The sequence below is a fragment of the Lolium perenne genome, chromosome 2, assembly GCF_019359855.2.
Source record: "Lolium perenne isolate Kyuss_39 chromosome 2, Kyuss_2.0, whole genome shotgun sequence".
Lineage (NCBI taxonomy): Eukaryota > Viridiplantae > Streptophyta > Magnoliopsida > Poales > Poaceae > Lolium > Lolium perenne.
In genome coordinates, this window is record NC_067245.2 from 83,417,100 (window position 1) to 83,489,188 (window position 72,089).

General features: G+C 45.5%; 3 protein-coding genes and 1 pseudogene across 3 annotated transcripts in view; 1 reads left to right on the forward strand and 3 right to left on the reverse strand.

Annotated features, from left to right (window-relative positions):
- Positions 1 to 28,579: 28,579 nt before the first annotated feature.
- Positions 28,580 to 30,986, forward strand: LOC127333112 (uncharacterized GPI-anchored protein At4g28100). Its single transcript, XM_051359420.2, has 2 exons — positions 28,580 to 29,285; positions 30,385 to 30,986. The coding sequence occupies exons 1-2, from the start codon at positions 28,659 to 28,661 to the stop codon at positions 30,775 to 30,777; spliced, it is 1,020 nt and encodes a 339-aa protein (XP_051215380.1). The 5' UTR covers positions 28,580 to 28,658; the 3' UTR covers positions 30,778 to 30,986.
- A 7,898-nt stretch (positions 30,987 to 38,884) lies between these two features.
- Positions 38,885 to 40,547, reverse strand: LOC127330098 (cytochrome P450 81Q32-like; annotated as a pseudogene).
- A 2,306-nt stretch (positions 40,548 to 42,853) lies between these two features.
- Positions 42,854 to 52,395, reverse strand: LOC127333114 (tryptophan decarboxylase 2-like). The gene is made up of 12 exons (XM_051359421.1): positions 52,248 to 52,395; positions 48,333 to 48,405; positions 47,975 to 48,229; positions 46,875 to 47,038; positions 46,534 to 46,674; positions 45,806 to 45,865; positions 45,110 to 45,274; positions 44,910 to 44,966; positions 44,207 to 44,271; positions 43,424 to 43,547; positions 43,138 to 43,275; positions 42,854 to 43,047 (listed from the first exon to the last, which is right to left on the reverse strand). Exons 1-12 carry the CDS (start codon positions 52,356 to 52,358, stop codon positions 42,901 to 42,903), a joined length of 1,500 nt encoding a protein of 499 aa, XP_051215381.1. The 5' UTR covers positions 52,359 to 52,395; the 3' UTR covers positions 42,854 to 42,900.
- Positions 52,396 to 70,475: 18,080 nt separating this feature from the next.
- LOC127333115 (E3 ubiquitin-protein ligase JMJ24) overlaps positions 70,476 to 72,089 on the reverse strand; it is a 4,946-nt gene continuing 3,332 nt past the window's right edge. The window contains exons 5-6 of the mRNA XM_051359422.2: positions 72,038 to 72,089; positions 70,476 to 71,311 (exon numbers count right to left, since the gene is read on the reverse strand). The exon at positions 72,038 to 72,089 is cut by the window's right edge and continues 12 nt beyond it. Coding sequence (XP_051215382.1) covers positions 70,912 to 71,311; positions 72,038 to 72,089 — 452 coding nt within the window. The 3' untranslated portion in view covers positions 70,476 to 70,911. The remainder of the gene's footprint in view (positions 71,312 to 72,037) is intronic.

The window sequence follows — 72,089 nt, forward strand, 5'->3', positions numbered from 1 at the left end:
AGTTTTGATGTTGTTACCCCTGCGGAGTTAAAACTTTGAGAGCTGCGTGTGCATTGCCTGTTGATTGGACTAGACATGCTTTCTAATTTTCTGTTCTACGGCCTTCCTGGAAAGCTAGCATGACACGATGAATAGTCTGCGAGGTACACATTCTATGTGGCCACGTTTGAAACCGCTTTTGCCGGTGTTTGTACTGATTGGATTAGGCGTCTGGCTGAAGTGCAGTGGGCTCGCCGTGCAGACTTTGCGTCGTGTCCAGTTACGGTGGTCGGCGTTGGCAGCTTTGGAGAGGTTCCGTCGGGCCGACGTGTAGCGCACTACTCGACGCAGCTACAGCATGCATGAGCTATAGCAGAGAGAACTGAGAAAAGAGAGAAAGATGGCATGAAAGGGCTGTTGCCAGTAGGCAGTAGGATCCACGGCATCTCAGGAAACAGCACGTTCGCGATCTTCCTCCGGTCTTGGTCTTGTCGGTTTGGAAAGCTGGCTTTGCCGGCTCCATTCGGCCATTAATTTGGCTCAGCCTGACAAGTTGGGTCCTGCCATACAAAAAATGTTCGGCGCAAATAGCAACATGTGGGTGGTGGTCATGTGCCTGATGAAACCTACAAAGACAGATCTGAGATTGTGTAGAAAAGCCACCGTACACACCTAATAAGGTATTTTGCATCCGTTCCGCATTGCTATTAAGGCTTGTTTGATTCACAAAATTTCACAAACTTAGAAATAGGAAAAATACAGAAATGGGATAGGAATGCATGTGCATACATAATTGGATGCTTGATTTGTAGGAATAGGAAAAACACCCGAATCCTTGAAACCATAATTAAATCATGACTAAAATAAATTTAAATATAAGATTAGGTCATTATCATACAACTTATGACTTTGTCTCGTTCTTTGTGCATCGAAATGTAAAAAAAAAGAATTAAGTGGATTATAGAATTTTCCTATATGAAACCTAAACCAAATAAAAAAGACCTACACTTTTCGTATGCTCCATTCCATTTAATCAAATGGATGAATTGTGCAACCAGAGGAAAATTTCCTATTTCTATGGGTTTTCTCCAATATTCCTATGAATCAAACATGCCCTAAATGAAAATCATACTACGTACTTTCAACAATTTTCAAAAATAATAGATACTTTTATTTTCTGTATGAATATGCAAAACACCATTAATAGAAACTTTTATTTTGCCACAACATTAAGAAAATATGCGTAGATCAATTGTGTTTTTTTCTTGCACACCTGGTATTAAAAAATCTTTACAGTTACATAGTGAACATCTAGTATGCCTTTTTTGATAGATGAAATATATTAATATTACGAAGATACCCATTACAACTAGCCTCTGCACTAACATGATGTTCAAAACATTAGTGATGCACACAACTAAGAAAAGAATAAAAAAGCGAAAAGAAAACAAAGACCCAAAGTAATTTTTTTTGTCTTTTTAACTCATATAAAGTGATTTTTTGAAAAGAAAACCAACAACCAGTGGTTACTACGATTCTTTTTTTACATGAGTAGTCTCATGCTACTTATTTAGGTCATCTTTCTTTGCATGCTTTTTAAACGTAGAAAGAGAAAAAAAAATAAGTTAGGCAAGAGATTGAGTCTCTCAAGAGAAAAATATGTGACATGCCTCTTGTGAGGCTACAATGTTAAAAGGAGTGTCTAGGGCTCAGTAAACTAAGCACGAAGCTCGTGCTCAGTCAAGTGATGTTATCGCGTCATTTGAATTTTTCGTTTTTATCCTTTTGCAAATGAACGATAGCAATTAGCCCCGTACATGCATACTGCACTCATCTGGCCACTACAGGAATGGCGACGTACGCCGAATGTCGGGGTCGTCGGTGTATGGCCTGGCACGGCCAGCCAGCGAGTCTCACCCTCGGCGTATCGTTGCCGTCGGCGTAGCAAAGTCTACGCCGAGGACAGCCCTCGGCATATGTTTGACCCTAGGCGTAGACAGGGCTACGCCGACGGCCAACCTCGGCGTAGACTATTTGTCAAATTTGTCTAATTTTGTAAAAATCATAACTAATTCATATGATGTCAGAAAAATGCGTATAAGGTATCAAAATGTTCAGAAAAACATCCTCTATCCGTTTATGTCAAAATCATGCATATTTGAATCATGTATGTCATGTTAATATAGTAACAATTCAAACACTTTCTTATATGTCATCGGGTTCCCGTTTTGGCCAGATGCCGATTTAAACGAAGTCAGAAAACCCCGCGGAGCCGCATGGCGTAATTTTATGTGTCCTAGTAACCACTCCAAAAGACGGAATTGAGATATGGTAGTTATTTTGGAACACCCTTCACAAACAGGCCTATCAAGTTCGGAGTTCTATGACTTTTAGGGGAAATGAGAAGGAAACGGTCCGTGACACCGCATAGTTTGTCGGAACGAGGCCATATTTGGCACGTGCGTGGTCCCTGGGATGGGAAGCAATGCCCCGGAAGCGGATTTCCAATCCGACCCATGGCCGATGGTTTTTTCATTTTCGGGGTGCCAAAACGGGTTTTTTTGTGAACCAGCTACATGAGGCGTATTTTTGTATTGCGCGAGACCTCCGCGTAGTAGTAGGACACCGCCTCCGCACCACATATCACATGTCATATGTGCGTGCTAGCTATCTAGGAATCCCTGCGGCTTCTTGCTGTGTCCCGCTGAATCCGCTGGAAAGTGACCGGATTTGAACTAGGGGTACACTTTTCGTCGCTCAATAAATTCTGGGAAAAATGTTTTTAGGTCTACAACTCATCACTTTATGTGCTAAATTTTTTCCGTTTAGCACGATGGTGAATGGGTGCAACAGCGCGCCCGGTACGGCCATACCGCATCTCCGTGGGGGCCCGTTTTGGCCGGATGGCCATTTAAACTAAGTTAGAAAATCCCTTGGAGCCGCATGGAGTCATTTTATGTGTCCTAGTAACCACTCAAAAAGATGGAATTAGGATAGAACAATTATTTTGGAAAACCCTTCACAAACAGAGCTATCACGTCCGGAGTTCTATGACTTTTAGGGGAAATGAGTAGGAAACGGTCCGTGACACCCATAGTTTGTCGGAACGAGGCCATATTTGGCACGTGCGTGGTCCCTGGGATGGGAAGCAATGCCCCGGAAGCGGATTTCCAATCCGACCCATGGCTGATGGTTTTTTCATTTTCGGGGTGCCAAAACGGTTTTTTTTTGTGAACCAGCTACATGGGGCATATTTTTGTATTGCGCGAGACCTCCGCGTAGTAGTAGGATGCCGCCTCCGCACCACATATCACATGTCATATGTGCGTGCTAGCTATCTGGGAATCCCTGCGGCTTCCTGCTGTGTCCCGCCGAATCCGCTGGAAAGTGACCGGATTTGAACTAGGGGTACACTGTACACTATCTGTCACTCAATAAATTCCGGGAAAAATTTTTTTAGGTCTAAAACTCATCACTTTATGTGCTAAATTTTTTCCGTTTAGCGCGATGGTGAATGAGTGCACCAGCACGCCCGGTACGGCCATAGCGCATCTCCATGGGGGCCCATTTTGGCCGGATGGAAATTTAAACTAAGTTAGAAAATCCCTTGGAGCCGCATGCCGTCATTTTATGTGTCCTAGTAACCACTCCAAAAGACGGAATTAGGATACAACAATTATTTTGGAAAACCCTTCACAAACAGAGCTATCACGTCCGGAGTTCTATGGCTTTTAGGGCAAATGAGTAGGAAACAGCCTGTGACACCGCATAGTTTGTCGGAACGAGGCCATATTTGGCACATATGTGGTCCCTGGGAAGGAAGACATGGCCCCGGGAGGGGATTTCCAATCCGACCCATGGGCGATGGTTTTTTCATTTTCGGGGTGCCAAAACAAGTTTTTTTTGTGAAGCAGCTACATGAGGCATATTTTAGTATTGCGCGAGACCTCCGCGTAGTGGTATGACACCGCCTCCGCACCACATATCACATGCCATATGTGCGTGCTAGCTATCTGGAAATCCCTGCGGCTTCCTGCGGTGTCCCACCGAATCCGCTGGAAACTGACCGGATTTGAACTAGGGGTACATTTTTCGTCGCTCAATAAATTTCGCGAAAAATGTTTTTAGGTCTATAACACATCACTTTATGTGCTAATTTTTTTCGGTTTAGCATGTTGGCGAACGGTGCACCAGCGCGTCCGGTACGGCCATTTCGCATCTCCCGAGGGGGCCGTTTTGGCTAGATGGCAAGCTGGACGTCATATTTGGATTACTCTAATTTTTAGGTTGAAATGATGATATGGATGTTATATTTAGATTCCTCTCATTTTTCTGATCGATTTAGACATATTAGTTGTGGAATATCAGTTTTTCGATTTAAAGATATTAATTATTCCATATTAAATAGAAAAAAACCAAAAAATTAAATTATTTTATTGTTATTTGAATTCAATATTATTATTCATTGTTACTTATATATTCATTGTTGTTTACTTAAGTAATTTTTTGGAATTCAAAAATAAAGAGTTGTGACATCACGGTGCAAGGGTTAATAGGGTTGATAGACTATTATTATCAGTAAGGTGTCAATTCTTTAAGGGAAGCTCATCCGAATGGAACCAAGAAGTTAAGCGTGCTGAGGTTGGAGTAGTGTGAGGATGGGTGACCGGTTGGGAAGTTTAACCATGATTGTAATTTGACCTAGGATTAAGTGTACTTAGAGTTAAAAGTGTATGGGTGAAAGATAAACAAGTAAAAAAAAGAAAAAAAATGGTGTAAAAAAATTAAAATTTTAATAATTTTAAAACTCTATGCCGACGGCAAAGCCCTCGGCATATAAAAAAATATTTTTTTTTTGATTTTTTTTTTGATTTTTTTTTGGAAAAATGAAAATTCAAATTTTTAAAATTTGTATGCCGACGGTTTTGCCGTTGGCGTAGCGTGCTACGCCGAGGGCCGGGCTACGCCGACGGCAATATTGTCTGTGCCGAGGGACCTAAACGCCGACGCCATACGCCGAGGGCTGCCGTCGGCGTAGCCTATGCCGAGGGCCAGGCGTGGCTACGCCGAGGGCAGCTGGCCGTCGGCGTATGCGTCCATTCCTGTAGTGATATGAATGACAGTTAGCTTGCTGCTTGCGGGTTTCTTTCAATGTTTAGTTGAAAAACAAAGTACGAGTAGTAAAGAAGTTGCTGTTGAGCGAACTATCATCCTTGCGTTCAGCTAAGAGCAAATTAGCGCGTTTCGCTGGGAAAGTAGTTAGTGATCAGGCGCGCTCTCGACATCCTGTGTATGAATAGACCCAAAGTGTACGCTCTTAGCATGCAATTAATCAATTTAGTTTGTTGATCACGAATGTGTGCTATTCTCATAGAAAAACATGATATACAAAAATTAAAACGAATTCATGTAACTAGATCATAGTTGCAACTCCCTTCTAAGACAAATGGCGACTTTTTTTTTGCGAATTAAGGAGTTTCATTTCTTAAACAGTGGGATTACAATCTCTAGACAAATGGCGACTCAAATACAACATGTAAACTTTTTTTTTGTTTTAACTTGAACTTGCAACTGGAAAAAAAAATCAGTTACAACCCTGCGTGTAACAGGAAAAAAAAATATCAGTACCAACCTGACTTGCAATTAGAAAATTCTCAGTTGCAACCCCACTTGCAACCGGAAAAAGGATGCCAATAGCAACCCCATTTGCAAGTGAAAAAAATTCAGTCCCAACCCTATTTCAACTAGGAAAAACTTAGTTACAATCCAATTTGCAACTAGAAAAAATCTCAGTTGCAATCCCACTTACAACCCGAAGAAAATTTTTAGTTGCAACCCGACTTGCAAGTGGAAAAAAGCTCAGTCAGAATCCCATTTGCAAGTAGATAAAATCAGTTGCTACCCAACTTGAAACTAGTAAAAATCTCAGTTACAACCTCATTTGTAACCGGAAAAATACCAGTTGCAATCCGACTTACAACTGGAAAAGAAATCTTTTCACAACTCCACTTTCAAATAGAAAAATATCAGTTGCAGCTCGACTTGCAACTGTAAAGGATCTCAGTTAACATCCCAGTTACAACCAAAACATGCCATTTGCAACCCGATTTGCAAATGGAATATTTTACCCCTTTTGCCCATGGAAAAAAGAATCTCAATTGATGTCCGACTTGCTACTAAAAATATGGGCACATGACAAATCTTGTAACTACATCATAAAAAATTATCAACAAAAAATTAATAGCAACAAGTTAAGCTACACAAGTAAAAAAATATAAGAAAAAAATCTGCAAAATAGAAGAAAATAAAAAGCAAAATTTAAGCAATTAATAGAAAGAGAAAAATGATGAAGGAGGAGCTGTTCGGTAGTTCCGCTCGTATTAGCAGAACACACTACTGCACAATTCACCTTTCTTGTACAGTACCACAAAGCCCACCTAAGACCCATGCTGGCAAAAAAAAGTGGCTCATTAAGGAAAACCTACGTCAACTAGCAACGGGACTTAAGGAGGAGGTGCTATACACTACCCTGGTCAGTGCGGACCAGGTGCCCCCCCAGAGCGCCTGTTGGGCCGGCCCAGTCACGTTTGTTTTTTCTTCAGTTTTTCTGTTTTTCTACTGTTTTATTTGGGACGTCTTGTACACCGACCTGGTCGGTCGGTGCAACGCACCGCACACCCCGCAACTTGGGGCGGTTCAGTGGGTCGCGGCACATCCCAACAGGTAAGCTTTTTTTCCTTTTTCTTTCCTTTTTGCTGTTTTATCTTTTCTGTTTATATTTCCGTTTTTAAAATCTAACAACTTTTTTGGAAACACAAAAACATTTTTTGAGATAGAATATTCTGTAAAATTTGAACATTTTCAAAACTGAACAAATTTTAGAATTTGAACAGTTTTAAATTTGAACAAATTTAAATTTAAACATTTTTTTAAGTTGATTTTTTTTAAAATTGAACATTTTTAACTAAATAAATTTAAAATTTGAACAATTCCAAAGTTTGAACATTTTTCAAAAATTTAAATTTGAACAGTTTTCAAATTTGAACGGTTTTTAGATTTGAACGATTTTCAAATTTGAACAGTTTTTAAAAATTAAAATTTTCGAATCGGAAAAATATAACAAAAACCGAAAACAGAAAAAAGAAAAGAAAACAGAAAAAGAAAAAAGAAAAGGCAAATACAAACTGCACAGGCTAAACAGACCCAAATGGGCCCGGCCCATACCCGACCAGGGGGTGTGCGGTGGCCGGTAGCCACCGACCTGGTCGGTGTATAGGTTTTACCGTTTTATTTCTTTTTCTTTTTAAAAATAAAAATGCTAATGTGAATTTTTTCGGAAAAATATTTTTTTTATAATATAAACTTTCCAAAATCTGAATATTTTTAAATTTGTATATTTTGGAAAAAACGAAAAACATTATTTCCGAGTTTTTTTATTTTTTTTATATGAATAATTTCCGAATTTGAACAATTTTTGGATTTCAACAATTTTTGGATTTGAACATTTTCTAAATTTGAACATTTTTTGGAAGTTGAACAATTTTTGGATTTGAATATTTTTTTTATGTTTGAATATTGTTTTTCAAAATTTGAATATTTTTTTAGATTGAACATTTTTCAAAATTTGAACATTTTTTAGATTGATTTTTTTTCAAAAATTCAATTTTTCTCAAAATTTGAACATTTTTTGAAAATAAACATATTTTAAATTTAAACATTTCTCGATTATGATCATTTTTCGGATACGAACAGTTTTTAGCTTTGAACATTATTCGTTTTGAACACTTTTCAAATTTGAACATTTTTCGAAGTTAAACTATTTTTAATTTTGAACTTTTCAAATTTGAAAATTTTCAATTTTGAACAAAAATAAAAATAAATAGAAAAGAAAAGGAAACAAAAAAGAAAACTGAAAAAGAAAATAAAAGAAAAAACAGAAACAGATAACGAAAACGAAAACGAAAACGAAAAAAAGAAAAAGGTAAAAATGGGCCAGGCCCAACACCCGATCAGGGTGTGCGATGCCTGGTAGTCACCGACCTGACCGGTGTATAGGATTTGCCACTTAAGAAAACCCAACGTTGTCATCCTGATAAATCTTAACGCCAGACTGAGAACAAGCTAGTTGAGAACTACAGCAAAAGTCCCTAATTAAAAACCTGTTTAAATCCTCTTCGCTCCGCAACCGCGCTCCAACCTCCAAATCAAAAGGAGTTGCAGCTTATTTACCCGGAGTGGCTAAATCCATGCTCCACAGGCTCCACGGATTCGACGGAGTGGAGGAATTCCAGACAAGCTCTAATACCCTGTAGTTGACGGTTCATTTATAGGTTTCCACGGCTAAAACCATAATCGATCTTCACGACCATGGACCCAAAATTGCTAAGCAGGAAACAGTGTTAATTTGCAGGGGCGGGGCTCTGCATGCTAATCCTGATGCAAATTCAACGATCATGGTAGTTCGTGCTCCCTCAGTTCAGAACTTATGCCATTTTAAATTTGCATTCCCGACTGAACAGTTTTTGATCACTAATCTTTGTTAAAACTTGAAAGCAAAAGTATATATGATGTCTAAGGGTAAGGGCATCGCTAGTGTCCCCCTAAAACTCGTTAGAGGACTAAAAAAATTGTTTTAAGCGGCTAAACCGGACCTACCAATCCCTCAAAGGCCTTAGAGAAGTACAGTATAATTTTTACTCGTCGCGCAGTACAACCCTCAAATATACTCGGCCGCAGCTTCAGAAAAGAATAATTTGACCCTCCACCCTATAACACGGTTTGTCCAATTCGAATAAAAACGCCGTAGTTTCTTGCAAGAAGATTCACTCTTGGACTTATCTCTCCAAATGACATCTCCATGGCTGGACCAATCTTGGACGTCTAAACAGATGCCTTTCTCACTAAACATGTGAATATGCTAGTTCATGCTTGATGCCTGCTCCTCAAATTTCTCAAAGCCCGGCCATCTAGGGCTCCGGTCATCCTCCTCCTTGTCAGCATCCTCATGTGTTGAGCCGCAGCACGCACACACGCATAAAACAAGTCCACGCATCACATTCCCACGCCGCTAGGGACAAGTATTTGGGGACCCCTGACAAAGACTAAACAGAGCAAACCGTAGCTAGGTGACAAGCAGACACACATGCCTGTGATGCCTTCTTCTTTCTCCGATGCAGCTAAAAGCTACGCCTGGATTGCGAGAGTAGAATATCAGTGTCCTGCTAATCTTTTTTTTGTTAATCATAGGGCTTTGCATCTACTAGTGAACTGTCGTAGAGTGCCCAAAGATCAAAGAGATTGGGGGGCAATGACAGTTGGTTATAGCTTGAAATATTCCGTGCTCACAAGCATACCCATCAAAAAGGGCCAAACGAACGTCTCAAAAAGGGGAATCCCCACAAGGATTTGTGCTGTTTACCATGATGCTGCTCTTACTGGTACTGAAACTCTCCTCTCTGTGGATGGAAGCACCTCGTTGGATCCAAATGTACCGATGCAAATGGCTTCTTCTTTTTCGTTTCCAAGAAAGGATGTGAAAAGTGTCTGGGCTTTGGATGGTAAGGGCATCTCCAACCGGGCGACCCATCCCGCGCCCGCGCGTCCGGATGGGTCGAGCCGGACAAAAACCCGGCCCAACGCGGGGACGCACCGCAAAAGCGGACGGCCGCGGGCGTCGGAACGAGCGCAACCCGGCCCAAATCTGGGCCGGGTTTGCGTGGCCGCGGATGGCACGCGGCGTCCTCGCGTGTCCGCTCGTCCGCGTGGCCGGCCCACTGTCGGTGCCCCGCCCTATTAAATGTGAATCGGGAAGGGGACCGTCCCTATCCAGCCCCCACTTTCCACTTCGCCGCACGCGCGAGCTCGAAGCTTCCGCGCCGCCATGGCCCCGAAGCGCGAGTTCTCGCCATCCGCCGACGACCACGAGGCCGGCAGCGGCCGCCAGCTTGCGCGCGTCGTTCGCCATGGGCCGCGGCGACGCCCGAACGCGATCGGATCTACGTCACCGTAGCGGTGGCGCGGATGTTCCGGGGACGCCGGCGTCCCAATGCCGTGGGGGGACGTGCACCTCCCACGGCCGGCACCGAGCCCGAGATCGGGTTCCGGTGCCGCCCATCCCGATCTCCGGCCGCGCCGCGTCGTGGAGATCCGAGAGGCGCCGCGCGCAGCTGCCGGCGGACCTCCAGGCGGACCCCGCTTACGGCGACGCAAGTCCCAACTGGGACTTGTGGTTCGAGGTGGAGCACAATGCGCGCCGGCACACGTGTTTCACCTCCGCGAAGGCACGGCCGCGCGCGCAGCCGCGCACACCTGCAACGCGGGCGGCCGCCGCCCGGCGGCCTCTACATCGGCGAGCAGCCCCAGCCCCCCGGAGGACGACCCGGAGTTGCGAGGCGGCGCTCGCGGCGTCCCGCGAGCAGCGGGACCTCGACGAGGCGGCCAAATGGCCGCCTCGCCGAGACGCTACGCGCCTCCGCGCGGCGAGGAGGCGGCCGGGAAGGCCCGGCGGGACGCCCGAGGCGGAGGCGTGGGCCTTCCTCGAGCCGGCGTGCCGTCGGGAGGAGGCAACGCGTCGCGGCGCTGGGAGGAGGAGGAGCGCCGGCCGCGCGCCTGGCGGAGGAGGAGCGCGGGCCACGCTCCGGCTACGAGGCGGAGCTGCGGGCCGCGGCGGAGGAGCGGCTCCGGCAGGAGTCCGCGCGGAGGGCACGGCTGCGCGAGCCGGCGAGCCCGCCGAACCCGCACTCCGCCCGGGAAAGGGCGCGATGGGAGCCCCGGCCGGAGTCCCCGGTGCCCTCCGGCGTTTCGAGCCGAACAGCGCGTCGCCGCCGGGGCGTCGTCGTCATCGACGCCGACGATGACGAGTACTGCGGGGTAATCGCCGGCAGCCACCGTGCTCGCAAACCCCTGTCTAGGGTTTCTTTTTTAGTTTAAAGCCCATATAGGGCTTTCTTTTGTGTAAAAATTGCCCAAAATAGGGCTAAGTTTAATTAACCACTACTTTAATGTTATTTTTGGCTGTTTTCCTTTTTTATTTTTAATTTTATTTTTTTAATTACATATGCGGTGCGTCCGCGCGTTGGGCGCAGCGTGCGACCCAAACGGACACGCGGACGCGGGCCGCTGTCCGGGTGTCCGTTCGGCCACCCAAACGGCCCAAAACGGACGGCCCAGCGCGTCCGTTTGGATCAGCCGGTTGGAGATGCCCTAACTGGCGAATATGTGGCCCTTGGCAGTGTGTGGCGAACAGACGAAGGGAACAATAATAGGAAGGCATAGAAATGATCGATGGGACGCAAAAGCTTGACTGCCTCTACATATACAGAGCTGATTTCCACATCGATCTCACTGCGGGCTTGGGCTCTCTCATATGCACGATGCCAAAGAGCCTCTATCAATCTGTCTTCTCAACTTCCCAAGACTACATCATGACAATGGCTTACAAATCACATGAAACATAGCACTGCGAGTACTATACTGTCAAGATAAAATTAGAAGATGCCGCAGTTCACTTGCTGTAGAAGCAACAAATACGCACGGCCTGCAACCAAGACGAGACAGTAAGTTCACCACAGGTTTTATCCAATGCCAGTGTTGTTTCTTGGGTTCATTTTCTTAGTCAACCAAACTCGCACGCACCGATTCAGCCGGGCACAGGTTAAATATTCAGTTTACAGTACAATTGTCTGGAATCCAAGAGATTAGTGTATGATTGATCAGCCGACAGTGGTGTTGTCACTGTTAACAGGGAGGCTGGCTGCTGGAGCTAGACAGACGGTGGGCTATGGTACAGCCCCTTCACGTGAAAAGGTTTGGCGAGCTGCGACCGGAGACCCCGGCCGGGGAAAAGGTTCCAACGCCTGAACTGTGAGCCTGTGACCTACTCGGCTCAGCTCAGCCGTTGCCATAGGTGGTACTAGCGACAGCTTTTCTTGGAGATTGTTTCATTTACACTGTTTGAGACTGTGCAGACCGGCAGGGCTGAGAGCTGCCATGCTTTACAAGATTATCTTGGTAGGATAAAAAAAGTTGAAGGATAATTGTCAAATGAAAAGATAGTGATGAACAAAAATGTTCGAGCGAGGCTCCCTCCTACCTGATGAACTGCATAATGCATCTGTCATTTTCCCTCCCAATTATATCAGGCACAGTAGCTAGTGTCACTGAGAAACTGGTGATAGCTTCCTCCCAACTTACCAAAATACTCAATCATGCGAGTTTGACACCATGATTCCCGGCTCATATGCCTCCATAGATATAGCTAAACGTGACTTGAAGCTCATGTCACCACTCACCACCTCTGTATTCTATTCTTAGATGAATAGATCTCTCCCTGGCGCTTCATTTCATTCAGAAAGAAGCCAACGAGTTTTTGTCCTAGCAAACTGCAGGCGAAAAAAGAGCAAGCGAAGATCTTAGAAACACCTCACCCTTCGGAGATTTCCAGGAAAACATGCAAAAAAATATCTACGGGCAGGTTGTTATGGGATTCTACTTACGGGAATACATGGAGGAACCTGGAAGGATTTCAGTTGCTAAAATCACGGAGGGAATAAAAGTAGCACCAACCAGATTACTCCAACTAATCCCGTAAGATTTTTACATAAGAAAGTTCCCGTAAGTCTAGCATTATTGTACGTTAGGTGCGTATGCATACGGCATAATTATAGGCTATAACAACAAGATACTAAGAATTCGAGTATTGTCTACTCTTATTAAGCTTGTCTGAGATATGTATAAAGTCGGATGTATCTAGACAACATCTAGATGCATCCGAATTTAGATAAATCTCAGGTTCTACATTTTTCCTATTTAGAGCACCAATTGCATTCTTGTTCAAGCTACGACGAGTCATGACCACTTGGTGGGGTCTCTTTTATATCTTTTAGCTATGTGCGTCTTTAATGTCTTAACTAGTTCTTGATACTTATGTTAGTGCAAATGCTAGATATAATTAGTTTATTATGGATCTTAACATGTTTCCTTTATCAAAAACATATGTTCTTGTCATTGAGGGCATGATACATGTCCTTCATTCATGACTCAGAACTCGAGTATTCTTCGCTCTTCTAAAAAACATCATTAATATGACTATACTACCACAAGTTCTTATGCAAAGCACTTCTACGTTCTCTCCAATCCTTAATTAGGTCTTTTCTAACATGGTGTGTAATTTGTAGGATTGTATACAAGATTAGCGTTGATCTCCTCGAGATGTTACCAGAGCATCTCCACCAACGCCACCTAAAATTCGTTACAAACCCTTCTGAGGGCCTGATACGTCTCCGACGTATCGATAATTTCTTATGTTCCATGCCACATTATTGATGATATCTACATGTTTTATGCATACTTTATGTCATATTTATGCATTTTCCGGCACTAATCTATTAACGAGATGCCGAAGAGCCAGTTGCTGTTTTCTGCTGTTTTCTGCTGTTTTTGGTTTCAGAAATCCTAGTAAGGAAATATTCTCGGAATTGGACGAAATCAACGCCCAGGGGCCTATTTTCACAAGAAGCTTCCAGAAGACCGAAGATGATACGAAGTGGGGCCACGAGGTGGTCAGACACCAGGGCGGCGCGGCCTGGGCCTTGGCCGCGCCGGCCTGTCGTGTGGGGCCCTCGTGTGGCCCCCTGACCTATCTCCTCCGCCTACTTAAAGCCTTCGTCGCGAAACCCCGATGCATTCTTCCAGAGCCACGATACGGAAAACCTTCCAGAGACGCCGCCGCCGCCAATCCCATCTCGGGGGATTCAGGAGATCGCCTCCGGCACCCTGCCGAAGAGGGGAATCATCTCCCGGAGGACTCTACACCGCCATGGTCGCCTCCGGAGTGATGAGTGAGTAGTTCACCCCTGGACTATGGGTCCATAGCAGTAGCTAGATGGTTGTCTTCTCCTCATTATGCTTCATTGTCGGATCTTGTGAGCTGCCTAACATGATCAAGATCATCTATCTGTAATGCTATATGTTGTGTTTGTTGGGATCCGATGGATAGAGAATACTATGTTATGTTGATTATCAATCTATTATCTATGCGTTGTTTATGATCTTGCATGCTCTCCGTTACTAGTAGATGCTTTGGCCAAGTTGATGCTTGTAACTCCAAGAGGGAGTATTTATGCTCGATAGTGGGTTCATGCCTCTATTGAATCTGGGGGAGTGACAGAAACCGCTAAGGTTGTGGATGTGCTGTTGCCACTAGGGATAAAACATTGATGCTATGTCCGAGGATGTAGTTATTGATTACATTACGCACCATACTTAATGCAATTGTCTGTTGTTTGCAACTTAATACTGGAAGGGGTTCGGATGATAACCTGAAGGTGGACTTTTTAGGCATAGATGCATACTGGATAGCGGTCTATGTACTTTGTCGTAATGCCCAATTAAATCTCACAATACTCATCATATCATGTATGTGCATGGTCATGCCCTCTCTATTTGTCAATTGCCCAACTGTAATTTGTTCACCCAACATGCTATTTATCTTATGGGAGAGACACCTCTAGTGAACGGTGGACCCCGGTCCATTCTTAACATCGAATACAATCTACTGCAATACTTGTTCTACTGTTCTCTGCAAACAATCATCATCCACACTATACATCTAATCATTTGTTACAGCAAGCCGGTGAGATTGACAACCTCACTATTTCGTTGGGGCAAAGTACTTTGGTTGTGTTGTGTAGGTTCCACGTTGGCGCCGGAATCCCTGGTGTTGCGCCGCACTACATCTCGCCGCCATCAACCTTGAACGTGCTTCTTGGCTCCTACTGGTTCGATAAACCTTGGTTTCTTACTGAGGGAAAACTTGCCGCTGTACGCATCATACCTTCCTCTTGGGGTTCCCAACGGACGCGTGCTGTACGCGTATCAAGCTCTTTTTCTGGCGCCGTTGCCGGGGAGATCAAGACACGCTGCAAGGGGAGTCTCCACATTCCAATCTCTTTACTTTGTTTTTGTCTTGCTTTATTTTATTTAGTACTTTGTTTGCTGCATTATATCAAAATACAAAAAAATTAGTTGCTTGTTTTACTTTACTTAATTCCATGCATGTTTTTATTTCACTAGTTAGGCTTAATGGAAAACAACAAAAATATTAGAGATCTTTATAGTATTTATCTTGAGTTAGGACATGAGGAGTTTGAAGAGAAAATTAAAAAAACCTATGGAACTTTATATGCATGCTAATAGCAATGTTTTTAGTATGAATGATTTGAACACAATTGTTGCTAATGCTATGGAAAATTCTAAGCTTGGGGAAGCTGGTTTTGATGAGCATGATATTTTTAGTCCCCCGAGCATGGAGGAGAAAATTTACTTTGATGATACTTTACCTCCTATGTATGATGATTACAATGATGACTATCACCCACCTACTATTGAGGAGAAAATTAATTATGATTATACAATGCCTCCTATATTTGATGATTATGGTGGTAATGATAGCTACCCTGTTGAATTTGCTCCCACTACAATTAATAAGAATGACTATGCTTATGTTGGGAGTAGTAATTATTTTATGCATGAAACTCATGATAAGAATGCTTTATGTGATAGTTATATTGTTGAGTTTGTTCATGATGTTACTGAAAGTTATTATGAGAGAGGGAAACATGGTTATATGCATCTTAATAATATTAAGTTTCCCTTCTTTATGTTGAGAATCTTGAAGTTGAGCTTGTGTTGCCTTCCTATGCTTGTCACTTTGTTCTTCATGAATTTGTTTATTTACAAGATTCCTTTTCATAGGAAGTGGGTTAGGCTTAAATTTATTTTGAATTTGCTTTTTGATGCTCTCTTTTGCTTCAACTCTTATTTCTTGTGAGTGCATCATTGAAATTACTGAGCCCATCTTAATGGCTATAAAGAAAGCACTTCTTGGGAGATAACCCATGTTTTTATTTTACTACAGTACCTTTGTTTTATATTTGAGTCTTGGAAGTTGTTACTACTGTAGCAACCTCTCCTTATCTTAATTTTGTTGCATTGTTGTGCCAAGTAAAGTCTTTGATAGTAAGGTTCATACTAGATTTGGATTACTGCGCAGAAACAGATTTCTTGCTGTCACGAATCTGGGCTGAATTCTCTGTAGGTAACTCAGAAAATTATGCTAATTTACGTGAGTGATCCTCAGATATGTACGCAACTTTAATTTAATTTGAGCATTTTCATTTGAGCAAGTCTGGTGCCTCAATAAAATTCGTCTTTACGAACTGTTCTATTTTGACAGATTCTGCCTTTTATTTCGCATTGCCTGTTTTGCTATGCTTGATGGATTTTTCGATTCCATTAACTTTCAGTAGCTTTGTGCAATGTCCAGAAGTGTTAAGAATGATTATGTCACATCTGAACATGTAAGTTTTGATTGTGCACTAACCCTCTAATGAGTTGTTTTGAGTTTGGTGTGGAGGAAGTTTTCAAGGATCAAGAGAGGGAGATGATACAATATGATCAAGGAGAGTGAAAGCTCTAAGCTTGGGGATGCCCCGGTGGTTCACCCCTGCATATTTCAAGAAGACTCAAGCGTCTAAGCTTGGGGATGCCCAAGGCATCCCCTTCTTCATCGACAACATTATTAGGTTCCTCTAGTGAAACTATATTTTTATTCCGTCACATCTTATGTACTTTGCTTGGAGCGTCGGTTTGTTTTTGTTTTTGTTTTGTTTGAATAAAATGGATCCTAGCATTCATTGTGTGGGAGAGAGACACGCTCCGCTGTTGCATATGGACAAATATGTCCTTAGGCTTTACTCATAATATTCATGGCGAAGGTTGAATCTTCTTCGTTAAATTGTTATATGGTTAGAAACGGAAAATGATACATGTAGTAATTGCTATAATGTCTTGGATAATGTGATACTTGGCAATTGTTGTGCTCATGTTTAAGCTCTTGCATCATATACTTTGCACCTACTAATGAAGAAATACATAGAGCTTGCTAAAATTTGGTTTGCATAATTGGTCTCTCTAAGGTCTAGATAATTTCTAGTAAAGAGTTTGAACAACAAGGAAGACGGTGTAGAGTCTTATAATGTTTACAATATGTCTTTTATGTGAGTTTTGCTGCACCGGTTCATCCTTGTGTTTGTTTCAAATAGCCTTGCTAGCCTAAACCTTGTATCGAGAGGGAATACTTCTCATGCATCCAAAATCCTTGAGCCAACCACTATGCCATTTGTGTCCACCATACCTACCTACTACATGGTATTTCTCCGCCATTCCAAAGTAAATTGCTTGAGTGCTACCTTTAAATTTCCATCATTCGCCTTTGCAATATATAGCTCATGGGACAAATAGCCTAAAAACTATTGTGGTATTGAATATATACTTATGCACTTTATCTCTTATTAAGTTGCTTATTGAGCGATAACCATGTTCCTGGGGACGCCATCAACTACTCTTTGTTGAATATCATGTGAGTTGCTATGCATGTTCGTCTTGTCTGAAGTAAGGGCGATTTACCATGAGTTGAATGGTTTGAGCATGCATACTGTTAGAGAAGAACATTGGGCCGCTAACTAAAGCCATGATTCATGGTGGAAGTTTCAGATTTGGGCAAACAATCCTCAAATCTCTAATGAGAAAATTAATTGTTGTTGAATGCTTAAGCATTAAAGAGGAGTCCATTATCTGTTGTCTATGTTGTCCCGGTATGGATGTCTAAGTTGAGAATAATCAAAAGCGAGAAATCCAATGCGAGCTTTCTCCTTAGACCTTTGTACAGGCGGCATAGAGGTACCCCTTTGTGACACTTGGTTAAAACATATGTACTGCGGTGATAATCCAGGTAATCCGAGCTAATTAGGACAAGGTGCGGGCACTATTAGTATACTATGCATGAGGCTTGCAACTTGTAAGATATAATTTATATAACACATATGCTTTATTACTACCGTTGACAAAATTGTTTCATGTTTTCAAAATAAAAGATCTAGCACAAATATAGCAATCGATGCTTTCCTCTTTGAAGGACCTTTCTTTTACTTTTATGTTGAGTCAGTTCACCTATTTTTCTCCACCTCAAGAAGCAAACACTTGTGTGAACTGTGTATTGATTCCTACATACTTGCATATTGCACTTGTTATACTACTCTATGTTGACAATTATCCATGAGATATACATGTTACAAGTTGAAAGCAACCGCTGAAACTTAATCTTCCTTTATGTTGCTTCAATACCTTTACTTTGAATTATTGCTTTATGAGTTAACTCTTATGCAAGACTTATTGATGCTTGTCTTGAAGTACTATTCATGAAAAGTCTTTGCTATATGATTCATTTGTTTATTCATGTCATTTACATTGTTTGGATCGCTGCATTCATTTACATATGCTTACAATAGTATGATCAAGGTTATGATGACATGTCACTCCAGAAATTATCTTTGTTATCGTTTACCTGCTCGGGACGAGCAGAAACTAAGCTTGGGGATGCTGATACGTCTCCGACGTATCGATAATTTCTTATGTTCCATGCCACATTATTGATGATATCTACATGTTTTATGCATACTTTATGTCATATTTATGCATTTTCCGGCACTAACCTATTAACGAGATGCCGAAGAGCCAGTTGCTGTTTTCTGTTGTTTTTGTTTTCAGAAATCCTAGTAAGGAAATATTCTCGGAATTGGACGAAATCAACGCCCAGGGGCCTATTTTCACACGAAGCTTCCAGAAGACCGAAGATGATACGAAGTGGGGCCACGAGGTGGCCAGACACCAGGGCGGCGCGGCCTGGGCCTTGGCCGCGCCGGCCTGTCGTGTGGGGCCCTCGTGTGGCCCCCTGACCTATCTCCTCCGCCTACTTAAAGCCTTCGTCGCGAAACCCCCAGTACCGAGAGCCATGATACGGAAAACCTTCCAGAGACGCCGCCGCCGCCAATCCCATCTCGGGGGATTCAGGAGATCGCCTCCGGCACCCTGCCGGAGAGGGGAATCATCTCCCGGAGGACTCTATACCGCCATGGTCGCCTCCGGAGTGATGAGTGAGTAGTTCACCCCTGGACTATGGGTCCATAGCAGTAGCTAGATGGTTGTCTTCTCCTCATTATGCTTCATTGTCGGATCTTGTGAGCTGCCTAACATGATCAAGATCATCTATCTGTAATGCTATATGTTGTGTTTGTTGGGATCCGATGGATAGAGAATACTATGTTATGTTGATTATCAATCTATTATCTATGTGTTGTTTATGATCTTGCATGCTCTCCGTTACTAGTAGATGCTTTGGCCAAGTTGATGCTTGTAAGTCCAAGAGGGAGTATTTATGCTCGATAGTGGGTTCATGCCTCTATTGAATCTGGGGGAGTGACAGAAACCCCTAAGGTTGTGGATGTGCTGTTGCCACTAGGGATAAAACATTGATGCTATGTCCGAGGATGTAGATATTGATTACATTACGCACCATACTTAATGCAATTGTCTGTTGTTTGCAACTTAATACTGGAAGTGGTTCGGATGATAACCTGAAGGTGGACTTTTTAGGCATAGATGCATGCTGGATAGCGGTCTATGTACTTTGTCGTAATGCCCAATTAAATCTCACAATACTCATCATATCATGTATGTGCATGGTCATGCCCTCTCTATTTGTCAATTGCCCAACTGTAATTTGTTCACCCAACATGCTATTTATCTTATGGGAGAGACACCTCTAGTGAACTGTGGACCCCGGTCCATTCTTAACATCGAATACAATCTACTGCAATACTTGTTCTACTGTTCTCTGCAAACAATCATCATCCACACTATACATCTAATCCTTTGTTACAGCAAGCCGGTGAGATTGACAACCTCACTGTTTCGTTGGGGCAAAGTACTTTGGTTGTGTTGTGCAGGTTCCACGTTGGCGCCGGAATCCCTGGTGTTGCGCCGCACTACATCTCGCCGCCATCAACCTTCAACGTGCTTCTTGGCTCCTACTGGTTCGATAAACCTTGGTTTCTTACTGAGGGAAAACTTGCCGTTGTACGCATCACACCTTCCTCTTGGGGTTCCCAACGGACGCGTGATGTACGCGTATCAGGGCCCGACACACGATGCGTCCCGTTAGGCACTCCTAAATAGATTTTAATTTACTGCAATGCAACATAGTCTTAAACCCACAATAATTCCATGATCAAATTTTGCGAGGATGGATGGATCAATGTCGTGTGGAGTGTTGTGAAGTGTATATGTGGATTGTCTAGCCCTTTTCATCAGTTCGGACTTTTGGTTCAAGTGGCTAGTGCATGAAGCTTAACATGGTATCAGAGCCCCAGGTCTCAAGTTCAAATTCTGGCTTTCACATGGTTTTCTCAATTATGCCTAAAAATTATTGTTGCCACCCTCTTTAGCCACCGCTGTTTCGGTGTGCTCTTCTTCTTTCACGTGTTGACTTTCTTTTCTCCCGTCACACGCGAGTGAGGGTGTTGTGAAGTGTATATGTGGATTGCCTAGCTCTTTTCATCAGTTCGGACTTTTGGTTCAAGTGGCTACTGCATGAAGCTTAACATGGTATCAGAGCCCCAGGTCTCAAGTTCAAATCCTGGCTTTCACATGGTTTTCGCAATTAAGCCTAAAAATTGTTGTTGCCCCTCTCTTTAGCCACCGCTGTTTCGGTGTGCTCTTCTTCTTTCACGTGTTGACTTTCTCTTCTCCCGTCACACGCGAGTGGGGGTGTTGTGAAGTGTGTAAGTAGATTGCCTAGCCCTTTCCATCAGTTCGGATTTTTGGTTCAAGTGGCTAGTGCATGAAGCTTAACATGGTATCAGAGCCCCATGTCTCAAGTTCAAATCCTGGCTTTCACATGGTTTTCGCAGTTAAGCCTAAAAATTGTTGTTGCCCCCTCTTTGGCCACCGCTGTTTCGGTGTGCTCTTCTTCTTTCACGTGTTGACTTTCTCTTCTTCCGTCACACGCGAGTGGGGGTATTGTCAAGTGTATATGTGGATTGCCTAGCCCTATCAGTTCGGACTTTTGGTTCAAGTGGCTAGTGCATGAAGCTTAACATGGAGAATGTATGGGTCGCTGCCAGTCCATGTGGGTTTGGTCCAGCGCAAGAATGCGAGTAAAGATTTGGGCCACACCAAACGTCGGCCGCAATTTAGGGCGTCGGTGGAAGCCTATTTTCGCGTAGACGCTCTAATAGACGTATCGGGAATCACTTGAGGTGGTGCTCAAGATGTTCTAAGGCTGCTCTCACTAGTAACATGCCTTCACACAAGGCTGAAATGGCCTATCGAACACGGCAAACCTTTCGGTCACTATGCAAGGTGCGAGATGCACCACTACAACACAAGTTTAAAGAAACCGTGTGCGACCGTGCTCCTTTTGCACACGGTCTATGTCGAGGAATCATTTGTGATTGGAAGGGTTATCAGAGACGTTTTATTCTATCCGACCACAAGCAACTTGTAAGACCGCATACTATGTTCTTTTAAGCAATCGTATGTGTTTACGTCAGATGGAGCACATTCATATTGACGAGTCGTATGCTTTCTGCAAGCATCGAAAACATTTTATCTATGCAACACGCATTACTCTGTATCCAGTTGCCTATCACTCAAAATTGCATGCAGATACATTAGCGAAACTCATTTCCATTTGATTGTATATTTCATAGACCACATGTACACATGTATTTTTATATAGATTCACTACCTAGCAATACATGTCCTTGGTTACGTCATTCTCTTCATGACGATGGTTTTGTTGAGGATGAGGACCTTCAGTGTAGCATGTGGATTGAATTGCTTCTCGATTGGTTGCATAGAAGCAAAAAAGATCAATTACATTGCATCGACACATATACTTACTAGTATCCTTAGGGTTGTTAAATCATTAAAAAAATCGTTAATAAAAGGATCTCGTCCAACTCATTAACATACTGCACAAACATATCTTTGGAGTTAGAAAATATGTACAAAGCACATATTCGTTAGAGTTAAAATGGTCAAGTACAAATGAAACGTGTTCCTACTTAGAAGGGAAGGAGCATGATTTACTCTATTGGCCGTAATTTTCCAATCAAATTCTTATGCAGTGTCACCAAAATACCATTCATGTGATTTAGTTAACACCAATATCCAGTCATACACATTAACATATAGATCAAACTATACATGATACCATATACACAACATGTAGCATACGGCTCTAGCAATCAAAACCTAGCATATAAATTCTCACATAACATATATATAAATATAAAGTAGCTTACAGATCAGATCACAAAACACCTAAAATAGGCATGGATCCGGTCTTGCTAACTATGTTATGCATCATATGGATAGTCTACTTAATTAAAGAAAAATGCATGAGAAAGAACATATACCTCCAGGTAGGAGTTGCATGCAGCCGATCGAGCTCGCGAGGACGAACTGGCTTGACCGGCACTATCGGTGTTCGAACGCGCGGTTAGGCCGGCACAAATGATCAAGAAGCCATCAGCCAGGTCATTGGCATTCTGCGTCTTCCTAAATATAGAGTGGCGGTGTCGTGGGGAGAGTCTAGACTGGGACCGTGATGGTCCTTATATATCCAAAAAAAAAATGGTTGGATTTGCTAGGCCTAAATGGACCAATTTTCACACACGATTCACTCCAAATAAATCGTATGCGTTTTAGATCCATCGCACATGATTAATGGCTGGGAAGGCGTATGTGTATTGTCACACACGAGTGATTTATATCGGCATCACAAACAACTTTTCTGTGGAAAGCCGTTTGCGATTCCTCTGCACTTCCGGTCTATGTCTCTCTCCGCAACTATTTGAGCATAAATAAAAGGGAGCAAATTGGTTGCACAGCGCACACAATTCATTTTTAAAAAGAGTTTATAATATATTTGGACTTAGACCGGAAGGAACACCATAAGGAAACCAATCTAAAATGGTTGCTCTTTCTGTTACAAAAAGTCCGGTGTTAACTTCACATTATATACATTACATACTTATATAGGACCTAATAAAACAGTAAATCACTCTACTAAATGTCCTCCTCATCACCATAGGAGAAATTGATGATGTCGATGCAATTGCCAGTGTCTGATGCCTCTGCATCGTCGACTGCTACACCCTCTCCGGAGCCTGATGCTTCTGCTTCCCTGACTGCCATGTGCCTTGCCAGCGTAATCATCCACAGCCCCGCAAGTTCGTAGATGGGAAACTACGGAACACGCACTCTGCGGACGGTCTTCTTACCATTCTTATTGGCTCACAGCCATGCACGCAGCCGGTCCTCGCAGAGAGTCTATAAGGAGTCCTACACCATGCGGTTCTTAACTTCACGCGGAGTCGACGCGATGGACTCCTCTACTACCACCTGCATCTTCAAGTCCTCCTCTTGCTTCCCAGCCAGCTCCTCTTCCTCTAGAGCGTGCTCCTCCTCTGAGTCATACCCCGTCAGGTTGGTGACGCTTCCCCAGCAGTGTTTTGCTGTGAGGAATGCCCCTTCTTCGCCTATAACGACGCTAGGTCGATGCAACATAGAGTTGATTCACAGAGAAGCATGGCACAAATGCGGGGAGGCTGTCGACGGGAAGTGTGAACAACGCATTTTATAGGTGAGGATGTAAACAACGCAAAGATTCTGAGTTCGTATTTCGAATGAAAAAGGTAAACTTGCAGTAATATTTTACGACCAAAATATTCACAAATGATTTTTCATACACTGATGTTTGTGAAACTAAGATCAAACTGTGTGTGATACGTACATACGCTTTTGTACTGATGAATTGTGGGTGATGTTAATTAGTTGAGATATTTGCTTTACAATATTGCAATATGTTTTTTCTATTGAAAAGTGTGAAAGATATAAAAACTATCCATTTCATTTAATACCGATCTTCTCAATATAATTTTTTCGAATTAAAAGACAACAAAAGGACATCTCAAATATTTAACTACTCATATATATAGTTCCTAAATCTTCTCCCCATCGTCGGAGATGTCGATGGTATCGTCGATGTCGGCGGACAAGCTAGTTTCTAGACTGGAGGCAAAGGCCTCTTCATCGTTGTTTGCGAGGACATTGCTGGCCATCTCCGCGCGCTCTCTGTCTTCCTCGCGTTTGTACGTGAAGGACGCCAACAACAACTCCTGCACCTTGAGCAGCTCCTCCTCCTCCTCTTCCTCCTCGTACCACCGCTCAGCCAACTCCCACCATTCGAGCTGCAGCGACTCGTCTTCCTCCGTCGTAATCATCACATCTTTTTCGTCCTCCAAATTCCTTTCGCCTTCATCGTCGTTGGAGGACCAGCCCGAGTACGAGGAGCCGGTTTCGAGGTCAGTCCGCAGGAGGGACTTCTCCTCCTCTGTGACCGGAGATGCTTTCCGTCTCTCATCCACCCCCGGATGTGCTTGCTCAACATGGCCGCATTGCGCCGGCGGGCACTGCCAGACGCAAGAGAGGCAAGCGGTCTTCTTGCTTTAAACCATGTAGTAGTATTGTGTGTCTACCGTAGTGGGGCTTTATGTAGCGCGGCCTAGGAAACGGAGTCGTCGACGACATGTACATAGCATGAGGGAGGAAGGCAAAGATACTGCTCAGGAAAGTTATACACACAACTATTGATTTATTACTGTTTGAGATTAGGAGGAAAAAGCGAGACGAGTGAATTAAAGGAAATGTCGCGGAAGTACACACGGTGAATCTTTCCTGGAATGTTAGACATGGACGCTGACAATTGTTTCGAAACGATCCGTGTGAAGTAGTACGGTTCAGAAAGCACTACTGTGTGAATTGTTCAGCAGGGAACAACTTAGACCGTGCGCACAAAGTTTAAATTGTTGAGCATCATAGTTGTTTCACGACACACGAAGAAAAAACCTCCCATGTACCATAAAAGATTTAAAAAGCTAGATCGGGGAAAAGGAAAATATATAGATCGAAAGGAAACTAGTACTTCTTCCGGTTCATATTAATTGACTTCACTTTATCTAGATTCTTATGTATCTAGTTAATTTTTTTGTTTACATATGTATATATATTTATCTAGATAAAATGGAGTACTCTTATCTCTTTCAGTTCCGTGCTGTATTAGTGTTTCATTTGTCTGGCTCCGACAATGCCCAAACCATTTGGCACTTGTTTAGTCGAGGATAGAATCATAGAAATGATTCCATCTGGCCCGCACCTGCCCGCTGCTCCCCCATCGCGTGCTGTTTTTCTCTCTTATTTTTCCCGAAGATCTCGCCTGCTGTTTTAGCGTGGCCGTACGGCAGAACTACCCCTCGCTCGATCTTGACCATTCTGTATCATCACATCATGACACAAAGGAACTTGCTCGAGCAGAGAATGGTTGATGACCAAATCCTACCCCAATCAAAGAGTTCACCGAAGATAGTATTCGGCATAGTCATTATTATGTTGTGTGGCTAGAATAAGAGCATTTTCCTCCGTAGCCCCAATAATGATATTTAGGGTGTGTTTGGTAGGTTACATGCTCCTTGACACACATCCGAACACTAAAAAATGGGCAGTTTGGTTACCGGAAGGCTTTTGTGTGGTGGCCAGTGTGGTTCTTATAGCACCTCCGGGTCAGGTTCGGTAGGAACGACCAAATTGGCAGTTTCCAGCGAGCACTCCTTGTCTCGCCCAAAAGTGACAACGCAGTGTTCCCGCACAACCATCGAGGGGAGATGGCACGAGCTTGCGCGGCACGGCGAGAAAGTGGCGGGACGAATTCGGGCACCGCTCGTGAAATTTCGCCACCCTATTTAGGGCAGCTCTATCATCGCGAAATCAAAATCCCCAATTTCCTGCCATTTCGAGCTTGTCCAACCTTCAATATTTAGCGACATGGCCAACTCTTCATCACCGGCTAGATCCACGAGGTTGGCGGCACCAACGTGGCATGTCGTGTCGACTTCTTCCTCTGCATCGATTCCTTCGGTGGTTGTGAGCATCTCAAACCCTACCTCTAGGTCAGATCGAACTGAGTGGTACATAGAGGCAGATTTGATAGCTTCGATTGTAGGTGACCCTGTCTAAGACACGGGCCCCTTCCCGGCTGCCGAGCAGTTGATGTTGGTTCTCCTTTGATCCCCGTCGTCCATGGAGACAGATTGTGTTGCCTACCTCTATGTCGGGATCTCTTTCTTCCTCGACCTATGTGCTACGTGTTGTCCCTCTCATAGTAAGAAGCATATGTTCATTCTTGTTCTTGCTTAGATATGTATGGTTGTGGCTGTTTCAGACTCATACAATGCTTAGCAATGTTCTTCATAACATAATGTATGCGATTGTAGCTGTTAGCTCTCCCGATCTTTCAACTTTGTCAATCAAAAACAATGACATGTCCCCAAATGAGCCTGACCCTTATGTGCATGACGAATCTTCACGCCCAGTTTGTCACCAAGGAGCAGCTTTACCAACCACAGTTTCTTATCAATGCACTCAACTTCAAGGCTACAACCATGAGACTTATGACTGGCTCCGCAAGTAATTTTCTTAGGGCTGCTGCTGCTTTATTCTTCATTATGATGTCGAGAGCGATCGTGATCTCCTGAAGAGATCATGTATATTTTGGGAGGTAGTCTCCTATCCCTGCATTAGAAAGGGATTGATTGAACGTGATCCCCGATTTGTAATGATGAAATTTTTCGAGATGTATATATATGAACCCCTTGTGCGATGAATTAGCGATGTATCACGAGTTATAGTTGCTTTACTCCAGGGTAACTTTGTGTTGTGTATTACCAACACCTTTTGATGAACTGAATGTTGCCGAATGTGGTCTTATGAAGTTAGTACTGCAATGGGTCATGTGTGTATTGCACAAAGCAGGGTCATGTGTGCAACCAAATAAAAGGTGTGTTGCACCAGTAGGGCAGAAAGGCCCACACGCGGCCAACCAAACAGTGTGGTCAGTGTTGCCTTTCCATTGCATAAATCACGAGCAACCAAACGAAGCGCCAAAAGTGGCTCGTGGCTCGTCTGCACAACGAGCTAACACCCAAAATTTGCTCGTAACTAGCATGCTAAAAGCGGCGGTGAGGTTTCGAGCCCAATAAAAGCGTCGGCAACTCCGTGCCGGCCCGTTCGTGAAGGGCACGAATTTGGCGCGCCGGCGCCAAGCGCCACGGCGGTTTTCGCTGGTAAGGCTGCCTTGGCAGCGACTCAATGGCCGGTGGCATCATAAATGTGACGCCTCATATGCTTTGCGGCCGGTCGCCAATGTATCCACTGCTTCTCCATGCGCAGACACTTATTTACTGCATCCTCCTCCGCGCTATCCTCTCCTCTCTCCACCACCGTCGCGCTATCCTCTACTCTCCACCACTGCCGCTTTCTTCTGCACAACAATGCCGCGACAACTGCATATGACGTACTCGATGCTTGACCGTAACGGCCGCACGTCACCATCGGCGCCGCAGCCACCACCGCGGCCACAACCACCGCAACCCGATGACAAGTTCGACGTCAACTCCGAAAACTCCGGTGACTCCCAGTTCGCCGAGTGGGACGAGACGTCGATAGCAGATGTTGAAGCTAAGGCGGCAGAGGAGGCGGCGCAGTGGGGCGAGCAGCAGCAGGTCCCGGTGATCCGGAGCAGGCGGCGATCCTAGCCTCCTTCAACGCGTATCACTTCCAGAGGCTGAAAGAGGAACAACACGAGTTCATCAACGATGCCAACTTTGAGCATGCCGTCGAGATCTCGCGCCAGCGGACAACCACGGAGGAGGCGGGATGTCCCCTCATGGCGGCCGAGCGACATAATCTCCTTAAGCTCAACGCTCAGCGCCAGGCCGAGGCGGACGCCCGCGAACAAGCGAGGCTTGTCTAGAACGACGTGTCTCGCCTGTGGCTTGCGTCTCTGAGGGGGCAGCACCCCCGGCGGCCATGCTCGACCGCCCGATGCGCCAAGCAAGGGCGGAGAGGCGGGCACGGATGCAGGTGGCAAATGGGAAGAACGACGACGAGGCATGCCCATCGCGTGCCCCAACCGACAGCCAGTAGATTAGGGTTCGATCTATTTGAATTTCAAGTTTTATGTAAAGTGAAATGAAATTTTGTCAGTTGCTTGTTTTCAAACTTATCTTGGGGGCTTCTTTGATGTTTACATGTGTGTGCAACCACCCCCTAAATTGGGTTGCAGGTGTCGGCGACTCCCATAGCGCGGTGCCGGCACACCTGCCGATGCTTATTTGGAAGCCGGCGGTGGAGATGCTCTTATGCTTGCTGCGACACCTATTTGGGCTGCGCCGGTGAAGATACTTTCATGAGATCAAATATAATTGTTGGCACGGTGTGTCTAACAATCTTTGATGCTAGTTTTTTTTTTTCACTCTATAAAACTGAAGCGTAAATACTCCGTAATATTCTTGTACAGAGCTAGTATGTCCTAGGAATTGTGATTTTTTTTTGCAATGTTGAACTTTTGTTGACTTTGCAATAAAGATGCTGAAGTGTACCAATCGATTCAAAATATCCTAATGTTGAAATCAAAAGGCACACTTACGAATTTTTTCACTGAACTTTGAGAATCTGTGGATGAGACACGCCCTAAACACCACAGGTCCGACTAAATTAATCAGGTAGCATCATTTTGTCATCTCCAGCCCCCAAACATCCTCAATCATGAAGGCAAACATCCCCTCCCCGTCGCTGATATAAAACCCAGACCCCTGGCCGCACAGCCCCACATTCCTCGCCCCTTGCCCCCCACCACCGCCACCCTCTCGCCGGCGGCAATGTCGGTCCACCTCGCAGCCGCGCTGCTCATCGCGCTCCTCGCCCCCGCCAGCGCCTCCGACGTCTCCTCGTTCCCGCTCACGCAGGCGCAGTCCCCGTCCAACGCCTCCGCGGGGCCCTCCTCCCCGCCCTGCCGCCTCGACCTCTCCGCGGAGCTCTTCGGCGGCGTGGCCGCGGCCTGCGGGGCCGGCGGCGGGCCGGGCTCCCTCGACCGCGGCCGCTGCTGCCCCGTCCTCGCCGCCTGGCTCTTCGCGGCGCACGCGCGCACCGCGCTCTCCCTTCCGGCGCCGGCCCCGTCGGGCCTCGACGGCGGGGACGGCGACGAGGAGCCCATGGTGCCGTACGACAACCAGCGGTGCGTGGACGCGCTGGGCACCGCGCTGGAGAAGCGCGGGGTGAAGATGTCGGGGCCCAACAAGACGTGCGACATGGTGCTCTGCTTCTGCGGCATCCGGCTCCACCAGATCGGCTCGCTCCGCTGCCCCGCCGCCTTCGCCGTCGGGACGACCGCCGTCGGGACCGCCGCCAAGAACGCCACGCCCACCGCCGCCGTCAAGGACCTCGAGAAGAGCTGCCGCAACGCATCCTACGCCGGCTGCTCCCGCTGCGTCCAGTCCCTGCAAAAGGTGAGTACCTTTTTTCCTGCTTGCTTTGCTCCGCCTTTTGCCTTTCCATCTTTCGTGTTCTCTTACTCTCTTTTCTTTACTATTTTATTCTGTAAAATCTTTGCGGTCAAATAGTGTTCTTGGATTTGAAGATGCATTTAGTACTTCTCACGCATTGTACACTCTTCTTGGTTCAAACTTGCTGATGTTCTTTTTCACTTCCCTGATGATTCGGGCTCTCTCCATTGTTCAATTCGTTCAAAATGCCGCACTAGGAGCAAGAGTTTTTTCTCCGTGTGCTTTATCTTCTCTTATTATCTACTCTAGCAGAAAGCGCCCATTTGACATCCAGGAGATCCCCCTTTCCACACAGAAAGCCCCTTTTCTAGCCACATTATTGGTTCACATGCTCAGATGGGCTTGCTTCTTGTTCTTGAGCTGATCGCTAATCATCAGCTAGTTATTGACACTTCATTGCTTTTCTCAAAGCATGGTGGGGAACGGCAACTCCCACTAGGTAGAGTGTAACAACTTAGCATTGCCAGTTAATTACAGGGCCATATCTTGTACAACATCAATAGTTTGGGGAAGTAAGCCAGATATGCTAGTATCAAGACAGCAAGGCCAGAAACATTGGTCCAATGCCTTGTCAAATCACAATGATGAATTGAACCCTTTAGCTAGTTAACCACCCCCACAACGTGCTCCCGCGCCATCGAAAGCTGTTAATTATTGAGGAGAGTTTGTCCTTAACCCGTTTGTCATTGGCATATCCTGAACTAAGCTGTCAAGAACAGGTTGTAAGTTCACTTGTACCGACAGACAGCCATGAATTGGGAAGCGGTGTTGTCCCTGTTGACATTCTTCACCTGTACTGAGATCTTGGTGTAAGAAGAAGAACAAGCTGTTGTGCATGGGTGGCATTTATTGAGAATGTTCTTGGTGGTAACATTCAGTTCCGAGACAGTGAAACATACTACCGATGAGATCTTACCAACTTGGCGACAAGCTGCATTGCATCGACGTGCCCTGCATGGCACACATTAAATGCGTTTCGTGATCGCGAGGCAAGCGTTTAACCTATCCGGTGCTCTACTTAACTTGTGCGTTGAATGATCAGGTGAAGGGGAACGTGAGCCGGGAGGCGACCGGCGGCGACCGCGCGCGGCGGATGCTGGGGCTGGACTGCCAGCTGATGGGCCTGACGTGGCTGCTGGCCAAGAACAAGACGGCGTACATCCCCACCGTCTCCGCCGTGCTCCGCGGCATGCTCTACAGCGCGCACCCGACCGAGTCCGGCGGCGGCGGCCACTCCAGGGTTGCCGGCGGAGGCAGCGCCGCGCCTCCGAAGTGCAGCCCGGACCAGGAGAACATGCCGCTGGCCGTCGACTCGCTGCAGTTCGAGCACGCCGGCAGCACCAGCTCGGCCGCCGCCGTCATGCTCCGCGGCGGCATCGGCTGCTCGCTACTACTCTGCCTGGTACTCTGCCTCGTCTGGGAAGCGTTCTTGTGAACAGGGGGAGCAGTGCAGTGCTGATGAATTAAGCTTGTTGATAAGAGTATTTTGTAGGAGCTGTTAGTAGGGAGGAGGGGGTAGTTTTCTTCTTTTTTTGCATAGAGTTGCGGATTAATCAGCAGATATGGCATGGCGGCGAGATTATGTTGTTTGTTCGTGATGGCAGATGGCCTTATGTCAAATCTCCGTGCTTTTATCTTGGGTTACCACTGCGATTTTTGTGAAGTGTCAAACCTAAAGATCGACAGTTGCCCCTGAAGTGTTTTTTTTCTAAATGCTAACCCCTCGAGCTTAAGTATTAGGGCATCTCCAGCGGCGCGACGCGACCGTTTGTGTCCGCCGTGACCGGACAAAACGTCCAGCGGGTTGACGCAAAGTGACCGGTCCGTCCGCGGAGACGCAAACCTGGCCCAAATATGCGTCTCGGTGGACGCTCGACGGACGCGGAAAGTGTCCGCTCGCGTCTGGCGGACGTTTCGTCGGGCCTGCCTGACAGCGACCCTGCATTGACGCGCCAGCGACTGGCGCCGCTGCGGCGCTTTGGCAGTCTGCGCCACATTAATGGCGATGCCTCGGCTGCCGAGCGGCCGCCCACCTCCGCCAACCACGTTAATGGCGACGCCACGCGTCCCGCGGCCACCGCATGCCGCCAGCCTATATAAAGGGTGCGCACGGTTCGTCTTCCTCATCCACTCCTCCAAAGAAATCCTAGCCGCCACAAAGCTCGACCGTACCGCCGCCTAAGTGTTCCTGCGACGCGGCCAGGCCCGCGAGGAAGTCCATGGCCGGTCCTGGTGGCCGGCGAGGTGGTCGAGGCCGCGGCCCTGGGCGCCCCCGTGGCCGAGGCAGGGGCCGCCGTGCTGGAGCAGCTACGGCCCCACGCTCGCCGTCGCCTGCGCCCTCCTCGTCCTCGCAGGAGGAGCGCTGCTTCCAGTTCCTCCTCCGCATCGACGATGACCCACTCGGCATCAAGCAGCTCCCGGAAAAGTTCGCCGAGTTCGTCGACGGCGTCAGTTCGTCGACGGCGTCGAGCCGACGCAGTTGCAGCTACGGGAGGCCAGCTGCAACTTCTGCCGCTGGACCGTGAAGGTCTTGTTCGACGGGCAGGGTAAGATGTACCTGCACACGGGGTGCGACAAGTTCGCCCGTGACCTCACGCTCGAGCCCGGCTGCCAGCTCACCTTCCTCTACGAGGGGGACGACGAGATGATCGTCAACGTGTTCGATGACATAGCCTGCCGCAGGCACTACCACACCGGCGAATCCGGCTCGGACACCGATAGTTAGAACTTCGAATGTTCTTTCTTGGCAGCGAACATACGGAAATCAACAAAACTGGTTTCTTGTAAAAAAAATATTATATTTGTGTCGACTATGGTTCAAACTATGTGTTAGTTTGTGTAAACCATGTTCCAAATTGTGTATTACTTTGTGTAAAATCATGTTTCAATATGTAATATTTGGAACTATGTTTAAATGGAGAAGAGAAAAAAAAAGAAAAATAAATAAATGCTGGAGCAGCCTCCAGACGCAAACGGACGCGCGGACAAAACAGTCATTTTATGCGGACACTCGCGAACATTAAAATACCTCTGGATCGCTGGAGATGCCCTTAGGATGAACTATTTCAGTGGTACGTTCTGGTGGGATTGGTACTCTGGAAATGCGATGTTGCTAGAGTGAACATATGAACTGCGTCTGCGTGAACAAGAAATCTGAAAGAAAAAGGTCGAAATTTGGAGGGCAGCTGAAGAGAGAGAGAGAAGAGAAGAGAAGGAGGAGGCGGAGGTTTTGGCTTTGGTGCGCAACAGGTTCACGTGGTAGGTAGCGTCGTGTCGCGTATGGATGTGGGTCAGTGGGTGTCGTCTAGTGTGCCGTCCTTTCTTGTGGCTGGCCTGACCTGGGGCGCCGGGCTCCTGCCTGGGCGCGTCTTGTTCCGTGGTGTTGCCTTCTGCCGCTCTCCAGCGGCCCGACGGAAAGGTTTGCATTCACCGGAGGATCGGGGATCGGGCCCATTTCACCGTCTTCGCAGAATGCGTTTTTTTAAGCAAGTACAATAATTTACTCACGTCCCCTAAAACTTTTTTACAGCGGAGCGTGGCCTAATACGGTGTTTGGCGCCTCGAGACCACCCCGCTCCGGACGTGTCAAATAGAGTGAGGAAACACACCGCGAGTGGCAGGCCCGACATGTCATTGACTCACGACGAAGCGTTGCATCTTTGCATTAATAGTGACGGAGGGGAAGGCGAGATGTCATCCACGCGTCGCGCCGTTCACATGTCACCGCTAGTTTCCGTGGCTTCTCACCTCTTTCCGCGCTTTTTTTCGCCTCTTCTCACGTCGTCGTCGCCTATAAAAGGTCGCCTCCGCTCAATGAACGTCACCACAGCCGTCGACATCCCTTTCTCCGCCGCCAAACATGCTTCGTCGATTGCCTACCACCTAATCAATGCTGAGCCGCATCGGTGGTGGCCAGCTACCTCCACCACTGTCTCCACCTCCACTTCCATCTCCACCACCACCAGCATCTCTACCTCCACCTGCCGGCACCCTTGTGTACGATGAGAGCATGGAATACGATGTAGACCCAGAGCTGGCAGACAACGACGGGTGGGAGGCGATGGCGCAAGCGGCCACCATAGATGCGTTTGTCGCGCACAAGTGGCCAAAACGGGCGGCGAAGGCCGCGGCGGAAGAGTCGTGTCTCCGCCTCGAGGCGTAGAGGGTGGAGGACAAGCTGCGGTCCCGAGAGAAGTTGGAGCAGCAACGGTGTCGGGATGAACTGCACGAGCGGCAGCGTGTGGAGGATCTGCAACAGCGGTTGCGGATGCAGGAGCTCGAGCATCGGCGGTGACGGGAGGGGCTGGAGCAGCTGCTGCGGAAGGAGGCAGCGTCCGCGGATTTGGCGGCCTGGGAGGTGGAAGCGACGGCAGCGGAAGCGGAGGACGAGGACGACGTCGACTTGGCTGACGACAGGCTAGACCCGGAGGAGCAATCGGCGTAGTAGAAGGCGATCGTTGAGTCCTTCGAGTCGCTGAAGAAGCTGCAAGACGACGCCTGTGCCCACGAGGAAGGTAACAATGTGCGGTGGCGCCGCGTTGTCCACCTCTCCATCCAGCAGGCACCAGTTGAGGAGGCGGGTTGCCTCTTCTCCACGGAGGAGCGGCAACAGCTCCTCGAGGACGCGGCGGAACGACGTGCTCTCCTCATGGGGCTCCAGAGGTAGAGGTGGCGTGCGGCGAACAAGCAGCGGGGGAAGGATGTGACGACATGGTGGGGCCATCAAACGCACCGTCAGGCGACCAACGGGCTAGGGTTTAGATGAACCTAGCTATTTTCATTCAAACTTGTAAAATATAATCAAATTTGAATGAAAAGTTTTATTTTCGTGCATTTCTATTATTTTGGAGCCTCTTAATGGGGGTGCGACTGGGGAGAGACGCGCCCCAAGCGCGCCACCACTCCAACGCGTCCCCCAAATGCTCGATCTGGCATGTTTTGGGGGACCGCTTTGGGGGACGCGACTGAAGATGCTCTAAGGATTAAAATAGTATATGGTTTCTTCGTTGGAGAAGAGATAAGAGGACAGAGAAGGGAAGTGGGCTCTCATGCAAGAGCTAGCTCTTGCACGTGCTCATAGGCGCTTTGAGAGAGTGGAAGGTGGGCCATGTATCAACAAAGTAGCACAATTTTATAACTAACTATTGTACATATTAGCTATATGGCTAACTATAGATGACATGGCCATGTTTTTGTTGGGATTCGTAGCAGAAAACAAAAAATTGTAACTAACGCAACCCGGTTGCACAGATCTATCTAGAGTAATGTTGTAACGGAGAAGATATCGGTGCCATACCCTCGTAGACCGATAGAGGTTAACGTTCCACTGGAACGTGGTCGATGTAGTCGTACTTCGTCGCCGACCTCGGGGTAGTGTAGAAGTCCTCCCGTACCATCATGAGTACCGCAAGTGCAGCACCTCGTAGTTTCGCACACATACGGTGCTCAAGGACGCTCCCGGCTTCGATCCGAAGTTGCGGAAGTAGATCTTATAGATCCCACGTACCGGGTGGAGTAACCCTAACTCTAACCCTAAACCCTAAACCCTAACCCTAACCCAGCAGTGCTCCTGTACCGGGTGGAGTAATCCCTCTGTGCGCAGCTCTTCGAGGAACCACGGGTGGAGAGAGAACAAGAGAGAGAGAGATATAGAGAGAGAGAGAGTGGATGAGGAGAGGAGGCGCCCAAAGGGGATCTCTTTCTCCCAAAACCCTAATTCTATTGTGTGTCCTCCTCCTCCAAATCACTACTCTATATACATGGGTAATGGCAGGGGCTAGGCAACATAAGGGGTAAATGTGGGACTAAACAAGGGAGGAGAGGAGTGGCAGGCTGGGCAAAGCTTCCCGCGCGGCACACCTTCCCCGCCCCGTTTGGCCACCGGGTGGGCCCGGCTCACCCCTTTCTTTTTTTATTTTTTCCTTTTATTTTTATTTGGCCCCTTCTATATGGGGCCCAATAAAATATGGATGCCCTTTTTAATTAAAAATATTTTTATTAAAGTAAGTATATTTAAATATATTAATTCATTTAATCAACATATTAAACATATCTTTTAATTGCGATTTGTTCGAGACACCTCCCGAACACCTACGTGTTCTCCCAAAACCCTTTCCTGTTCTCTCTTGTCTGTTCTCTAATGTTTCCTTTGAATTCAAAATAATCTTAAGTTTCGTTGAACCCTTAGTGTGTTTTCCTACGGTTCGAGAATGACACAGACATGATCGAGAGTCTCGCCAATCAATGATCACTAGGGTGTTCTGGAGAACAATAGTGACCCCTGTGTATTCTACGAAGATGCAATCGTCGTTTGATCCATCATGTCGTATCCCATTCCCTTTGTTACTTCGATACCGGCACTCGTCCGAGACTTAATAATCAGTATCACAATACCTAGTTCAGTCTCGTTACCGAAAAGGCTATTCAACTCGTTCTATTTGATTCCATCCTCATGACCTAGTCATATGTTGCAACTTGGATGTAATCTCACCGATCGAGTGGGCCCAGAGTATCTTCCATCACGCGGATGAAAAAATCTCACTTTTGATCAATACGCCTCAACCATCCCACTGGAATACGTAATTGCACATTTATGACCACCCTGCTACGGTGTGGCGGTTGATACAGCAAAAGCATCCTCCGGTGACGGTGATTAGATATGATCTTACGGTCTAAGGATTAGGCTACTACACTTTAATAAATATCGTAATGTTGAACTTGATGTGACATTGATCGTGTTATAATACTTATATATACTTATATATGGGAATATCCATCATATCATTCACTCAATGATATGACTCCATTGTCAATGATTACACGCCCATGATCGGGAAATCCAGACCAACGATTGACCACAATAAACTAACTTGCGAATGCTCACTAGGTACCCTGATTTGTTTACAATACCAACACCACCGCACAGTCGCCAAAGCCACCGCTAAGTTCAACGCTGGTTGTGCACCAACAATGCGCCTACGCCGACCGTGACTCTTGTGTGGCCTCTTCCGCCTCGTAGTTCAAGGTTCCTCGAGTTCTCACAAAACGTGCGGCAACCTCGCACGCCCCTCCTGCACGCAAGGTGCTCCGCCGTTTGCCTATGTAGGCGGTCATGCCAAGCTTTACACTAAATATTTGCTGATGATCCTATATATACTTCAAATGATTTTCGCCGGCTATTTAGGATGAACAAGGAGTTAGTCATGATGCCAGTGCATGGTGTGAGTGAGTACGATGACTACTTCGTGAAGAACAAAGGTTGCCCCGGAATACATGGTTTAACTTAGTTCAGAAGTGCACTACTGCAATGAGATGCAGAAGATGACTAACTACACATGTCTGAGTCCACATGCATTGAAGCCATGTACAGATCCTACAGGAGAGTGGTGGGAAAGTTTGGGCGGGCCTATTTAAGAGTGCCAAATAAAGAAGAGACAACTCATATCATAAAATGAAGCAAGAGAATTTCTTAGAATACACAGAGCATCGATCGGATGCACTAGTCTTCGAATAATTGCCCGTTTGCTTTACATGGATATTGTTGTGTGGTACCTGCAGCTATGGCAGATTATGACTTTTAGTTTGGCACAGTTTTTATTTTTGCATAACAATGAGATAAAAGATCTGCACTGCTCTCCTTTGTTTGCTAGACTTGTTGAAGCCCATGTTTCACCTTGCAACTATGATATCAATGGCCACTAATATGCGGTAGGATACAACCTAGACGATTGTGTCTATGTAAGATGGTTGACATTTGTGAAGATATTCACTACAACACTGACATACAGTCTGTGGTGGCTTTAAACACCGAGGCACGCCCGTAATCGCCGCGCTAGTACGATAAAAAAAAGCCGTTAGGGATAACTGCGACGGGAAAGTGCAAATCCGAGGCTTTTTTCGCTCGATACATCGCGATAAGCCGTGCATTCTCGTAGGTGGTACAAAAATTGTAACTCCTCACTGCATTAATTGACGGCGGAAACATTTACCGCCATGATATGGATACGTGTGCCGCAAATCATTTCCCGTAATTATGTTCCCATTAACCCCTTTGAACACTTAATTACAATTAGGGGTAACACAAATTACGGTCAAATCATAATTTCATTTCATTTAAGATATAATATTCCATTATATTCCATTATTTGGATACAAAGCTAAAGGAAATGAAAATCAGAAGGATAGATGGATAAATCTATTCGACTAGGATAAATATGGCATGGGCTAAAAATCTTATGTTTCTCCACTTGTCCTAGGATATGTTTCGCAAAACCTAGTTGACTAGGGACTATTAGAAAAAGTATCATACATTGTATAGTTCTACAAAAAAAAAAATCACACATTGTATTATACATATAATTTTCAAGAAAAATTACATAACTTACGACTACACTTAGGAAATATCACCTTAATTATGCGAGAACAAGTACAATAGAGTCCAGTCAGCTGACTATAAGACATTAAATAATATATTTTAGATGAGTTGGAGGAGAGAGAAGGAAGGTGGGCTACTATGCAATAGCCAGCTCTTGCACGTGCTCCTAGGCACTTTGTGAGAGTGAAAGGTGGGCCATATATTAGTAAACTAGTTCATTCTTATAGCCAACTATTATACATGTTAGCTATATGATGGCTACAAATGATATGGCATCTTGTTATAGCCAGCAGTTGGCTATACTATTGGAATTGCTCTGATAGCCTCTAGGACCTATTTCCAACAAAATGCGCCTTTGTTGTTCAATGATCTGCATGACATCCACTCACCGGGAGTGCATCATGGATCTAGTTTTTTTTTATATAGAACTTGCACGGGACATTGATATAGAGACATCATGGATCTAGTTGCATCTAAACTTTGCATACATGGAAGATGTTAGACATAGTGTAAGTATTAATTAAAAGACTGATACATACATTATTAAATAAATTAAAATAACTTGTTGTTAAAAACTTCCAACATATTATCGAGAGAGGAATGCAACATGTTTGTTACTTAGGATCAATGTTCAAAAAATCGGCTGAGATATTGATTTATGGTGAATCGGGTGGTAACCGATAAGATTTCGATATGTCGTTTAATTTATCGACGGAACCAATATTCGCTAGATTTTCAGTCTGATAACCAATATTTCGGCCAATTTTCAGTGAAATTTTGTTGAAATTATGTCTAGTAGTCGATATTTTCACCCTATAGTCTTAGAGAATTGTGCATTAGCTAAAATTTCCATTTTTATTGATTCAAATGCAAAGAATCAAGATAATACTTTTGTTCAATGCTCAATTTTTTTTACATAGCTTATATATAGAAAATTTAGTGCCACAAATTAGGATTTATAAAAAATAAGCCGATAAATGGTGGCCCAATAAAATCAATTAATTGCTCGATAAGTGATTTATCTCCATTTTAAGGCCGACTAATAAGTTAACGATTAACGATTTCTTGAACATTGCTTAGGATAATTTCACAATACCTAGCCAGGTATAAAATAGTACAGAGCATTTATTTATTTGTCCTTCTTAGAATAGCGTTATAAAAATATTCATTAGAGCCTCTTAAGCACACCATCCATAGCTGTGCGTGGCTTGCACAAAGCCTCAAATGGCACGGCCTTATGGATAACAAACTCTTCTCCTCCTTCTGTCATGTCCACCTCCACAGAGTCTACCAGGTTCTAGTAGAAACATTGTATAAGTGCCCCAAGAACAAGTCCTATCGTCCGTAAAGTCATTGCCTCTCCGGGGCACTTCCTCCTCCCCATTCCAAATGGTATCATGAATAGTCCTTCAGCCTTGCCATCCTCAAACCTCTTCGGCCTGAACTCCATGGGATCCTCCCACATGTTCGGGTCCCTATGGATGGCATATACATTAACGATCAGCATGGTTCCACTCGGAATTGTGTGGCCACCAATTTACAGTCAGCGTAAGACTGATGCGGCAGCAGTAGCGGGGCGGCAGGGTAAAGACGGAGGGTTTCCCTGATGATACATTGGAGGTACGTGAGGCGGGACAGGTCCTCAGCGGAAACCAGGCGAGAGGTCCCAACACATCGGTCGATCTCGGCATGCGCCTTTTTTATGGCCGCTGGGTGGTTTAGCAGGAGCGACATAGCCCATTCTATGTCACCCAAGATGGTGTCCGTTCCAGCACTAAATAAACTCTGTAGAAACAATAATAGAAGAAAAAAAATGTTAGCATCATTGTTTTGTTTGTGATTTGTTATATAGGGGAAACCTCAGATCCAGCCAAGTTGGGGTTTAACGGACAAGAGCAGTATGAACTGGAGTATGAAGTTGGCTTTGGCCATGACGTAAAATGGAAGAACTCACCGTGCACAGGCCCCTGATCACTGTATCGGTATAGACATCTGGCTCTTTCTTCTGCAGAGTGAACATCACGGCAATCATGCTTTTGTCACCATCTTCACTGCCGCCATCGTCTAGCTTCCGCCGCTCCGCGTCGATCAGCCTCTGCAGGAACGCGTCCCTTCTAGTCACCGCAGCCCGGAGCTTGTCCTTTATGCCGGAGACGTCGAGCCACCGCATTACTGGCAGGTACTCCCACAGGTTGGCCAGACCGACATGCGGGTTGATATCGTCCATCACCTTCCTGAACTCCTGGGCCTCAACGGACATGTCCGTGTCGGCGTCCGCTTCTGAACGAGTTGCCTTGGTGTTTGCGATAGTCTCCATGAGTACGCTGAGAGAGAGCTCGAAGAGCCTCTGCTTCAGCTGGATGCGCGGCGATGCCGTCGCCGATCTATACAACCGCCGCACCATGGCGTGCACCTCACCGGAGATGACGCCTGACATGCAGCTGACACGGTGCGTCGAGAGGAGCTGCACGGCCGCGACGCGGCGGAGGGTTCGCCAGTGCGGGCCATAGCTGCACGTGGCGAGCATTGAGAAGTCCATGGACAGGAATTGCCACGAGGGGAGCCTCGGGCGGTTGGCGAAGGTCACGTCCAGTTCTGTGAAGCACTCCCACAGCGTTGCAGGAGCCGAGCTGCAACGCGAACACGGGCCCGTGGCGCGCTGCGAGGAGGCATAGCACGGCGTGGAACGGCTTCTTCACGAGATGGATATGGCCGACGAACGGGATGGCCGGAGGGCTCGGCGGACGCACCTTGTTCTGCTTCCCGCCGAGGAAGTGGTGGATCAGGAGGATGAAGGCGAATGACAGGATGGCAATGCAAGAATTATCCATGGCTATATTTTGAGAATGCATCGCAACATGGGAAGGATGTATATAGGGTGCACCAAGTTTTGAGGACAAATAATTCTTTATTTTTCGAGATCTTAACTTATTTTTCGAGATCTAGGACAAATAATTCGATATTAGCAAGTGCTAATTAAGAACTATTCCAAAGTCAGCCTCCAGGGAGCCTGAGGCCGACTTTTGTGAGAGGTATCTTAGTATCTATGCTGAGGAGATGAAGCCGGCAAGATCCTCGACTCGCGCGGGCGGCGCGGAGGTGGAGGAGGATAAGCTGCAGAACCTGATCCTCGACTCTGTGATCGCCAAGGTGAAGAAGGACAAGCTGCAGATGATGGGTACATAAATGTTTTCTACGCAACCTATTGAGGCGTCCTCCTCCGTATGCATTGACATCCCGACGGCGGCCGGTGGCCTAAAAGTATCTCCAACGGCCCGGCGGGACGCGAAGCGATCGCACGGTCAAAAAAATACGGCTGCATCATGAACCGACCTCAAGTGGCCGGACTATCCGCCGAGACTTAAATACGGCCCAAATATGTATCACATTTGCGTTGCGTGGCACGTCCACGTTGGTTGTATCCAGGCCCACCAAGCAGTGATGGAGGTAAGTAAAAAATTCCCATTACTAGTGATTGGCCAAAAGGACTATCTTTACAGAGATGGTTAGTCGAGTTAACCTAAAACTACGACGGCCGTACTTACTCGCTGTCGCACGACCTTCTATGGCCAGGGTTATTTGCAGTCGTGCGGTCTACTGGCCGCTCGCATGACCTAAGGAGCCGACGCCGTTGTCCGAGCGCTTCCAGGCGGCGAACGCCTTGCCCCGCGCGCGTCGGCGGTGTTCGATGGCCTTAGCTAGAGCGGAGTCCCATTGGACTCTCTGCGCCGCCACCATTGCCTCCCTGGCCGCCACCTCCGCCGCCTTCACGCACGCCAAGCGCGCCAGCTCCTCCACCGTCGCCACGCGTGCATGCTCCTCCACCGCCTCCGTGCGCGCCACCTCCTCCTCTGCCACTGCCGCCAGGTCGTTGTGGTAGCGAGCCCTGTCCCTCACTGCTGCTTCCACCGCCTCGCCCCTCGCCTCGATGGCTTCCTCTAGCTCGCGGTTCTCCCGGTCGATCCGCGCGTGGTCCCGTCCCATCCACGCGACCGTCGCCAGGTCGCGCACGTACGCCCGCCTCATATCGAGCGCGATGCCGCGAGCTTGCGCCTCTGCCGCCAGAGCCTGATGGCAGCCGACGTCCTCTGGGAAGGTCTCGATTGACGCCAGCAGCACCCGCTGCTCGGCGCTCGCACCCTCACCCACCTCGTCGGCAAGGAGGAAGCCCATGTCGTCATCATCCTCGTCGTCGACAGCATGGATGACAGTGTCGACGGCCGGGGCCGCCACCATCACCACCCTCGCCGCCGCGAGTTCCGCCATGGCTTTCGCGAGCTCCGCGTGGAGGTGGGACATAGTCGTGGCCGACTCCGTCGCGTCCATCGCTGGCTCACCCCATACTTGCGCAACCTCTGCCGCCGCCGTGTCCACCTCCAGTTGGTCGGCCTAGCGGCCATACGCGGCCATCTGCTCCTCTGCGATCGCCTCCGCCGCGTGGAAAGCGAGGAGGTTCGGATCATCCGGGTAGACGCGGAGGGCTATCTCAACAAGGCGAGGTCAAGTGCGATCGAGTTCTTGGCCATGGATGCTTTCTATGGTATTGAGGTGTGGCCTTCTCACTTGCCATCGTCGCCGTATATATGCACGACGGGGAGGGGAAAACGCCGATCACGCGCAAGCTGCTTTCCGCGCTCGAAACGGCGGCAAAAACGCACCACTCTACTAGCCGCGCAGGAACCACCGGCCTCGTGCAGGAAGTGGTAATCGTTGGAGGAAGGTCTCGACATGATGTTAAACCACCATTACCAACTTTGACGATGTTAGGGAAAAAATTACGTTGGCCCGCTGGGCATACCCGACACAAACGGACACGGAGGATACAACCTATTTGGTATCCACGAGCCGACGCAAACGGACACGCGTGGTTGACGTCTGTTTTGCGTCGGTCTATTAGAGATGTCCTAAGTTTTGCGTCGGTCTATTGGAGATACCCTAAAGCGAGTTCCTGAGCAGACCGTCAAGAGGGGCTGGACGGTAGCCCCATTTACTTTTCACAAGGTCAAATTATTATTTCGTACAGTTTTGAACCAATATATGGAGTTAATATTATTTTAACTGTTCTGGCCGATGAAGCCGGTAATCACTGTTATTATGACTTCATCAGGACATTTCAAAAATACATGTATCAGCAGGTGTAAAATTAAGCTTATCGGGATAATAGGCCTGAATGGTGGAGCTTAATCAATGAGCACCTGCATTTATAATGTACAAACTTTCAAAGAGCTTGCTGGCCTCATCTTGCAAAAGCTTCCATGCGGCATCCACATGTCGCTCCTCGGTCAGCGGTGCTCCAACTACAAATCTCAAGACAAATTTGCCAGAAAGAACCTGTTGAAGAAGAAAGTGCCACAAAATCAGTGGATATTTATGCTTCATGAATACATATCGAGATCATCAAAGCATCTGCTAATAACCAACCGTATGTGATATGAAGATCTTTCCACTTGAGTTAGAGGTCTCCATTAGACTGTAGTTAAGGTTACGTCCATTGTCATCCTCAAAAGTTGGGGGCAGAAGGCGGAAACAAACAAGGGAAAAGTTCCTTGGAGTTACTACCTAAATTAGTGAAGTTAATAAGAACTCTGTAAAATAGAGGTTTCCAAAAGAAGGAGAAAACATGATGTTCTTTCGGACTACTGCTAACCAAGAGTTTCATAGTATCATTAAATAGATGTATAATTAATTGGTTTCTTTTCTCTGTTACCTCAAATCTTGAATCAGATAATACAAGTTGTTCAAAATGTTTAGCCAACTGTATGTGCTTTCTGATATAGCTCTGCAGGTTTTCCACGCCGTAAAGCCTCAATACCATCCATAGCTTCAGTGATCTAAAAGAAAAGTTTCACTTGGTAAAGAGAAATCAATGCAATTGCCATAGAAGGAACTGCCGCATATAGCCTGAACAACAGTGCGACGAGTCATACTGCCAAAGTGACTGGCACTTGGAAAGCTGGATGTTAACACATTGATATATGGTGCTGAGCAACACTAAAATTGTAAGATTCTTTTTCTATAATATCCATATGGATTCATATTCTTTCAAAAATGTGTATGGCCTCAAAATTGATCCGGCAATTGCAAGAAAAGTAAATGTAGCAAAAAAAGCTACAATTTGGTCTCTAATAGGAACGGTGATATTGAAAAATGGGCAGGCCCGCCTAACAGAAACTGTTCAGATTTCTTTGTTGCACACCGTGCAGCCATCCAATACCACATGGGATACGAGCAATCTTTCGTTGCTTGGTGATTTTTTTTAATCATTTGACTACATCGTTATTACCACTGGTGATTTATTTTGCAATACGAAAGCTTATTGCATACACTTCATCTTAGAAAAATATTAAGTCCACAAAGAAAAAATATATAGACTTTATTGAAATATTAATCTGATGTTGCATTCCTTGTCAAATTTTTAAGTACTAAACTGTATGTAAGAGATAAACAGTACACTTAATAAAGAGTCATGAAATTGCCAAGAGGAATTCACCTAAAACGACGGCCAAGTGGAATTTGCCAATCCTTGAAATCAACAACAGAATTTTCTTGGGAGGCCTGAAAATGTAAAACATTTATAGAATCACCAATCGAAAAATAGTTTAACAAAAAATTCACAGTAATGATTTTTACATGTTTTTTTATTAATTAGATAGCAGGCATGCAGACCTTGTCATCATTCTTTCAATATAACCCTTTTGTTCTCTTGAAAATATATACTTCAGTTTGTCCAATCAATTGATTAAAACTGCGGGAATATTTATGTATCACATTACTACAAATAAGGTAATTGTTGAGAATTTCAACGAAATTCGACAATTACTCAGGAGATTTTTCCTACAATGGTACAACCTGCCGAGAGCCAGTAATTGGTCAGATTTTACTCTTTTCTCTTGCGTCATTTCAAAAAGTTGGCAAGTACAATTTCTAACAACATAAAGTTGTAAATAAAATAAAAAAATAGCTCAAACTAGCATATTCCCATTAGGAAAAAAGCTCCCAGTAGCTAATAGGATTTCTGGTCCTGGCGATAACCAGATGGTATAACAAGTTTGGAAAATGGGGAACCATATAAAATAACATGCATTCGCAATCCAGAGAAGCTCAACCTTTCAAAAGGTAGATTAATCCACTACAATGAACAATGATGAAAATATCCCAAGAGAAAAATAGACAAGGGAAGTATATATCGTAACCTTATTCTTAAGATACTCTGGAGTTGTAGATAATGCTTCTATGAGATAACTCCTGTCCTGTTTTTATACGCGTGGTGTCAGTTTGTGCATTAGGAAATATTGACATAATATCGATGCAATATGCGTAGGAAAAACAAGTAGAGCAAGATTTCAGATGTGGAAACATGGTATTCCAATTGGAACATCATCACATGACTTACCTTAACCCATAACAAGGAACAATCGAAGTTTGTGAGAAACCATTTGTGTGCATTCATATTGAATGAATCAGCTTCTTCTACCCCATCAAGGTGATGTCGGTACTCTGGGCATATACAAGCACTTCCAGCATATGCAGCATCAATGTGGAACCACATGCCATGGGCCTAAAAAAACAGAAGCAATCTATCAATGTACATTCATCAGTATATTTGAATTCCTATATTATAATTTGCACAAGTCATATACAAAATAAGATAGTGAATAACAATGTGAATGTAGAACCAACAATCCAAAAAGCATGTTGCAAAAAAGACCCCAGAGATAGGAACTGGTTCCCACTGGTCAACTGATCAAAACCTACTTTTTGCTCAACTAAAAATTTCGATTACGTAGGACTTAAATACGGAACATAAACTAAATTCAGTTCTATAAAAAGGATTGCTCTTCAAAATTATGGCCCATCTAAAATATCTGGGGACCGCTGTTAACTGATCAGTTACCTATCAAGGTGCAGACTTGTTCCTCAAAAGTGGACATAATAACTAGGTTTTGAACTAGCAGCAACAGATCAGTGTTCTGTGCATAGCTGGCAGAAATTCAAAATTCTATAAAATTTTAAATACATAGAAAGATTCATTACTTCATTATACTAATTTTGATATTTACTAATTATCACACCCAACGAGCCCAAACACCTGTGCTATCTTTCCTAGTTTATGCAAGGGGTCCACGGCCGATGAAGATGTTGTGCCTACCTGAAACAAATAAGAAATTTCTTTAGAAAATAACATGGAGCAAAAATATAAGTGTACTAATGAGCAGATGAAAAGCTAGGCATAACTATTAAATATAAGAGAATGTCATTCAAGTAATTACTTTTTGTAACATTCATCGCATTATTGTTTAACTATATGTTGATTGCCCAAAAATTTCCATCAGAGTTAGGGATTTTGGTTCTACTGGTTGGAGCATGAAAATTAATATGGTTTTACCACTCCTCCACTCGAAAAGAACCACAACAGAAGATGAGCAACTGATCGGGATCATTGAACAGGTTGTGGCCCAATATGGCGGCAGCTTAAGGCAGCGCTATGGAGGCTTCGGCAATGATGAAGACCCTCATGCTCGCAAGTCAAGATCATGATATCGATCACCTGCAGCAGGCCAATAATCTTGCCCTCCTGTGACAAGTTTTATACATAAATGTAGCTGCCGTAGTTTTGCACAAAGACAGTTGGACGTCAGACTAGTATCAGGATCTTAAACTTTCAGGAACATTTTTTCTTAACATCAGTAATATTAACTCAAATAATTATTTAATAAAGTATAGTACATCATGTTGAGACTTCAATGGTGAAATTCACACAAGTTTTCATTAACTCTAAGAAGTTTGCATACAAAGAAATCACAGCTTATTGCTTACTGTTGCACAGATGAAGAATGGTATCAACCCAGATGACAAGTCAATGGAAATGGCTTCGCTAACTGTTTCAGGTGCAACAGCATAACTATTACTACAGTCAGCCTTCACAACTCTGAAGTTCTCTGGAAAAATTCCTGCAATCTATAAACAGAAGAATTTTAGGTCAGGTCAAACAGATTAAAAAAAATTACAAGAACATAATGCACATTATCTAACTACTTCATTGCCATTCTTTGAATAACTTCAAATCCAAAGAACGGACAAAGACAGGTAATTTATTCATTATAAAAGGTAACTCGAAATAATTCAAGTGAGACATGAGTTGGATTATATAAGCATACCTGGCATGCCTTTTGCAGAGCAGAATGTGTCTGGTCAGATGCATAAACTACTAGTTTCTCAAGGGATTTTTTCCCCTGCTTTTTTAAAATTCTATCTCGTGCAGCCAATAGTACAACAAGGACTGCTTCACTGGCGGTAGCTTGGATTACTCCTCCACCAAGCGCTGTAAAGGGGGACGCAGTAGAGAAACTCAGAAGGGTGACTTTAGCTAAGGATATGCACGTACTATATCAAAAGATAGCACCTCTATGTACCATTCTACTAAAGCAGAATCCATAAAGTAAATGTGTCGGATCAAGGATAGTCCAATCATAGTCTGTATCGTAGGATCCTATCAAACTATTTTGATTACGATCCACATAGGATAATAATCGGGTCGTAGCATATAATTCTAGTACCGTAGCTCAGACCATACGATCTCTAGAGCCATGATTTTTCAGGTCAGATCCTATCATGATGATAAGATCCACGAACATGAAAACAATCCTAAATAGGACCAATATACTGGCAATCTTGATAATGTTGTACAACATGGCTACACGGTTATGTGATTGCTAATGGTACAGCTTGATAACTATTACAGACGTTCAATAATGTAGATTGACCTAGGGTGCATACCATCAGCTGTTCGAAATTATGTCTGTGTGAAAAAGCATGTAATTGACTGTGAAAATAATGTCTCTGGATTTTTCTTTCATGTTTTTCATAACATATTTTTATAGCAAATATGATTGAAAATTGTAGTTAGTGTCTTCATTGGAGCATGCAGTAAAGTAAGAAATGATCACTTTTTTTGGAGTAGCTTGAAAAAGTTGTTCAGGATTCTATGTAGTAACATTAAACTAGACCAAACAATCAGTATGTCAAGGAAGAAGGAAACAAGAAACGTTACCTTAATAAATAAATAAATAAATAATGGAAATGCACGAGAAAGAAAAAAAGAATAACCAAGTATGGGAAGTTCCACATAGTGTTTGTTAATCAGAAACTTCTTGTTCATATCATAACTAGAGATGCAAATTAATTGAGGTGCTACATATAAAGAACAAAATCAAAATTATATGTTGTGATCAATAAATAGTTTATGCATCAATCTAACTAAAAAATATGATTGCAGCCTTACCAGATGACAGAAACTGGCTTGGAAGCTTAAGCATTTTTGCAAACCAGTCTAAGACTATGACCTCTAGCTCGGTTGCAGCAGGAGAGGTTATCCAACTGAAGCCAACGATGTTAAAGGCAGCACTAAGCATCTCCCCCAGGAATCCAGCAGTGCTACTATTTGAGGGATAGTAAGCAAAATAATTCGGACTTTGCCAGTGAGTTACTCCCGGTACTATCTTCTGTGGTATATCTGGGCATCAGAAGAATTTGCTGATTAAGCATAGCTCAAGGATTGTGCAATTGGTAAACATGAATTCCAATGTAACTTCAAAGTGCACTGGAAGGAAGATCACCATCAAAAAGGGCATCCAAAGTATCAGGTCGGTTTGGAGCTGAATCAGGAAGAAGTTCCTTCAGATATCCTGGCTGCAATGAAATCACCCGGTCAATGGATACAGATGCACAAATCTTAGTTGAGTGCCAAATATAGTACTTAACACAATCCATCTTCTGTAGACAAAGAGTAGTATGTTCGACTGTTTTCTTAGTTCTTCAATGACAACATCACCACTTCACAAGATGACGGATGCATAGTTTTGTGACCCTTAAAATAAAGAGAGAAAGAAAAGGATGTTCTAAGTCCTTGTACACAGTGGCAAGCTCAGGATGCTTGTGTGCTGTTACATGTATGTTGGTGATATATGGCCCGTCGCAAGTGTCAGGCGTCGCGGTCGGATGGCGATGTGGCCGCAGCATTGACCAAGGTGTTAGCTCCTACTATTGAGAGCTGCTGCTACTCACTCTTTGCACTTGGACACACACACTCTGATTTGGTGCAGCTCAAGACTGCTACATTTTCCTCTTCCTATTGCTTCACATAGGGTGCCTCTTATATAGAGGTTTTCAGGTCGGTGCTACAGTGACCGACCTAGTACAGTAACTAACCTGCTACAGTGACCGACCTAGTACAGTAACTAACCTGCTACAGTGACCGACCTGCTACAGTGGCCGACCAAGTACAGCTAATGTCTAGATGGCGTTTTGCTGCTACAAGCAAAACCCAAACTGAACTAGTGCTGCTAGCTTAACTACTAAGCAACTACAAGATTATTTCCAACAATCACCCCCTAATCTTGTCATCTTCTTCCTCGTCTTCATCTTGAGACGCGCACTTGGCTGCTTGATCCGCACATACCGGCCGCACGCACAACACGCTCCAACGCGCACAACGCCGCAGGCCTTCAACAGATCACCAACGCTCTCTGACGCACGACAAGCTGGGCACTCCCGCCACGGCCACGTACAACCTAGACGCGCACGAACACGCTGGTTGTCGACACCGCACGAAGTCACAACCTAGTACAACGACGGCTCGCAGTCGACGTTGGCGAGAAACGCCTTCTCCTTCCTGGGCTCGGGGCAGTCACGGGAAAAGTGGCCGCGAACGCCACAGTTCCAGCACTTGCCGCGCCGTCCCCTCGCGCTTGAGTCCACGCTGCTCCCGATGTCGTTGTGGTCGTGGCCACGGCCGCGCTGACGTCGTCGTGCCTCCCATTGAGCGGCCGTGAGCAGCAGCTGGTCGCCACGACGCTCTCCGCCAACAGCCGCCTTGCGCCGCTCCGTCCGCTCCTGGAACGCCTTGAGACGCCCGAGCACGTCGTCGAAGCAGATGGTCTCGACGTCGCGGAACTGCTCGATGCCGGCCACTGCCGCGAACAGCGAGTCCGGAACGGTGTCGAGCAGCTTCTTCACCATCTGGGCGTCGCTCAGCGTCCCGCCGAGGCTTGCAAACTTGGTGGCCATGCAGCCGATCTTGCCAGCGTAGATGTCTAGCTCCTCGCCGTCCGCCATGATCAGCCGATCGAACTCGCCGCGGAGCGTCGACAGCCGAGCTGCCTTGACGCGATCCGCGCCGACGAACCGCGCCTTGAGGCACTCCCAGATCGCCGCCGCCATCTTCTTCGACGACACCTGCAGGAGAATGTCCTCCGAGAGCGCGCCGAGCAGGTATGCCCTCGCCCTCTTGTTCTTCTCCGGATCGACCGCCACCGTCGAGTCTTCCGGAACCACCGCCTCCCAGACGCCCTGCACGTCGAGGTTGGCCTCGACCTTGATCGCCCAGACGGTGTAGTTGTCGCGGGTGAGTATCGGACAGAAGAGCGGCATCGCGCTCCCCCCGGCGCCACCACCGTGCGGAACCAACGCCATCGCCGTGGCTCTGATACCAAATGTTAGCTCCTACTATTGAGAGCTGCTGCTACTCACTCTTTGCACTTGGACACACACACTCTGATTTGGTGCAGCTCAAGACTGCTACATTTTCCTCTTCCTATTGCTTCACATAGGGTGCCTCTTATATAGAGGTTTTCAGGTCGGTGCTGATGACCGACCTAGTACAGTAACTAACCTGCTACAGTGACCGACCTAGTACAGTAACTAACCTGCTACAGTGACCGACCTGCTACAGTGGCCGACCAAGTACAGCTAATGTCTAGATGGCGTTTTGCTGCTACAAGCAAAACCCAAACTGAACTAGTGCTGCTAGCTTAACTACTAAGCAACTACAAGATTATTTCCAACACAAGGCACCATGTTGCAGCGGTGGTTTGGACAAGCATGTCACGGCATCCTCCGGTGGCCTTTACGTATGCGGCAACGAGGGGATCTAAGGTGGTGGAGCACAAGGCGAAGGAGGCCTTTACAGATGCAGTACCAAGAGGATGTAAGGTAATGATGTGAGCGCTCACATGAACACCTTAGAGTGCCCTCTTCTTTGATGCAGACGGGCGAGGCAGACGGGACGTTCTCGTCGGTCTCCGGCAGCGGTGCGGGTGGCGTGATCATCAGAGACCATCATGGCAGATTCAGGGCTGAGGCCTGACATTTTTTTTCCTTATGTTGCCGATGCTGAAGGAGCTGAATTGCTTGCTTCCCGGAGGGCTCTTGTTCTCGCGAAGGAGATGCAGGTCTGTGCCCGGAAATGGGTGGAAGCAAAACTTCTGAAGGAAGAAGTGGACAGGTCAGCGAATGGACAGCTGTGTAACACCCGACGTACCCCGTGTACCGAACTGGAGATATGGGCTTCTATACATGGGCTTGGCCCAGCTGATCGGGCATTGGAGCAGAAATGATAAAGGCAGGAGAATGCAGCATGAGAGGGCATCGAACAAGTCTGGATACTCGAACAGAACCAACTCTGCTCGCTCCTCTTTCTCTCTTGTTCTCTCTGTTTTCTGAATTCAGGCAAATCGATCAAGCCTCACGACGGCAACCATACCATCAAGGGGGCAAGTGTGACTAAGTTGGTGAATGAGATCAAGCTTCTTCTGATGAATTTCCACGAACGGTGCGAGCTGTGCGACGATCTGCTAATGTTGTTGCACATGTTTTAGCAAAGAAAAGCTGCGGGAATAAAAGTTGTAATAAGTAGCTGGGTGTTCCGTTGGTCTGCATTGTAGACCTGTTGGATCTGGACATGTCCACGATGTGAATATAAGGGCAGCGTTTAATCTGAAAACAATGAGTACCTTCTTCTTTGATGTATATTTTGTGACATTTGTTTCAGATCAATTTAATTTGATTTGTATCGCCCATATTTGTAATCATTAGCAAGTTCAGTTTGCGTGTTCGCGTTACCTCTATCATCCATGCTGGACTGTGTCTTTGTTTTCGAGAAAACACAAGCTGCCCTTTATTTTCTTGTGTCGTTGTGTTGGCTGATGGACGGGAGTAACCGAACAGAGTTTAAGATGCAGGCGACTTGATAATTGTGCAACTTTTTTTTTCCACCGGAGCTTGTTTGATTCGAAAGAATTGTGTACGATTTTTGTAGGATTCGGAAACTTAAGATTTTTTCTTATAAAAGTCGTTTGATTCAAAGGATTACAATCCTTACGAATTCTTTCAAAAAAATTCCTTTGCACTCGTTTTGAGGAAAAATTTCATCCACTCTACAATTCTTTTGTTTTTCCTGTGCAATCAAACAATACTTCATCCAAAATCCCAACAGTTTCCTAATCTAATCCTGCGATTCTCCTATTCTTCGTTTTGAGAATCCTGGCCCTCAGTGGGAGAGTTATGTGTACCAGAGAGTAATTTACAGAACACATGGATTAAACTTTTTTTTACACAAAACACCTGGATTAAACTGGTGGATCGGTGAGTCGGCGAGCCAAGCCATATTACATAGGCGACATATAATGTTGCAGAAACAGCATGTGAGCAAGTTTGTATTGCAGGATTTGCAGAAGAGTCAAGAGTGATCGTGCCTGGACTTGGCTGAGGACGGGAAATGCCTCGATGGATTTGTAGTAGTCGGCGATGAAATCCACCATCCGGTGGCCGCACTCCCGCAGCTGCTCCGCGTCCATCGGCCGCATCGACCAGCCGCCATCGCCCCCATTGCTGGCACCACTCCCGTCCCTTTACTCGGCAACAACAAAACAAGAAAAATCAACATAACAGTTTAGCCCGGGGCATTACAGGATATCGATCTGCGGGCATGAGGATCGATGGGATGTTCACATGATAAAGTTTGTAGTCCAACGGCAGGAGGCTGAGGAAGGATATATACTGTTGACGGACACTGGCAGAGAGGCGCGCGAGGGGAGAAGCCAAGAGGCGAGGGGAATATATATTTCGTTTTGTGCTGGCCAGATGAGATCTACGATGGCTAGATTGCACAAGGGAGACGACGTGGGCTTGGCCCAGTGGTTGGGGTCGCAGTGGCGCACCCCAACGACCGGAGTTCGATTCCTGTCAGGGACGAATTTCGGAATTGTCACGCCAAGTCCCGCTTCTACTATATCAAAAAGTGTCTAGTTCCTCCTAGACACGGTTTCATTTTTTTTTTTTTTTTTTTTTTTAGATTGCACAAGGGAGAGATAATTTGAATCTGGGGCGACGAAAGTCGTTACTCGTTCTTTTACTGTGAGACGGAAATCGTGGCTCGTTCAAGGAACGGAAGGCGATAGAGACGGGCTATTTACAATGCGCATCCCGGGTTTCCTTCTTTTTCTTAAACAGAGATCCCGAGTTTCATGCCACAGCATGTCCCCAACGGGCCGACGTGCGCCGTCCGTTTGTGGTTGTTTGGCTAGCGTAGATTAGAGATCAGTTTTTTTTTTTTTGAGGGAAATTAGAGATCAGTTTTAAGAAAACGAGTTTTGATCGGATTTTTAGGAAAACCAGTTTTATTTACTTTTCTGTTAAGATTAGGTTCAAAGAAAATCGCGTTTGGTTAGTCTCACCTGTTTCACGGACTGGGAGAAATCGTCTTGCATACGAGGTACTCCCTCCGTTCCAAAATATAAGGCGTCTAAGGATTAGTTAAAAGTCAATGTTTTTAAAGTTTGACCAAGTTTATATATAAAAATATAAATATTTACAATACTAAATCATTATCAATAGATTCACCCTAAAGTATATTTTCTTAATACTAGAAAAATTGCCCGTGCGTTGCACAGGAAGATACATTATCAAAATGTTATCGTGATAGCGGAATTAAGCTAGAAAGAAAATAGAAATGGATTATGTGTTTTTTAACCTCCTCGCCATGTTATAGTTTTTTTAAAAAAATCTCGCCATGTTCTAATTGACACCGCTAAATTTTGCCGTTATATACTTAGATGGCCTGGAGACGCATTTAAAATCCCAAAATAAATTTCTATCTTCTCACTCTAGTATGTTAGGCTCAGTAACTTCATTAGATTGCAGTAAGATTTAACTTGTAAGCCTTTTCAATCTGACCTAACCGAGCTAGAAAATCAATCACCAAACCTTAGTGCTTATTCCAAGAACGATCACATGATTCAGAATTTTTGCAACTTCAAATCAACAACAAATCGATGGGTGCTACTTACAACTTTTTTTTCTTCTATGGCGGCGCTGCGGTGCCAAATGTCAACAACTGAGTATGACACTGAGCTTGGTCGTCGACATTGTGTGCATGCTCTCATCACCGACTCTAGTATAGGATGATGAGCACATGGCTCTCCTTCTCTAAGCTCGACTGAAAAACCACCAAGACTGCTTCAATTTTGTTGTTTACCATCAAACCCGGATGCCACCGACAAATTTGATTTTCTCTTGAAACAATACTAATTCAAATCAGTACTATTTATTTAGTTAAATATTAACAAAATTTGCTACTTCATACAGAAGTGGCAAAAATAATAGGATTTTGCTAGTTCTCAGCTAGCTGAGAACAAAGTTCGTCAAGTCTTACATCATTAGATTTGCTTTATGATTCGTGCTATTTATTTGTTGCAATATGAGTTACAACTGAGATTTGGTGACAACATCTGACTGAGAACGAAGTTAGTTATCAGTCGATTAAGAAATAGCCACACCTAAAATAATACTCCCTCCTTGCCAAAATATAGTGCATATAAGAATTTTTAAAAGTCAAACCGGCATAAAGTTTTACCAGGTATGTACAAAAATATGTCAACATCTGAAATACCAATTCAATACCATTAGATTCCTCACTATGTATATTTTCATATGGTATACATTTGGTATGGTAGATGTACATTTTTATAATTCTTATATGCACTACATAGTGGTAAGGAGGGAGCATAATATAATTTCAAAACGTGCGAGCATTTATTAGCAATATTTATCCATAACATTTGCACTACTTTGATATTATATACACTGAAAAGGAGCAATATAAATGAAGAATTGAATTAAAGATACTCACATTGTGTACCTTTATATTTTGTACCGAGTAGAATAGAAGTTAGCCTATTCGGGTTACACGTTCGAAAATCTAATGAATCTGAGATTTGTAGATATATAGTAGAGTTTTTGATTTGTGAATATGCACAAACATCGTCAGTGCATGTGCAAATTCTCAAGACCTGCACCGTGAGAATAGCTTGGAGAATCTGCACTTCAGCCATGAAGCCAACATCTTGGTATCTGGTAGTCGACGGAGACAGGTGCGCCCAGCCGGAAAAATGGTTTAGACAGGATCGATGCTCTCAGCAGGATCAACCAATTCCCTGTCAATTACCAGTACGGCATGCATCCACAGCGCCGAGTGCAACGGAGTGGCCTCAATGAGCCGGCGAAGGCATGAAGCAACTCGGCAAAACAGCCGGAGGCACACATTATCAGCACAACTGGGAGAAAAACATTGGCGGCAGGGATACATGTGGATCAGATCGAAGATCAGGCATCAGATCGAAGAACACAACGCCTGTTCTAGCCAGAATAAGAAGGGGAAGATGACGCCAGGGAGGCCGGCCGTCCGACGGCTCCTCCATGTCCTCCTCTGTCCTCTCCTCCTTGGTTTGGACAGAAACCGAGGAGACCCTGACTCCGTGGCTCCCACGACGCCTTGGCGGGCCGTCAACCACCGGAGCCCTCACTGGCCTCGCTCCAGGTGGCCTCTTCGTGGGCACGCCGTATGCGAGAACTGAAATCGAGTTCTGCTCGCGTTCATGCTGGAGGATGACGCCGGACGGTGCGCTGGTCGTTTTCTGGATAAGGAGCGCTGCCCATTGTGCTGTAGGTAGGGATGTAAACGGATCGGATCTGATCGGATATTGCTCTTACCATATCCTTTACCATATTTTTGTAACGGATTCGGATCGGAGCGGATAATGGTCGGATGCGGATTCGGATGCGGATTATATCGGATTACGGATATGGAGCGGATTCGGACCGGACTCGGATCGGAAGCGGATTATTAAGAAAATATACGCATAAAAACATAAAAGTATATTTTTTATGTAAAATACGTTTGTAATTATAGACTATAGTTAAATGTACACACGTATTCGTACAACAAAGCAAATTGCTTCTTAATAGCATACATATTTTGGCTGATGAACTAACTATATTGTCTAAATATTTAGGGTTGGGCTAATTTTCTCGGATTATCCTCTTTGTGGACCTCGGATAATCCACAAAAAATGGCGGATAATCCTTATCCGTCGGATAGTATCAATACCATATCCTCTACCGTATCCGCCGGATATCCTCTTGATCACTATCCGCATCCGTATCCATATCCGGCGGATTTCTAAAAATGCATACCATATCCTCAAAAACGGATACGGATGCGGATTCGGAGCGGAAATTATCCGTATCATTTACATCCCTAGCTGTAGGAGCCGCGTCGCGTGGTGCAAGGGGCCACGCTTGGACCTCTCACGCGTGGCTGAAGGGTAAGCTCATGCGGCGTTGATGGGTGTAGAAGTGATTTGGTGCAACGATAAGTTGTATTGATCGTGCACAAGGCACATATATAGGTACAGGGGTGTGACCGGGTCTAGTCTCCACGTGAATACAAAGGGAGAGAGACGCTACAGGTGCAACATACAAAACCCAAACCTATACATATACATATTCGTTCAACACCCCTCCGCAGTCGAAGCGGCGCCAGTGACTCAAAGACTGGACCTGAAGCTCTCGAAAGTCGAGGTAGGAAGGCCTTTCGTCATCACATCGGCGAACTGCTGATCGGTGGGAACGTGTAGAACACGAACACGACCAAGGGCGACGTGCTCCCGGACGAAGTGAATGTCGAGCTCGATATGCTTCGTCCTGCGATGATGTACGGGATTAGCCGAGAGATACACCGCGGAGACATTGTCGCAGTAGACAATCGTGGCCTTCGGAACCGGGCAGTGTAGCTCCTGTAAAAGCTGTCGTAGCCAGGAACACTCAGCAACGGCATTAGCCACAGCCCTGTACTCAGCCTCGGCGCTCGAGCGTGAAACCGTGGGTTGCCGCTTAGACGACCACGATATCAGGGAGGGACCAAGGTAGACGCAGTAGCCGGAGGTAGAGCGGCGCGTGTCAGGACACACAGCCCAGTCGGCGTCGAAGTAGGCGACAAGGCTGGTATCGGAAGAGGCCGTCAGGGTGAGTCCCATGGACATGGTGCCACGGATGTAGCGGAGGATCCGTTTTACCAGTGCCCAATGAGTGTCACGCGGAGCGTGCATGTGAAGGCACACCTGCTGAACAGCGTACTGAAGGTCCGGCCTCGTCAAGGTGAGGTACTGAAGATCACTGATGTCTACGGGTGCTTCTATTCTTGTAGACAGTGTTGGGCCTCCAAGAGCAGAGGTTTGTAGAACAGCAGCAAGTTTCCCTTAAGTGGATCACCCAAGGTTTATCGATCTCAGGGAGGAAGAGGTCAAAGATATCCCTCTCATGCAACCCTGCAACCACAAAGCAAGAAGTCTCTTATGTCCCCAAAACACCTAATAGATGCACTAGTTCGGCGAAGAGATAGTGAAATACAGGTGGTATGAATAAGTATGAGCAGTAGTAACGGCGCCAGAAAAGTGCTTTGCTGCCCAGGACTGGCGTGTGGTTGATGGTGGTAATATTGCGGACAGTACAGATGCAGTAGAACAGTAAACAAGCAGCGATAGCAGTATTGGAAACAAGGCCTAGGGATCATACTTTCACTAGTGGACACTCTCAACATTGATCACATAACAGAATAGATAAATGTTATACTCTACACTCTCTTGTTGGATGATGAACACCACTAACTGTGTAGGATTACACGAACCCTCAATGCCGGAGTTAACAAGCTCCACAATATTCGATGTTCATATTTAAATAACCTTAGAGTGCACGACAGATCAACACAACTAAACCAAGTACTAACATAGCATGCACACTGCCACCTTCACGCTACGAAAGGAGGAATAGATCACATCAATACTATCATAGCAATAGTTAACTTCATAATCTACAAGAGATCACAATCATAACCTACGCCAAGTACTACACGATGCACACACTGTCACCATTACACCGTGCAGGAGGAATAGACTACTTTAATAACATCACTAGAGTAGCACACAGATAAATTGTGATACAAAACACATTGCAATCATAAAGAGATATAAATAAGCACTTCACTATGCCATTTATAACAGTGAATAAGTATTCTGTGAAATATAGCCTAAGAGACCCACACGGTGCACACACTGTCACCTTTACACACGTGGGACAAGGAGTCTCCGGAGATCACATAAGTAAAATCCACTTGACTAGTATAATGACATCTAGATTACAAGCATCATCATATGAATCTCAATCATGTAGGGCAGCTCATGAGATTATTGTATTGAAGTACATAGGGAGAGAGATTAACCACATAGCTACCGGTACAGCCCTTAGCCTTGATGGAGAACTACTCCCTCCTCATGGGAGACAGCAGTGGTGATGAAGATGGCGGTGGAGATGGCAGCGGTGTCGATGGAGAAGCCTTCCGGGGGCACTTCCCCGTCCCGGCGGCGTGCCGGAACAGAGACTCCTGTCCCCCAGATCTTGGCTTCGCGATGGCGGCGGCTCTGGAAGGTTTCTCGTACCATGGTTTTTCCGTATCGAAGATTTAGGTTGAGGAGGCTTAAATAGGCGAAGAGGCGGCGTCAGAAGGTCAACGAGGCGACGACACAATAGGGGGGCGCGGGCCCCCCCTTGGGCGCGCCGGGGTGGTGTCTGGTGGGCCTATGGCCCCCCTCTGGCCTCTTGATACGTCCAATTTGCATCACTATTTTATATCATAATTTGCTGTTATTCATTGATATATTTCATATTGGGACACAATACTTATGTTATTTCATCTATTTTGCATGTTTCATCATTATTGGAGGATCGAACACCGGAGCTGTGGATTCTGGCTGGAAAAAGCACCGTCAGAACGCAATATTTCGGAAGATCAACTCTGGAAGGAAATTATACCAAAAATCCTATTTTTCAAGATGACGAAGGAAGCCAGAAGGAGGAGCCAGGAGGAGCCAGGGTGGGCCCACACCCTAGGGCGGCGCGGCCCAGGCCCTGGCCGCGCCGGCCTATGGTCTGGGGGGCCCACGACCCTTTTCGCCTCCTTTTCTTCGCCAAACCCTTCGTCCCGAAGACCTAAGCCACAGAGGGTACCTCGCGAAGAGTTACAGCCGCCTCTGCGGGGCGGAGAACACCAGAGAGAAAAGAGCTCTCCGGCGGGCAGGAATCCGCCGGGGAAATTCCCTCCGGGAGGGGGAAATCGACGCCATCGACACCGTCATCGAGCTGGACATCATCGCCATCACCATCATCATCATCTCCACCATCATCACCGCCATCATCACCGCTGGACACCGCCACCGCCGTAGCAATTTGGGTTTGATCTTGATTGTTTGATAGGGGAAACTCTCCCGGTATCGATTTCTACTTGTTGTTGATGCTATTGAGTGAAACCATTGAACCAAGTTTATGTTCAGATTGTTATTCATCATCATATCACCTCTGATCATGTTCCGTATGATGTCTTGTGAGTAGTTCGTTTAGTTCTTGAGGACATGGGTGAAGTCTAAATGTTAGTAGTGAACTATGGTTGAGTAATATTCAATGGTGTGATATTTAAGTTGTGGTGTTATTCTTCTAGTGGTGTCATGTGAACGTCGACTACATGACACTTCACCATTTATGGGCCTAGGGGAATGCATCTTGTACTCGTTTGCCAATTGCGGGGTTGCCGGAGTGACAGAAACCTAAACCCCCGTTGGTATATCGATGCAGGAGGGATCGCAGGATCTCAGAGTTTAAGGCTGTGGTTAGATTTAATTCTTAATTACTTTCTTGTAGTTGCGGATGCTTGCAAGGGGTATAATCACAAGTGTGTATTAGTCCTAGGAAGGGCGGTACATTAGCATAGGTTCACCCACACAACACTTATCACAACAATGAAGATTATTTAGCCGTATGTAGCGAAAGCACTAGACTAAAATCCCGTGTGTCCTCGAGAACGTTTGGTCATTATAAGTAAACAAACCGGCTTGTCCTTTGTGCTAAAAAGGATTGGGCCACTCGCTGCAATTATTACTCTCGCACTTTACATACTCGTACTTTATTCAACTGTTACATCAAACCCCCCTGAATACTTGTCTGTGAGCATTTACAGTGAATCCTTCATCGAAACTGCTTGTCAACACCTTCTGCTCCTCGTTGGGATCGACATTCTTACTTATCGAAGATACTACGATACACCCCCTATACTTGTGGGTCATCACCTCTCTCGGGTGTTCTGGAAGCTTCGCGTGATCCTAAGATGCTGGGCGTTGATTTCGTCCGATTCCGAGAATATTTCCTTACTAGGATTTCTGAAACCAAAAACAGCAGAAAACAGGAACTGGCCCTTCGGCATCTCGTCAATAGGTTAGTTCCGGAAAACGCATAAATATGACATAAAGTATGCATAAAACATGTAGATATCATCAATAATGTGGCATGGAACATAAGAAATTATCGATACGTCGGAGACGTATCAGCATCCCCAAGCTTAGTTTCTCGTCGTCCGAGCAGGTAAACGATAACAAAGATAATTTCTGGAGTGACATGCCATCATAACCTTGATCATACTATTGTAAACATATGTAATGAATGCAGCGATCAAAACAATGTAAATGACATGAGTAAACAAATGAATCATATAGCAAAGACTTTTCATGAATAGTACTTTCAAGACAAGCATCAATAAGTCTTGCATAAGAGTTAACTCATAAAGCAATAATTCAAAGTAGAGGTATTGAAGCAACACACAGGAAGATTAAGTTTCAGCGGTTGCTTTCAACTTATAACATGTATATCTCATGGATAGTTGTCAATGTAAAGTAATATAACAAGTGCAATATGCAAGTATGTAGGAATCAATGCACAGTTCACACAAGTGTTTGTTTCTTGAGGTGGAGAGAGATAGGTGAACTGACTCAACATAAAAGTAGAAGAATGGCCCTTCGCAGAGGGAGGCATCGATTGCTATATTTGTGCTAGAGCTTTGGTTTTGAAAACAAGAAACAATTTTGTCAACGGTAGTAATAAAGCATATGTGTCATGTAAATTATATCCTACAAGTTGCAAGCCTCATGCATAGTATACTAATAGTGCCCGCACCTTGTCCTAATTAGCTCGGATTACCTGGATTATCATTGCAATACATATGTTTTAACCAAGTGTCACAAAGGGGTACCTCTATGACGCCTGTACAAAGGTCTAAGGAGAAAGCTCGCATTGGATTTCTCGCTATTGATTATTCTCAACTTAGACATCCATACCGGGATAACATAGACAACAGATAATGGACTCCTCTTTTATGCATAAGCATTCAACAATTATTAATTTTCTCATATGAGATTGAGGATATTTGTCCAAAACTGAAACTTCCACCATGGATCATGGCTTTAGTTAGCGGCTCAATGTTCTTCTCTAACATTATGCATGCTCTAACCATTCTAGCGGTAAATCTCCCTTACTTCAGACAAGACGGACATGCATAGCAACTCATATGATATTCAACAAAGGGTAGTTGATGGCGTCCCCGGGAACATGGTTATCGCACAACAAGCAACTTAATAAGAGATAAAGTGCATAAGTACATATTCAATACCACAATAGTTTTTAGGCTATTTGTCCCATGTGCTATATATTGCAAAGGTAGAGGATAGAAATTTAAAGGTAGCACTCAAGCAATTTACTTTGGAATGGCGGAGAAATACCATGTAGTAGGTAGGTATGGTGGACACAAATGGCACAGTGGTTGGCTCAAGGATTTTGGATGCATGAGAAGTATTCCCTCTCGATACAAGGTTTAGGCTAGCAAGGTTATTTGAAACAAACACAAGTATGAAGCGGTACAGCAAAACTTACATAAAAGACATATTGTAAACATTATAAGACTCTACACCGTCTTCCTTGTTGTTCAAACTCTTACTAGAAATTATCTAGACCTTAGAGAGACCAATTATGCAAACCAAATTTTAGCAAGCTCTATGTATTTTTCATTAATAGGTGCAAAGTATATGATGCAAGAGCTTAAACATGAGCACAACAATTGCCAAGTATCAAATTATCCAAGACATTCTACCAATTACTACATGTAGCATTTTCTGTTTCCAACCATATAACAATTAACGAAGCAGTTTCAACCTTCGCCATGAAAATTAAAAGCTAAGAACACATGTGTTCATATGAACCAGCGGAGCGTGTCTCTCTCCCACACAAGCATTTATTCAAACCAAACAAAAATGAAAACAAAAGCACACATACGCTCCAAGTAAAGTACATAAGATGTGACCGAATAAAAATATAGTTTCAAGAGAAGGAACATGATACTTTGTCGACGAAGAAGGGGATGCCTTGGGCATCCCCAAGCTTAGATGCTTGAGTCTTCTTGAAATATGCAGGGATGAACCACCGGGGCATCCCCAAGCTTGGACTTTTCACTCTTCTTGATCGTAGTATATCATCCTCCTCTCTTGACCATTGAAAACTTCCTCCACACCAAACTCGAAACAACTCATAGAGGGTTAGTGCATAATCAAAATTCACATGTTCAGAGGTGACACAATCATTCTTAACACTTCTGGACATTGCCTAAAGCTACTGGAAGTTAATGGAACAAAGAAATCCATCCAACACAGCAAAAGAGGCAATGCGAAATAAAAGGCAGAATCTGTCAAAACAGAACAGTTCGTAAAGACGAATTTTAAAGAGGCACCAGACTTGCTCAAATGAAAATGCTCAAATTGAATGAAAGTTGCGTACATATCTGAGTATCACTCACTTAAATTGGCATAATTTTCTGAGTTACCTACAGAGAATTAGGCCCAGATTCGTGACAGCAAGAAATCTGTTTCTGCGCAGTAATCCAAATCTAGTATGAACCTTACTATCAAAGACTTTACTTGGCACAACAATGCAACAAAATAAGATAAGGAGAGATTGCTACAGTAGTAACAACTTCCAAGACTCAAATATAAAACAAAGTACTGTAGCAAAAAAAAACACATGGGTTATCTCCCAAGAAGTTCTTTCTTTATAGCCATTAAGATGGGCTCAGCAGTTTTAATGATGCACTCGCAAGAAATAGTAGTTGAAGCAAAAAGAGAGCATCAAGAGGCAAATTCAAAACACATTTAAGTCTAACATGCTTCCTATGCATAGGAATCTTGTAAATAAATAAGTTCATGAATAGCAAAGTGACAAGCATAGAAAGATAAAACAAGTATAGCTTCAAAAATTTCAGCACATAGAGAGGTGTTTTAGTAACATGAACATTTCTACAACCATATTTTCCTCTCTCATAATAATATCCAGTAGCATCATGAGCAAACTCAACAATATAACTATCACATAAAGCATTTTTATCATGAGTCTCATGCATAAAATTATTACTCTCCACATAAGCATAGTCAATTTTAGTAGTTGTAGTGGGAGCAAATTCAACAAAGTAGCTATCATTATTATTCTCATCATCAAATATAGGAGGCATATTGTATTCATAATCAAATTTACTCTCCATAGTAGTTGGTACCAAAAGACTACTATCATTATAATCATCATAAATAGGAGGCAAAGTATCATCAAAGTAAATTTTCTCCTCAATGCTTGGGGGACTTAAAAGATCATGCTCATCGAAGCCAGCTTCCCCAAGCTTAGAATTTTCCATAGCATTAGCAACAATAGTGTTCAAAGCATTCATATTAATAACATTCCCATTAGCATGCATATAAAGTTCCATGGGTTTTTTAATTCTCTCTTCAAACACATCATGTCCTAATTCAAGATAAAGTTGATAAAGATCTCTCATATTTTTGCTGTTTTCCATTATGCCTAACTAGTGTAAACAAGAAACAAAAAGATGCAATTGCAGGATCTAAAGGAAATAGCTTCGAGCACACACACAATGGCGCCAGAAAAGTACTTAGTTACCTGGAACCGGAGTATGAGTGCCTTTTACCTTTCCTCCCCGGCAACGGTGCCAGAAAAATGCTTGATGTCTACGGGTACTTCTATTCTTGTAGACAGTGTTGGGCCTCCAAGAGCAGAGGTTTGTAGAACAGCAGCAAGTTTCCCTTAAGTGGATCACCCAAGGTTTATCGATGTCAGGGAGGAAGGGGTCAAAGATATCCCTCTCATGCAACCCTGCAACCACAAAGCAAGAAGTCTCTTGTGTCCCCAACACACCTAATAGGTGCACTAGTTCGGCGAAGAGATAGTGAAATACAGGTGGTATGAATAAGTACGAGCAGTAGTAACGGCGCCAGAAAAGTGCTTTGCTGCCCAGGACTGCCGTGTGGTTGATGGTGGTAATATTGCGGACAGTACAGATGCAGTAGAACAGTAAACAAGCAGCGATAGCAGTATTGGAAACAAGGCCTAGGGATCATACTTTCACTAGTGGACACTCTCAACATTGATCACATAACAGAATAGATAAATGCTATACTCTACACTCTCTTGTTGGATGATGAACACCACTAACTGTGTAGGATTACACGAACCCTCAATGCCGGAGTTAACAAGCTCCACAATATTCGATGTTCATATTTAAATAACCTTAGAGTGCACGACAGATCAACACAACTAAACCAAGTACTAACATAGCATGCACACTGTCACCTTCACGCTACGAAAGGAGGAATAGATCACATCAATACTATCATAGCAATAGTTAACTTCATAATCTACAAGAGATCACAATCATAACCTACGCCAAGTACTACACGATGCACACACTGTCACCATTACACCGTGCAGGAGGAATAGAGTACTTTAATAACATCACTAGAGTAGCACATAGATGAATAGTGATACAAAACACATTGCAATCATAAAGAGATATAAATAAGCACTTCACTATGCCATTCATAACAGTGAATAAGTATTCTGTGAAATATAGCCTAAAAGACCCACACGGTGCACACACTGTCACCTTTACACACATGGGACAAGGAGTCTCCGGAGATCACATAAGTAAAATCCACTTGACTAGCATAATGACATCTAGATTACAAGCATCATCATATGAATCTCAATCATGTAGGGCAGCTCATGAGATTATTGTATTGAAGTACATAGGGAGAGAGATTAACCACATAGCTACCGGTACAGCCCTTAGCCTCGATGGAGAACTACTCCCTCCTCATGGGAGACAGCAGCGGTGATGAAGATGGCGGTGGAGATGGCAGCGGTGTCGATGGAGAAGCCTTCCGGGGGCACTTCCCCGTCCCGGCGGCGTGCCGGAACAGAGACTCCTGTCCCCCAGATCTTGGCTTCGCGATGGCGGTGGCTCTGGAAGGTTTCTCGTACCGTGGTTTTTCCGTATCGAAGATTTAGGTTGAGGAGGCTTAAATAGGCGAAGAGGCGGCGTCAGAAGGTCAACGAGGCGACCACACAACAGGGGGGCGCGGGCCCCCCCTTGGGCGCGCCAGGGTGGTGTCTGGTGGGCCTGTGGCCCCCCTCTGGCCTCTCTCGGGTGTTCTGGAAGCTTCGCGTGATCCTAAGATGCTGGGCGTTGATTTCGTCCGATTCCGAGAATATTTCCTTACTAGGATTTCTGAAACCAAAAACAACAGAAAACAGGAACTGGCCCTTCGGCATCTCGTCAATAGGTTAGTTCCGGAAAATGCATAAATATGACATAAAGTATGCATAAAACATGTAGATATCATCAATAATGTGGCATGGAACATAAGAAATTATCGATACGTCGGAGACGTATCAACCACCAACGACGGAGCGATAGAAGGCAGCATCGGACGCCGGAGAGCCCTCAACGGCGGATACCTTGGCCTTCGTGTCGACAGGCGTGGAAGCGGGCTTGCAGTTAAGCATGCCGGCGCGCTCCAGCTGCTCATGCGCATACTTCTGCTGATGCAAGAAGAACCCGGTGGCGGTGCGGACGACCTCAATGCCGAGGAAGTAGTGGAGGGCCCCCAAGTCCTTGAGGGCGAACTCAGCGCTGAGCTGAGCAGTGATTTGCTGCAGAAGAGCCGTCGAGGAAGCAGTCAGGATGATGTCGTCGATATACAGAAGGAGGTATGCAGTGGCGGCGCCCTGGTGGTACACGAACAGGGAGGCGTCGGACCATGTAGACTGAAACCCCTGCTGCTGAAGAAAGCCCGCCATCCGCTGGTACCAAGCTCGAGGAGCCTGCTTGAGCCCATATAGAGAACGGGAGAGCAGGCACACATGGTCCGGGAAGGCGGGATCAACGAAACCAGTAGGCTGCTGACAGAACACTTGCTCGGTGAGATGCCCGTGCAAGAATGCATTGGACACATCGAGCTGGTGAACCGGCCAAGCTCGAGAGGCCGCAAGCTGAAGAACGGCGCGAATCGTGCCCGGTTTGACAACCGGGGCAAAGGTGTCGGTGAAGTCCACGCCGGCACGCTGATGAAAGCCGCGTACCACCCAGCGCGCCTTATGGCGCTCAAGAGAACCATCCGGGTGAGTCTTGTGCCGAAAGACCCATTTGCCAGAGATGACATTGGCATGAGGGGGTCGGGGCACAAGCTGCCATGTGCGGTTGCGCTGGAGAGCATCGAACTCTTCGCGCATAGCAGCAAGCCAGTGCGGATCACGAAGGGCGACGCGGGCGGAGGAGGGCAGTGGAGACGGCACCAACGTAGAGGTAGCATACGCATACGCGGGGTCGGTGTAGCGCGGGTTCGGACGACGAGTCCCGGTCCGAGCACGGGTGAGCACACCGTCGAGGGGTGCAGCTACATGGGGCGCGGGCGCAGCCGGGGCCGCTGGGGGCGCGGGCGCAGCCAGGGCCGCAGGGGCGCGGGCGCAGCCGGCGCTGCAGAGACGCGGGAGCAGCCGGCGCTGCAGGGGCGCGGGCGCAGCCGGCGCTGCAGGGGGCGCGGGCGCAGCCAGTGTCCCGACGCTGCCGTGAGGTGGAACCTGCTGAAACGGAAACACAAGCTCATCAAAGTAAACGTGTCGCGAGGTGTAAACCCGACGGGACACGGGATCATAGCACTGGTAACCTTTGGTGTTGGGGGGATAGCCAAGGAAGACACAGGGGACGGAATGTGGGGCGAGTTTATGAGGAGAAGTGGACGCGGTGCTAGGATAACAGAGACACCCGAAGGTCCGAAGACCATCGTAGGACGGTGGGACACCGAATAGGAGCTGATGAGGGGGCGGTAGGGAGGTGGCGGCGGCGGCGGCCAAGAGGTGGCGGCGGCGGCGGCCGAGAGGCGGCGGCGGCTAGGAGAGGCGGAAGCTAGGGTTAGGGATCGGTGCGGTATCTGATACCATGTAGAAGTGATTTGGTTCAACGATAAGTTGTATTGATCGTGCACAAGGCACATATATAGATACAGGGGTGTGACCGGGTCTAGTCTCCACGTGAATACAAAGGTAGAGAGACGCTACAGGTGCAACATACAAAACCCAAACCTATACATATACATATTCGTTCAACAATGGGGTTGCGGGCGGCCTATGTTTTTTTTTATCCAAAGGAAACGAATCGTTTTCTTATTTACTTGGCGGTGGCATCCAGTTGTAATTTCGGCCAACATTAGGAGTAACAAAAAACGGACCAACAACATTGGCCGTATTTTCTTTATTATTAGGTATAGATATAGGTTTCAATTTGATATTGTAGATGTAAATATTTTTTTCTAAATATTTGATCAAAATTTGTAAGGTTTGACTTTTGATCAATCCTTAGACGTCTTACATTTTGAGACGGAGGAAATTAGAAATACGGACGGGGACGGAGACGGGGACGGCGGCCGGGAACTCGTCGTCGCCCTTGATGGCTCGACCACCGCCATGTTCCCTGATGTCAGCGCGAGCTCTGCGCCCATGCCTCATCCTCCCTTCTAGCCGGTGTACAGGGAAGTCTTCCCAAGTTCCCATCTGGCGGCGGCGCGTCCAGCAAGACGACGGCCAAACTCGTTCCTTGAGCGCCGCCATGTTTCAGGGCGACAGCGTCAACTTCTATCCATTCTCCCTCCTCCCTCCTCCCTCCTAGAGAGGTATGGCGAGGTTTTCCCATCCGGCAAGACGATGTCACAACTCGTCCTCCTCCTTGAGCGCCGCCATGGTTATGTTTCACGGCGACAACGTCGGCTGCGTATTCAATTTCCCTCCTACCTCCTGGACCGGGTGTTCCCGTCCGGCTAGACTGCATACCAACTTGTCTTCCTCCTTGAGCACGGCCATGTTTCCCGGCGACAACGTCACCTCCGAATCCATGCTCCATCCTTGCCAGGGTACACTCGTACGCCGGTGGCGCGTCCGACGCTTCCGGCGAGATGGCGGCCTAGAGGTTGGCATCCTCCTCGAGCGGGCGGCCGGGATGATAGCCTGCCATTGCAGCATCGTCTCCTCAGGGAAATCGAGTTTAGCTAAAACAAGTTTTTACAAAAACGTCTCAGACTCGTTTTTCCAAAAACGCATATTATGGGTATTAGGAAAACCAAGTTTTCTTTATCCACGAATTAGTTAGACCGTCCAAACAATGTTTTAGTTTGTTACGCCTTATAATGCGTTTGTACATAACCAATTCTCTACAAACTAGCTATCCAAACAACCCCACCTCCTAAATACGCCGTCCGTTTGTGTCATCCTAAATGGTCGAAATCGATCACGCATCTTTTTGCATCATGGTGCCAAGCGGCACGACGCATTTTTTTAGGTTTTGCCTTTTTTTCAGCATAAAACCATAATTTACATAGTGAAGAGAGCAAAATAAATAAATAAAACTAACACGACGCCTGCATCTACTCCTCGTTGTTGTCATCGAGCACGACGAAATCCGGTATTGGCCACGGCCAGTTGGCAACCGGCGGAACATACGCCGGTGGCGCAGGCGGTGGAAGTGGAGGTGGAGGTGGAGCAGCCCACAGATTTAACGCCGGTGGTGGAGGTGGAGCAGCCCACAGATTGTATGCTGGTGGTGGAGGAGGGAGCGGCGCGGTTGCGGGGCCAAGTTCTAGAGCAGCTGTTGTAGAGCCTATTCCTCCGTGAGATCCGGTGGCATGATGTCGATGGGGTACAGGGGCAGCGGCGACTGCACCGGTCGATCCACCTCCGAGACGAGGACGCCGAGCCTCTTGATGTCGTCGTCGGTCATTGTCGCCGAGAAGTCAAACTTCCGGCCCTCCGCCATAGCCGCCTGCCATTCGTGGAAAATGCAGGCAACGAAGTCGTCGATGTCGTCCTTGGCCTCCTCGTTGTGGTAGGCCAGCGCGTTGTAGTCCTCCTCCTCGTCGTCATCCTGTGGAGACGCCGGCGGCTGCCGTGTTCGACGACTAGGCGGCGGTGGCCGCTCAAACGGAAAGTCCCGGTCGCCGAGTAAGCCGGCGATTTGGGGGTCCTAGTGAGATAAAGTGCTCACACCAGCGACCACCATACGAAATCGATGTCATCCCGAGCCCAATAGAATAGCCGGCGACCACCATACGAAGTCGATGTCATCCCGAGCCCAATAGAATAGCCGGCGAGTCCCAACCAACCCCTATGTTAAGGGAGGCTATGGGGGTCGCCGGCACCAAACCCACGCCACTTCCATGTTGTTTTGAGATCTTTTTTCTATCGGGAGCGGCTATGGGGAAGTATTGGTGTGGAGGTTTCGAACTTTTTGAACGGCACTTGTTGCCGGCAACCCCCAAACGTAGCCGGCATGTGTGCTACCGTCTACTACTTGGGGATCGCTATTGGAGACGCTCTAATTATTTTAGTTTTGTATTTTACATGTTAATGACTTTTGCAAAAACTTGGTCAACCCTTACATTGTTTGAATTTTTGAAAACAATATAAGTCTTATTCATTTGAATGGAGGTAATATTTGCATGGATTGCATGCACTAGCTACTCATCCCCTACAGCAATCCTCGCATGCAACACACCGGGGTCAGGAGCATGGGTGACAAGAACAAGACAAAAGCAAACGGTTGATGCTACAGCCGGTTGAATAATAGAGTTTTCGTTACGTATATGGGGAAATAGCACTTTTCTTATCAAAAAAATCCCTTTATTCAAGGCTTACAAAGGAACCCCTATTTTTGTTGCTTCTTAAATCCTAATAAATCCAGTAGATAATCTATGGGAAATATGAAGCCAATATATGCAATTAGAATTGATTTCCTATTAGGAATATTTCCCTGAATTGTTCTATTTTTCTGCCCTAAACCTTCAAAAATGGCAAACCCTATTTTAGTTTCTCCTAAATATATTTATTAAAATCACACAAGACATATCTTGTGTGTATCTAGCTATGTACGAAAGGATAAGTCCAGTTCAATATCCTATCATCATTTGGCAGGCAACATACACCTTGGTCAGATTTGAATTATTTCAAACTTGCTCTTCTGGCAAAACTTTCTTTTAGAATGCTCAGTTGATCGCGTTTAGTGTACAAGTGGCGAAAGCCTCGCTCAAATTGGCGCATGGAGCTGCCATGTCGAGGCCAATGCCGATTGTATCCGAGACTTGCCACACTGACTGCCATATGTTGATGTGCAACCTTCCTTGCGCTGACGAACAGCATGGCGATATTACCGCAGTTAAATGCCGTGATTAGGGGCTCAAACTTCCTAACGTGGGGCAGATGATGCAGCCAGCCTGCTTCCGGGGCTCTAATCTTGTGTACAATATACTACCTTGTATACAATCGCAAAGCTGACTTCACGGTAACACGACCACTAGAACAAAAGTGTGCATACTAGAAAGATCAATGACTGGGCCAGAAATCAGGAATACATATTCAATGTAGCTATCCCACAGTAATGTTTATTTCAGAAGACTACTAATAATCCAATAGCATACGACACTTTCCAAACACGACAATAGCCAATAGAGTACAGACAGCTTTCTAAATTTAATGACAGAACGACTGATACAAAGCTTCAACCAGCTTTCTACCGATGACAAATAAAGTCATGCCCTATTTACACTGGTAACCAGCATAATGTCTAAACAAAAGACAAACAGCATGGAAGAATTACTTGAGAATATCCCCAACAGGTCACGGACCTAAAATCAATGGCTGCACTAGCCGATAATCACACACTAGATTGGGCAATCTAACCTCTACCGACTTCAGACCATATCCAATCCCGCAAGTTATGACACTCACACCTGAAAGATGAATGGATAACTGCAACATCTCCAGCAATTATGTGGACATGGATTCCTGCTGGTCACCGGACAATCTAGCACCATTACTCTCTGCTAAAGGAGAGGAATGAGGTTGATCATCTTGAACTCCTGAATGATTGCCTGGAGCATCTAGCTCGTCTCCTGAACTGAGTTCCTCAGGCTGGTCAGATGGGGATGCATATATCAAGTTTAGCTGAGAATCATCCCCACAGCCACCCAACTCAATGGAAGGGCAACTAATGCTGCCATCCTCATGGGCTGACTCTTGCTGCAACAGTCGTTGCGTAAATTTATCTTCAGGGGTGCTGCCAGACATATTTCCCTCACGCATCTTCTGACAGCAACTTAGGCACAGCTTAAAAGGGCATCTTGGGCAGCTTCGTAAGACTTCGTGCACGGACAGCTTACAGTTATTACTGTTACAAAAAATTATCCCTGATCAGATGAGAAATTGTGCATAACAACTATGCATTTGGCAAACAAAGTAAAAAGTAGCATATAAGAGGCTTGCTGGATAATAAATACAAACAAGCCAAATCTACAAAATGCAAAACAACTAAGATTTCTCTTTAAGATCCTTGAATGTAAGGCTGTGCAGGGGACACCATAAATTATTAAACCTTTGTAAACAAAGGGATCTGGACAACATAATGGAAGCTACATTCCCTATACTTTGCTACGTTTATCAATGGTATATTCATGCTTAAGACAACAAATAATTCTTCTCTTAGGGTAATTAATAATTATCCCAACATTACATTTTATTAAATATTGTATTAATATTGCATATGGTAGAAAAGAAGGAATATTTTATATACAAGAGGTACTTTGATCTGTTCAGAACGTAAAGGAGGGAGAAGTGTGATGCAACCTGCCATTCAACGCCAACTCTGATTCAAAGTGCGGATAAAGAAAACAACTAGACCATAATGCTGCTAAACTTGTGATAACATTTGAGTCGAACGACTAACATATAGATGACAAAAGAGACCTGTAACTCTTGATACATTTCAAGAGTGAAGTACTAAATGTTGAGTATATATAAAGATGAAAATTGTGAACTGAGGACTGAATTTAGTCAGATTGGGATTCAAGCTATTAGCCATATGTAGATCAGAACAATAACAGGTGTAAGACCTTACCAGTAAAGTGACCCACTCTGGTCGTCTTCAGCTACCTGGACACGGATATTGG

What these genes read in the sequence shown, in the direction of transcription:
- LOC127333112 (XM_051359420.2), top strand. Translation starts at nt 28,659, where the DNA reads ATGTCGGTCCACCTCGCAGCCGCGCTGCTCATCGCGCTCCTCGCCCCC. An exon ending in GCGTCCAGTCCCTGCAAAAG is followed by an intron (nt 29,286 to 30,384) that starts GTGAGTACCTTT and finishes TTGAATGATCAG; the next exon opens with GTGAAGGGGAACGTGAGCCG.
- LOC127333114 (XM_051359421.1), bottom strand. Translation starts at nt 52,358, where the DNA reads ATGCGGCCGATGGACGCGGAGCAGCTGCGGGAGTGCGGCCACCGGATG. An exon ending in TTTGGATGCCCTTTTTGATG is followed by an intron (nt 48,230 to 48,332) that starts GTGATCTTCCTT and finishes TCTGATGCCCAG; the next exon opens with ATATACCACAGAAGATAGTA. An exon ending in CAGAGTATCTTAAGAATAAG is followed by an intron (nt 44,272 to 44,909) that starts GTTACGATATAT and finishes TTACATTTTCAG; the next exon opens with GCCTCCCAAGAAAATTCTGT.